Raw genomic sequence first — 53,359 nt, forward strand, 5'->3', positions numbered from 1 at the left:
TGCTACATATACTATACATACTACAGGGCTCAGTGTATAATGTGCCCCCTCCTGCTCGTATATATACTATACATACTAATCGGCTCAGTGTATAATGTGCCCCCTTCTGCTACACATACTATACACACTACAGGGCTCAGTGTATAATGTGCAACCTCCTGATATATATATATATATATATATACATACACACACACACACTACAGGGTTCAGTGTATAAAGTGCCCCCTTCTGCTATATATACTATACATACTACAAGACTCAGTGTGAAATGTGCCCCCTCCTGCTATATATACACTATACATACTACAGGGTTCAGTGTATAATGTGCCCCCTCCTGCTACATATACTATACATACTACAGGGCTCAGTATATAATGTGCCCCCTCCTGCTCGTATATATACTATACATACTATACGGCTTAGTGTATATTGTGCCCCCTCCTGCTATATATACTATTCATACTACAGGGCTCAGTGTATAATGTGCCCCCTCCTGCTATATATACTATACATACTACACGGCTCAGTGTATAATGTGCCCCCTCCTGCTCGTATACATACTACACGGCTCAGTATATATTGTGCCCCTCCTGCTATATATACTATACATACTACAGGCCTCAGTGTATAATGTGCCCCCTCCTGCTATATATACTACAGGGCTCAGTGTATAATGTGCCCCCTCCTGCTATATATATATATACTATACATACTACAGGGCTCAGTGTATAATGTGCCCCCTCCTGCTTGTATATATACTATACACACTACAGGGTTCAGTGTAAAATGTGTCCCCTCCTGCTACATATACTATACATACTACAGGGCTCAGTGTATAATGTGCTCCTCTCCTGTTATATATACTATACATACTACACGGCTCAGTGTATAATGTGCCCCCTTCTGCTACATATACTATACACACTACAGGGCTCAGTGTATAATGTGTAACCTCCTGCTATATATACAATGCATACTACAGGGCTCAGTGTATAATGTGCAACCTCCTGCTATATATACAATACATACTACAGGGCTCAGTGTATAATGTGCTCCCTCCTGCTATATATACTACAGGGTTCAGTGTATAATGTGCCCCCTCCTCCTATATGTTCTGCACATACTACAGGGCTCAGTGTATAATGTGCCCCCTTCTGCTATATATACTATACATACTACAGGGTTTAGTGTATAATGTGCCCCCCTCCTGCTATATACGAGGGGCTGCTGATAAGTCTTTGGCTTTACCCAGAAAGAAACTAGATAGAAAGATGAAACTTTACATTTATTCCACATACTCTTCACCGATGTCAACACACTTCTTACATTGGTATTCCAAGTTCTGTAAGCCTTGCAAAAAGGGATTTCGGTTGTGCCTCAAACCAGTCATCCATAGCAGCCATGGCATCCGAAATGGTGTGAAATTTGGTCCCCTTGAGGTGTTTCTTCAGGTTTGAAAAAAGAGGACAGTCGGAGAGAGCTAGATCTGGTGAATAAGGTGGATGGTCAACCAGCTGGAAGCCTAGCTCCACCAGTTTTGCCGTGGGCGCTTGTGCAGTGTGAGCGGAGGCGTTGTCTTGCAGGAACAAGATTCCTTTGGACAGCTTGCCGCGCCTTTTGGCCTTCAGAGCTGCCTTCAGTTGGTCCAAAAGTTCAATGTAATACCTTGCATTGATGGTGGAACCATTTTGAAGGTAGTTCACTAGCAGCACGCCCTCCTTATCCCAGAACACAGATGCCATCACCTTAGTGGCTGAACTTCTTTGGGTGAAGAGAACCACTGTGCCTCCACTCTTCTGACTGCTCCTTGGTTTCAGGGTCATACAAATAAATCCAGGTCTCATCCATAGTGACCAGTCGATCCAGGAAGTTCTTATCAGTCCGGAAATGCTGACAATTGGACCAGGAAGTCTTCACTCGCATGCTTTTCTGATCTGTTGTCAAACATTTGGGGACCCACTTTGCAGATCTTCTTCAGGTTCAAATGTTCATGGATGATGGCACAAACACGTTCACCAGAAATCCCCATGATGTCTGCTATTTCTGCAGCTGAGATTGTCCGATTCTCCAGTATGAGGTTGTGCACAGCATCGACGATCTCCGGACCAACAACCTCTCTCGGTCGTCCAGGACTGTCCTCATCATTGGTGCTGGAGTGGACTGTTTTAAATTTGGCAACCCAGTTCTTAACTGTAGAATATGAAGGGCATTGATCCCCCAATGTCTGCGACGTATCACCATGAATATCCTTCGCAGACTTTCCTTACAGAAACAAGAATTTTATCACTCCTCTGCTCTCATTTGCTGTGAATAATGCCTTAGACTCCGCCATTTTGTTTTTCCGTGTGCCTAGATCACTGTTGCCATAAGCTACAAACACAACATTTTGAAAAGAGGATTTTTTACTCACCGTAAAATCTCTTTCTCGTCTCGTCATTGGGGGACACAGTAAAGACCGTGGGATATAGCTACTGCCACTAGGAGGCGACACTAAGCACAGAAAGTGTTAGCTCCACCTTCTGGCTATATCCCTCCTGCCGACACCAGGCTAATTAGTTTGTCATGCCAGCAGTAGGAGTAGCCATGCAGGAACAGAGAGACAACAATAGTTAGTGATATGACACACCAACAATTCATAACTGTAACGAAAACACATCACCATGTGCAACTTACAGAATTCGGAGCACGAGCAGGACCACCGACTGTGTCATATGAAATGAAAGAGGAGTGGGTGCTGTGTTCCCCAATGACGAGACGAGAAAGAGATTTTACGGCGAGTAAAAAATCCTCTTTTCTTGCTCGTGTCATTGGGGTACACAGCAAAGACCGTGGGACGTCCCACAGCCGTCCCCGAGGGTGGGCTAAAAGATAAATCAGTTTACAGTCGTCTGTAAAACCTTTCGACCCAGCGAAGCATTGGCTGACGCAAACGTATGTATTTGATAGAATTTAGAAAAAGTGTGTAGGGATGCCCAGGTAGACACCTTACACACCTGTGACACTGAGGCACCATGACTGACTGCTCTGGCGGAATGTGCCGTCACCTGAAACGGCGGTGTCTCACCCTTAGCCCGGTAGGCCTCCACCACCGCCGAATGAATCCAGCGAGCAATCATCACTTTTTAAGCTGCAAGACCACTTTCCGGGCCATCCGGTATCACAAACAAAGAATCCGAACGCCGAAAAGACGCGGTCTGGTCCAAATACGTCCTCAGGGCGCGGACTAGGTCTAAGGTATGCAGAGCCCATCCCCTAGGATGAACGGCCTTCGGGCAGAATGATGGCAGCACAATGTCCCCATTAATGTGGAAGGCCGACACCACCTTTGGAAGAAAAGACCGCACCGGCCGCAATACCACCTTATCCTTGTGAAAAACCGTAAAGGGTAGTTTTGCTGACAGTGCTGCACTCTCAGAAACCCTACGGAGGGAGGTAACTGCCACCAGGAAGGCGACCTTCCAGGACAGTAACCGCCACGGTATCTCCGCTAATGGTTCAAACAGATGGGTCTGCAGGGCATCCAGAACCAGGTTTAGGTCCCAGAGTGGCACCGGTGACCGAAATGGAGGTGCCGTATGAGCGACTCCCTGTAAGAAAGTGCACACCGCCGATCTAGAAGCCAACGGTCGCTGAAACAGAATTGACAAGGCCCAATATAATAAAGTAATTGCAGCACTACAGATAAATAGGAGAGATATACTCACTAGAGCTTAGTGGGCTAATGGGTGCCAAGCTGAGAATGGACGCAGACCTTACATCCAAAGTAAATCAGGATACACAGATATGTCATCAGCAGCATCCAGGGTTGTTTAGAAAGATGTATAAAGGTCCTTGAGTTTTAAAACTTCACCTTTAATCCATTTCGCATAAAAGTACAGCAACGTTTCGACTGTGCGGTATACAGTCTTTGTCAAGCCAATGTATAAAAACATGGCTGCACATGCAGCCATTAAATATCCCATCACCACAATTATCACCCAATAAAAATTCTCAATAGTATCTAGAGTTTTATTACCTGTGACTCTATAGGAGCCCTCCCGGACCGTGCAGCTGTATCCAATACATATGTATCAATGCCTCATAATGCCGGTCATTTCGTCATCAGTAAGCGTGTTTGGCTCACTCCGCCCCGTGGTCGTCTCTCCGTCCCTCCAGGGGCGTTCCACACTCGTCAGCGTCCCCGTGATGCTGTCTTAGCGAACGGGTCGATGTGTGGACGCCCACAACGTCATCTGTACGGCGTGCTGGCGTCACCTCTGAGCACACCACGCACATATGCCCGCCTACCACGTCGCACACGCGGCGTGCCGGCGTCACCGCTAACCTCCCGATGCTCATTAGCATACGTCTGCGTCAACGTAATGACGTTAGATGTGTATGCTAATATGGTGCCGTCCTCCCCATCTCCTCTGTGATGAATCTATATCCTATATTGATCGGCACGTCAGCCTCAAGAATAGCTCTATCAGTTGCACTTTAAGACACAGCAACTCAATGGGCAATCCTATAACCCTGCTACTCATTTTATCATAGCCACACGTTCAATTTCACCTTATGTGACCAGCATATACATATTTTTAATCCATAAAGCTATATGTGTCCGATTGTTATAGTAAATAAAGAATATATAGTTTACATGTTGTTGTTCTTGTTGCTATAATTCTTTACATAAACAATCATATTATTAACTCTAAAACAGCAGATGCATAGTTAACCATTCCACTGCTGTTATCCTATCTCTTCTCAATATCTACTCTATCTGTGCTATGGTATTTGTCAGAGGGCATAAGCCTCGATAGTAAAACAAGAGCGGAGTAATTATTCATAATGCCATATTTATTTAACACTTGAATTTATTTTTATTTATCAATACATTGAGATCATTTTTGAGCTTATCATAATTCAAAAAAACTTTAAGGAAAAAAATTTTTTAGTGAGAAAAAAATTTTTTATATGTAAAGTGAGCTCAATCAGCAGCTTTTAGAGATAGAGGTCTCCCTCTCAGGAGAAAACTTTTTAACCATATTCTGGATAAAAAAGATAAGGGGATATAAAAAATAGAGACATATCAAGGTTTATGATAATAATGTTAAATTTGATGGAAAAAATTGACGGAAGAAAATTCTTGGGTTCCTAGGCCCATTTTTTAGACACGGCTTATTTTTATGAGGTCTTGACTGGTCGATGCAGCTGCCCGGTCACTCTAGTCTTGATACCTTAAAGATACAAAAACATAAAATCAGTAATCATGGCTTGTTTAGGTATATTGTAAATGACGCTTTCCAGTACATATACATTCCAAATCAAAAACAGAGATGTCTATATTTCATCTATATAATAAAGGGTTGTATTTAATATTGAGACCTCTGGGATATAATGTGCCCAATTCAAAGATCCACTTCGCCTCAAGACCCTTAAGGCGTTTCTCACGATCACCTCCCCTAAGGTTTGATTCTACCGAATCTATGATCCTGTAACGTAATTGGCTGATAGTATGGCCAAACTCCAAAAAATGTTTTGGAACAGGCAGATCTTTTTTTTGCAGTCCTAATGGTACTTTTGTGGGCCGAGATTCGGTTTTTCACCTCATTGATCGTCTCACCCACGTAGTATAAACCACATGGGCATTGGATAACATACACTACAAACGTAGACTGGCACGTATAATGTCTTTTGATTTTGTACATTTTACCTGTATGGGGATGTTGAAAACTCTGACCTCTAATTAAATTGTTGCAACTTATACAGTTGTAACACGGGAAATTCCCCGCTCTCAATGGTGCCAGTCTATTCTGTGTATCCCCATGCGGGATAGTACCACTCGTATGTACAAGCCTGTCCTTCAATTTTTTTCCCCGGCGATACGACATCAAAGGCGGCTGTTGAAACTCCCTAATGTCGGGGTGGCTGTGTGTCAAAATGTGCCAATGTTTATTCAGTATACCCTTGACAGTGCCACTATGGGGGCCAAATGTTGTCACGAACGGTATACGTGTAAGCGATGTCCTGGCTGTTTTACCTCTTAGTCTCTCTTCCCTCGATGTCATAAGGGCCCTTTGTTTGGCCTGTAGTACTAACTCGTTGGGGTAACCCCGTTTGACGAATTTCTCGCACATAGTAGATAATCGTGCGTCCGCGTATTCCTCCTCAACAACCCGCCTGACTCTCAGACATTGACTCCAGGGAAGTGACTTAACCATCCCTGGAGAATGTTGGCTGTTATACAGTAGCAAATTATTGCGATCAGTCTCCTTCACAAATAAGTCAGTCCTGAAGGTATGTCCGACTTTTTGGACCAATACGTCCAGGAACTGAACTTTTTCTGTTGAGTGCACTAGGGTAAATTTGAGTTTGGGAACCAAACTGTTGATTTCGTCATGGAAAGTTCTAAGTTCAGATTCTGTACCCTTCCAAACGAAGAAAATGTCGTCAATGTACCTCCACCACACCTGGACCGAAGCCCAGGAGGGGGAGGCACAGAGACGACGCTCCTCCACATGTCTCATAAAAATGTTGGCATAAGTTGGGGCCACAATTGAAATTGAACGTGTGGCTATGATAAAATGAGTAGCAGGGTTATAGGATTGCCCATTGAGTTGCTGTGTCTTAAAGTGCAACTGATAGAGCTATTCTTGAGGCTGACGTGCCGATCAATATAGGATATAGATTCATCACAGAGGAGATGGGGAGGACGGCACCATATTAGCATACACATCTAACATCATTACGTTGACGCAGACGTATGCTAATGAGCATCGGGAGGTTAGCGGTGACGCCGGAACGCCGCGTGTGCGACGTGGTAGGCGGGCATATGTGCGTGGTGTGCTCAGAGGTGACGCCAGCACGCCGTACAGATGACGTTGTGGGCGTCCACACATCGACCCGTTCGCTAAGACAGCATCACGGGGACGCTGACGAGTGTGGAACGCCCCTGGAGTGACGGAGAGACGACCACGGGGCGGAGTGAGCCAAACACGCTTACTGATGATGAAATGACCGGCATTATGAGGCATTGATACATATGTATTGGATACAGCTGCACGGTCCGGGAGGGCTCCTATAGAGTCACAGGTAATAAAACTCTAGATACTATTGAGAATTTTTATTGGGTGAGAATTGTGGTGATGGGATATTTAAGGGCTGCATGTGCAGCCATGTTTTTATACATTGGCTTGACAAAGACTGTATACCGCACAGTCGAAACGTTGCTGTACTTTTATGCGAAATGGATTAAAGGTGAAGTTTTAAAACTCAAGGAACTTTATACATCTTTCTAAACAACCCTGGATGCTGCTGATGACATATCTGTGTATCCAGAATTGACAAGGCCGATATCTGCCCCTTAAGGGAGCTGAGGCTAAGCCCCATGTCCAACTCATCCTGGAGAAAAAACAGGAGGCGGGCCAGTGAGAAACGCATCGGGTGTACCCCCTTCTGTTCGTACCAACGAATGAACGCCTTCCACACCCGATGATATACTCTTAATGAAGACGGCTTCCTAGCCCTCATCATTGTCTGGATAACCGGGTATGAGAAACCTCGTGCTCTTAGTACCGCGGTTTTAACCGCCACGCCGTTAAACGTAGCGTAGCCAAATTCGGGTGGTAGACCAGACCCTCAGAAAGGAGATCTTTTCGCAGGGGGAGCCGCCAGGGAGCATCTGCCAAAAGCTCTATGAGCACCGTGTACCATGTTCTTCGCGGCTAGTCTGGGGCTATGAGAATCACTGATAGCCCTTCCTTCCTGATTCTCCTGAGCAGCCGGGGTATGAGAGGTATTGGTGGGAATACATAGGGGTAACAAAACCCCGTCCATTGAGCCGTTAGTGCATCTGATGCTAGCGCTCTGGGGTCCCTTAACCTGGCGAGATAGGTTGGGAGTTTCTGGTTGAAGCGAGATGCCATCAGATCGACATCTGGCCGACCCCATCTTTGACACACGTCCTGAAAAACTTCGGGTTGCAGCCCCCACTCCCCTGGGTCGACCTCCTTCCTGCTGAGGAAGTCGGCTACCCAATTTTCGACTCCCGGAATGAAGACTGCTGATATCGCGGGAAGATGATGCTCGGCTTATGCCAGAATTCTTTCTACTTCCTTCATGACCCCCCTGCTGCGGGTTTCACCTGGATGGTTTATATATGCATCGGCAGTCGCATTGTCCAACTGGATTCACACTGGAGTTTCCTCCAGCTGAAGTGCAAAGTGCTGCAAGGTCCGAAATACTGCCCGCAGCTCCAACACATTTATCGGGAGACCAAACTCCAGCCTGGACTAGGTCCGCTGTGCCACTAGATCCCCCAGTGTGCATCCCCAGCCTGTCATGCTGGCATCTGTAGCCAGCACCCACCACTGCAGGGGCAGGAACGACCTGCCCTGCTGAATGTATGGCGAGTCCATCCACCACCGAAGTGACTGCTGTACCCTTGGTGAAATCCTTATCCTCTGATCGAGGGAGCACGCCAATCTGTCCCACCATAACTGTATCGTCCACTGCAAGGGGCGGGAGTGGAATTGGGCAAATGGAATCGCCTCGAAAGACGAGACCATTAGACCCAAGACCTTCATTGCATACCGGATCGATACTGGTCGCCGTGATAGAAAGGATAGTACCTGACTCTGAAGAACCTGGCGTTTTGCCTCTGGGAGAATCACTCGACCCTGTACTGTGTTGAAGCACATCCCCAGGTACACCATGTGCTGTGCTGGCACGAGTGACGACTTCTGGTGATTGATCAGCCATCCGAACCTGGTTAGAGTATCCAAGGTGATCTGCAGGCTCTCCAGGTTGTCCCGCTGGGTCGAGGCTTCTACCAGGATGTCATCCAGATACGGCATGGCAACAACCCCCCCCCCCCCCCCCGGAATGCAAGATTTCCATTACTGCCACTAGGATCCTTGTAAATACCCTGGGAGCCGTTGCCAGCCCAAATGGTAATGCCGCGAACTGAAAGTGCTCCTCCTGTAAATCGAAGGAAACGCTGGTGCGCCAGACGAATGGGGATATGTAAATATGCATCCCGGATATCTATCGAGGAGAGGAACTCCCCTGTTTCCAGGACGCGATGACCACTTGTACTGATTCCATGCAGAAATGACGTACAGCCACAAACTTGTTTAGTTTCTTTAGGTCCCGAACCGGACGGACAGACAGATACGTCTTTTTTGGGGACCACAAAAAGATTGGAGTAGAACCCTGTGAAATGTTGATCGGGAGGAACCCGCACAACCACCCCCTGCAAATAGAGAGTGTGGACCGCCTTGAGAAGGGACGCTGCCCTTCCAGGATCCCCCCCTTTCCCCCATAGCCTCTGAAATGAGGTCATCTAGCTCGGTGCCGAAAAGGCGGGATACTACAAAGGACATACTGATCAGTGATCCCTTGGAGGAAGCATCCGCATCCCATGACCTTAACCACAGGCTCCAGCGACTCGCCACAGATGCCGCGGAGGCACGAGCTACCAGCTTGGCTGCATTCATAGAGGCTTCACAAAGAAACATGCCTGCTTGTTCAATCTGCTGCGCCATGTCCGCCAGATCCCCCAGCGATGCCCCTTCAAGGATTCCCTCTCGTAACCATCTTGCCCTATCAGTAACAGCCTTACTGACCCAGGACGAGGCAAACGGCCTCAAAAACAGTTTTCGCCAAAGCCATGATCTTTGGGATCCCTGAGGGAGGACGACTCTGCCATGTGCAGCACAGTATGCTTTGCCAGGCGAGAGATTGGCGGATCAACTATCAGCGGGGCCGTTCACTTTTCCACCAACTCCTGCGAAAAGGGGTACTTCCCGTCTAAATAACCCAACTTGTATAAGCTCAGTGTATAATGCACCCCACTCTTGCTATATATACTATAGATACTACAGGGCTCAGTGAACAATGTGCCCCACTCTTGCTATATATACTATACATACTACAGGGCTCGGTGTATAATGTTCTCCCTCCTGCTATATATACTATACATACTACAGGCCTCGGTGTATAATGTGCCCCCTCCTGCTATATATACTATATACATATTACAGGGCTCAGTGTATAACGTGCCCCTCCTGCTATATACACTATACATACTACTGGGCTCAGTGTATAATGTGTCCCCTCCTGCTATATATACTATACATACTACAGGGCTCGGTGTATAATGTTCTCCCTCCTGCTATATATACTATACCTACTACAGGGCTCAGTGTATAATGTGCCCCCTCCTGCTATATATACTATACATACTACAGGGCTCAGTGTATAATGTGCCCCCTCCTGTTATATATACTATACATATTACAGGGCTCAGTGTATAATGTGCCCCCTCCTGCTATATATACTATATACATATTACAGGGCTCAGTGTATGTGTCCCCTCCTGCTATATATACATACTACAGGGCTCCGTGTATAATGTGCCCGGTCCTGCTATATATACTATACATACTACAGGGCTCAGTGTATAATGTGCCCCCTCCTGCTATATATACTATACACACTACAGGGCTCAGTGTATAATGTGCCCCCTCCTGCTATATATACTATACATATTACAGGGTTCAGTGTATAATATGACCCCTCCTGCTAGATATACTATACATACTACAGGGATCAGTGTATAATGTGTCCCCCTCCTGCTATATATACACTACATACTACAGGGCTCAGTGTATAATGTGCCCCCTCCTGCTATATATACATATTACAGGGCTCAGTGTATAATGTGCCCCCCCCTCCTGCTATATATACTATACATACTACAGGGCTCAGTGTATAATGTGCCCCCTCCTGCTATATATACACTACATACTACAGGGCTCAGTGTATAATGTGTCCCCCTCCTGCTATATATACTATACATACTACGGGGCTCAGTGTATAATGTGCCCCCTCCTGCTATATATACTATACATACTACAGGGCTCAGTGTATAATGTGCCCCCTCCTGTTATATATACTATACATACTACACGGCTCAGTGTATAATGTGCCCCCTCCTGCTATATATACACTACATACTACAGGGATCAGTGTATAACGTGCCCCTCCTGCTATATATACTATACATACTACAGGGCTCAGTGTATAATGTACCCCCTCCTGCTATATACACTATACATACTACAGGGCTCAGTGTATAATGTGCCCCCTCCTGCTATATACACTATACATACTACAGGGCTCAGTGTATAATGTGCACCCTCCTGCTATATATACTATACATACTACAGGGCTCAGTGTATAATGTGCCCCCTCCTGCTATATATACACTACATACTACAGGGATCAGTGTATAACGTGCTCCCCTCCTGCTATATATACTATACATACTACAGGGCTCAGTGTATAATGTGCCCCCTCCTGCTATATACACTATACATACTACATGGCTCAGTGTATAATGTGCCCCCTCCTGCTATATATACTATACATATTACAGGGCTCAGTGTATAATGTGCCCCCTCCTGCTATATAGACTATACATACTACAGGGCTCAGTGTATAATGTGCCCCCTCCTGCTATATATACTATACATACTACAGGGCTCAGTGTATAATGTGTCCCCTCCTGCTATATATACTATACATACTACAGGGCTCAGTGTATAATGTGCCCCCTCCTGCTATATATACACTACATACTACAGGGATCAGTGTATAACGTGCCCCTCCTGCTATATACACTATACATACTACTGGGCTCAGTGTATAATGTGTCCCCTCCTGCTATATATACTATACATACTACAGGGCTCAGTGTATAATGTGCCCCCTCCTGCTATATATACACTACATACTACAGGGATCAGTGTATAACGTGCCCCTCCTGCTATATACACTATACACACTACAGGGCTCAGTGTATAACGTGCTCCCTCCTGCTATATATACTATACATACTACAGGGCTCAGTGTATAATGTGTCCCCTCCTGCTATATATACTATACATACTACAGGGCTCAGTGTATAATGTGCCCCCCTCCTGCTATATATACTATACATACTACAGGGCTCAGTGTATACTGTGTCCCCTCCTGCTATATACACTATACATATTACAGGGATCAGTGTATAATGTGCCCCCTCCTGCTATATATACAATACACACTACAGGGCCAAGTGTATAATGGGTCCCCCTCCTGCTATATACACTATACATACTACTGGGCTCAGTGTATAATGTGCCCCCTCCTGCTATATACACTATACATATTACAGGGCTCAGTGTAATGTTTCCCTAGCAGAGCCCTTAGACTCGCTTCTGCTGTGTGAGCAGCCTAGGTCCGCCCTCCAGCAGTGACAGGGTTACAGCCGGTATCTGTCCGTCCCTCAGCCTGGAGCTGAGTGCCATTAGTGACTGTCCGTTGCCGCTCATAGAGCCGTGGGCAGCAGCTCTCACTCCCAGACACAGATGGACCGCAGGACAGATAAAAGGAGGTTTGAAACGCAAACAGGAAGTGTCGGCGGGCTGAGAGCAGACTGCTTCCGGGAGCTAGAATGGCTGCGCTGGGAGAGGAGACAGAGAGCGGGTCTGTCCTGGTTTATTCATTTATTGTCTGTCTGATTGTGCTGATATATCCTGTAGTCTCCTCCCCCTCACATACAGCCCCTTGTACATACCTGTCATAAGCTCCACAAGTGTGATATGCCATCATACCGCTCCTCATGTCATACATCCCCTTACCATGTTAATGGGACCAATTGTATTATTATTGCTACGGAATCTGAAATCAGAAAGTGTATTTAATACTTGTTCTGCCTCAAATAATACCGCAATATACAGCAGAAACAATACTGTACAGACCATAAGTAACCCCGACAACTAATACTATATAGACCCCACGTAACCCTGCGCTATACTGCCCAGATAATACCGTACTGCCCCGATAACTAATACTATATAGACCCCACGTAACCCTCCCTGTACTACCCCGATAACTAATACTATATAGACCCCATGTAACCCTGCCCTATACTGCCCCGATAACTAATACTATATAGACCCCACGTAACCCTGCCCAATACTGCCCCGATAACTAATACTATATAGACCCCACGTAACCCTGCCCAATACTGCCCCGATAACTAATACTATATAGACCCCACGTAAACCCTGCGCTATACTGCCCAGATAATACCGTACTGCCCCTATAACTGATACTACATAGACCCCACGTAACCCTGCCTAATACTGCCCAGATAATACCGTACTGTCCCTATAACTGATACTACATAGACCCCACGTAACCCTGCCCAATACTGCCCAGATAACTAATACTATATAGACCCCACGTAACCCTGCCCAATACTGCCCAGATAATACCATGCTGCCCCAATAACTAATACTATATAGACCCCACATAACCCTGCCATATACTACCCAGATAATACCATACTGCCCTGATAACTAATACTATATAGACCCCACGTAACCCTCCCCTATGTTGCCCAGATAATACCGTACTTCCCCAATAACTAATACTATATAGACGCCACGTAACCCTGCCCTATATTGCCTAGATAATAACGTACTGCCCCGATAACTAATACTATATAGACCCCACGTAACCCTGCGCTATACTGCCCAGATAATACCATACTGCCCCGATAACTAATACTATACAGACCCCACGTAACCCTGCGCTATACTGCCCAGATAATACCATACTGCCCCGATAACTAATACTATACAGACCCCACGTAACCCTGCCCTATACTGCCCAGATAATACTATATAGACCCAAGGTAACCCTGCCATATACTGCCCAGATAATAATGTACTGCCCCGATAACTAATACTATATAGACCCCACGTAACCCTGCGCTATACTGCCCAGATAATAACGTACTGCCCCGATAACTAATACTATATAGACCCCACGTAACTCTGCCCTATACTGCCCAGATAATACCATACTGTCCGATAACTAATACTATATAGACGCCACGTAACCCTGCCCTATACTGCCCAGATAATACTGTACTTCCCCGATAACTAATACTATAGAGACGCCACGTAACCCTGCCTTATACTGCCCAAATAATACCGTAGTGCTCTGATAACTAATACTATAGAGACGCCACGTAACCCTGCCCTATACTGCCCCGATAATACCGTAATGCCACGATAACTTATACTATATAGACCCCACGTAAACCTGCCCTATACTGCCCAGATAATACCGTACTGCCCCGATAACTAATACTATATAGATCCCACGTAACCCTGCCCTATACTGCCCAGATAATACCGTACTGCCCCGATAACTAATACTATATAGACTCCACGTAACCCTGCCCAGATAATACCGTACTGCCCCGATAACTATTACTCTATAGACTCCACATAACCATGCCCAGATAATACCGTACTGCCTCGATAACTAATATTATATAGACGCTGTAACCCTGCCCTATACTGCCCAGATAATACTGTACTGCCTCGATAACGAATACTATATAGACTCCACGTAACCCTGCCCAGATAATACCGTACTGCCCCGATAACTAATATTATATAGACACCGTAACCCTGCCTTATACTGCCCAGATAATACCGTACTGCCCCGATAACTAATACTATAGAGACGCCACGTAACCCTCCCCTATACTGCCAAGATAATACTGTACTGCCCCGATAACTAATACTATATAGACCCCACGTAACCCTGCCCTCTACTGCCCAGATAATACCGTACTACCCCGATAACTAATACTATATAGACCCCACGTAACCCTGCCCAGATAATACCATACTGCCCTGATAACGAATACTATATAGACTCCACGTAACCCTGCCCAGATAATACCGTATTGCCCCGAAAACTAATACTATAGAGACGCCACGTAACCCTGCCCTATACTGCCCAGATAATACCGTACTGCCCCGATAACTAATACTATATAGACCCTACGTAACCCTGCCCTATCCTGCCCAGATAGTACAGTACTGCCCCGATAACGAATACTATATAGACTCCACGTAACCCTGCCCAGATAGTACAGTACTGCCCCGATAACTAAAACTATATAGACCCCAGGTAACCCTGCCCTATACTGCCCAGATAATACCGTACTGCCTCGATAACTAAAACTATATAGACCCCACGTAACCCTGCCCTATACTGCCCAGATAATACCGTACTGCCTCGATAACTAATACTATATAAACCCCACGTAACCCTCCCTGTACTACCCCGATAACTAATACTATATAGACCCCATGTAAACCTGCCCTATACTGCCCAGATAATACCGCACTGCTTCAATAACTAATGCTATATAGATCCCACATAACCCTCCCCTATACTGCCCAGATAATACCGCACTGCCCCGATAACTATTACTATATAGACCCCATGTAACCCTGCCCTGTGCTTCCCAAATAATACCATAATGCCCAGATAATACCGTACTGCCCTGATAACTAATACTATACAGACCCCACATAACCCTGCCCCGACAATACCGTACTTCCCCGGCAACTAATACAATACAGACCCCACGTAACCCTACCCTGCACTGCTCAGATAATACCGTACTTCCCCGGCAACTAATACAATACAGACCCCACGTAACCCTACCCTGCACTGCTCAGATAATACCGTACTTCCCCGGCAACTAATATTATACAGACTCCACGTAACCCTGCCAAGATAATACCGTACTACCCCGACAACTAATATTATACAGACCCAACGTAACCCTGCCCTGCACTGCCCAGACAATACTATACTCTCCTGATAATTAGTATTATACAAGCCCCACATAACCCTACCCTGTACTGCCCAGATAATAACGTACTTCCCCGATAACTACCACGTTCCTCTGAAAATAAGCCCTATCCCGATTTTCAAAATACATTACCTAGAAGGCATTGTCCGGGTCGCTCCCGCTGGTCTCTGTAGTTCTCAGTTCTCGAGTGCTGCGGCTCAGCCAATCACAGCTATCGCATTGAATGCCTGTGATTGGTTGGCTGAGCCGTGGTGCTCAAGAATCAATCAGAGCCAGCGCTTCATGAACCCCTTTACCAGAAAGTGGCGGCTGAAGACTAAGGAGAAGTGCGGCGGAGCGGACACGCCTGTTAGGTAATGCATTGTTTTTTTATTTTAAATATGCAGCTGGGGCTTATTTTCAGGGTAAGGCATATATTTGAAGCCCACAAGTAAATCTCAGCAAAAAAATGCAACAAAGTGGCGTGACTTAGTAGCACTACAAAATCGCGATAGCGTATAGAACACAGCTGCAATATCGCAATTTTCTTGCGGCGATATCGCTGTCGCCTGTGTGATAGAGGCCTTGTACGTATCTCCGGTGTCCTGTGTGTCACTGCAAGGCATGGAGTGACTCTGCTAAGTAGTTTGTCCATTATACAATTAGAACGGACGAAATACTTGGCAGCGCCGCTCAATGCATGTAGTGTTGTCTTTGAGCGCTGCCACCAGGGGAACGACAGGGGAGGTAAGTATAACACATCCCAGGACCGCGGTCACCTACTTTCAGCCCATAAGTTTAGTCTATAGAGCTAAAAGTAGGGGACAGATTGCCTTTAACCCCTTCACACTGTGGCCCCTTACATTTTCTAATTTTCTTTTTTGCCTCTCCACTTTTTTTCCCGTTACATGGTGACATTAGGGTGTTTTTTAGCGGCACAAGTTGTATTCTTCAATGGTTCCATCTAACATGCTGCAGAACTGAAAAACTGAAGTGGGGAGCAATGGGTTAAACATGTAATGGCACCATTCTGGGGAGTTTTGCTCTGACTACCTTCACGGTGCAGTAACAATGACGTTATCTTAATTCTCTGGGTCAGTACGATTACAGTGATACCAAATCTATATATTTTTTTTTTTATTGCATAGCAATTTAACCCCTTAAGGACCCGACTGTTTTGTACCTTAAGGACCAGACACTTTTTAGGGATTTTACCTATATAGTGGTTTTACTGCCCTATTTTTTTTTTTTTTTTTTTTTTCCTTCAGCTACTAACTTTTTTTTTTTGCTGATTTTTTTTTTCCCTGTGAGATATAGGGCTATTTTTTACTGCAGTTTTTCCGTTTTTTAGTTTTTTGGGGGGGCAAAAATCTAAAAAATGATTTTTTTAAAAAAATTTATAGTTCTTTTTTTAAAATGTAGTATATTTACGCTAAAATAAAGTATTGGAACGGGTTCATTATTTTGTTTTGGACGTTTTGATATATAATATTATGGTTTTGGATTACAGGGCGCTTATTCTGTAATTTTATTTGACTTAGGGCTTATTCAGACGACCGATATATGGCGTCCCTCTCTGCAGGGGGAGGAGGCTGGAAGAGACGGGAGCAGTGCTCTGAGCCCCCGCCTCCTCTCCACCCCCTCTCTGCCCCTCTGCACTATTTGCAATGAGGGGAGGTGGGATGGGGGCAGAGCTAATTCCCAGAATTTAGCCCTGCCCCACCCCGCCTCCTCTCATTGCAAATAGTGCAGAGGGGCGGGAGCTCAGTGCACTGCTCCCAGCTCTTCCACCCTCCTCCCCCTGCAGAGAGGGACGCCGTATATCGGCCGGCGTGAATACCCAGCCGATATACGGTCGTCTGAATAAGCCCTTAGACAGTTAAAATAAAATATTTACATAAATATGTCCCCCCCCCCCTCCCATAACGTCATATAAGACCATTCACATTTTTTTTTCTATTTGACACTTTCGCACTGTAGCTAGGGCATCCATGGTAGCCCCAGTTACAGGGGAAAACATTCCTCTGTAGTGACAATAGTCACTGGCTGCTGGGAACGTGCAGCTCTGCTGTAACAGGGGCACCCTGCAGTCACGTAACCAACGGCTCGTGTAGTGGAAGTTATACTTCCACTGTCACTTCCTAATACATAGCACTCATTGAGCACTGTGTACTAGGGAAAGGAGAAGGCAGAAGTGGTTAAAAACCATCCCTGCCTTCTCCTTTGGGTTCTCAGCTGAGACTAACAGCTGACAACCCGACCTTCTTCTGGTTCATTGCAAAAGCTGCGGCTTTAATACCCTGTTGTATTTTTACTATTGGCTGGGATTAAAGCCCGGGACCAAGCGTCGTATATTTACTGTGCTTGGTCCTTAATGGGTTAAAATATAAAAAAAATAATAATTTCTTACTGTCGCCACCTTTGAACCCCCATAACTTTTTTTCTTTTTTTCGGTGGGTTTTGATAGCGCTTGTTTTTTATTAATACCATTTTGGCATATATACGACTTTTTGATATTTTTTATTTAGTTTTTTTTTTTTCCTGGGGTCACTGTGCAAGATTAAGGCCGGGCTCACACAGCACAGTACATCTGTTTTCTTTTCTTTTGTTTATAATTTACTGTGCCGTTGCTTAGCAATATCGCATATACCCATATATGCGGCAAAATGGAACATGCTGTGTTCTATTTTGCGCTTGCGGATTACGCAATTCAGACACACTAATGTGAACGGAATGTGTAAGACAATGTAATTTATTGCCTGCAAGCTACTGCGTATCACACGGGCATACTGAGCTCACGTAGTACGCAATTCTAATACAGTCATGTGAGCCCGGCCTCATGATGTAATATTTTAATAATCTCAGCTTTTGCGCACGCAGTGATGCAGTTTTTGTATTTTGGTTGACGTCGGCGTTAAGTAATTTTCTTCTTTATATTGAAATATTTATTTTATTCTGTAATTTCTTTTAACTTCTACGTCCCCCATGATGTCATATAAGACTTCTAAGGGACATTCATAAGGTTTTTTTCTTAACACTTTTGTACTGTAGCATGCATAGGAGCCCCAGTTACAGGGAAAAACATCCCCCTGTAGTGACATCAGTCACTAACAAAACTGATCTGGGTCTGCTAGGACTCTGCAGCTCTGCTATAACAAGGGGCACCCGAAGGTCACATGATCGCTGGATCGCATAGCAGAACTTCCGCGTTCACTTTTTAGTACATGTCGCTCATTGAGCGCTATGTAGCCTGTAAAGGAGAAGTCAGGAGGTGTTAAAAAACGCTTCTATCTTCTCCTCTGGGTCCTCAGCTGTGTTTGACAAACGAGGACCCGATCTGCTCCTACTTGATTGCAGGATAGGAGGCTTTAATCCTGTGCCATATTTTTGCTGTCAGACTGGTTTAAAGCCCAAAAACAACCTTAAGAGGTTAAAGACCAGAAATTTTTCACATTTTCTTTTTCATTTATTCTCCCTGACTTTTTTTCAGGAGCTGATTTTTTTTTTTTCTTAAAATCTTTAGTCAACATGGCTGTATGGGGACTTGTTTTGTGAGAGGACTTGTGTTTTTTAATAGCTCCATTTACAGGGGTTGTCCGGACACTGGTCATCACTTCAATAGCGCTTACTGTGGTAAAATAACAAACTGCGCAGTACTTACCCCTCCACCACTGGCGGGATCCAGCACAGCAGCTCCTCTGTGATCCCGGTGTTTGTTGTGGTGACGCTGCAGCGTCATGTCCCAAACTCCCGACATCATGACGCTTTGGGTGTGAGGGCCAAGGCTTGGAGAACAAACAGTGAACCTCAGTGGTGCAGCGATGGATCCCGGTGGCAGCGGAAGGTAAGTACCGCTCAGTTTGTTTTACTACAGTCAGTCCTATTGAAGGGATGTTGTATCCAATAATGAATTGAAAAAGTTTTAATTTTTTTTAAGTGGTGTGTTCCTTTTTTAGGTTTTCATTTTACAGTAAAGCAAAAATGGCGTGTTAACTTTATTCTGCCGGTCAGTACGAATGTGACGATACCAAATTTATTCAGTTTTTTTTAATGTATTACTAATAAAATAACCTTTTAAAGAGAATTGCTTCTGTTACTATATTCTAAGATCCATGACTTTTTATTTTCCTGTCTGTGGCTGAGAGAGGGCTTGTTTTCTGTGGGGCTTGTTTTTATTGGTATGCTTTTGGAGTACTGTGACTTTTTGTTCATTTTTTTTCTTAGGTGATTGGGCCCATACCCAAATGCAATTCTGGCATAATGTACTTTTTTTTTTCTTATGACATTCACTGTGTAGAACAAATAATTATGTATTTTACCCCTTAAGGATATGACCAAAGGTTATAACTTTTATAGGTTTTTACTAGAGATGAGCGAACGTGTCCGTTACGGACACATCCGCACCCGGACACCGGCTTTGCCGAACACTGCAGTGTTCGCGCGTAAGTGTCCGGGTGCCGCCGGGGGGCGGGGAGATGCGCGGCGGCGCGGGCGGCAGTAGCGGGGAACAGGGGGGAGCCCTCTCTCTCTCCCTCTCCCCCCCACTCCCCGCCGCACCCCCCCGCGCTGCCACGGCGGCCCCCGAACTTTTTCGCCCGAACACTGAAGTGTTCGCAAAGTTCGGTGTTCGGGCGAAAAAGGGGCGGAGCCGAACGTGTTCGCTCATCTCTAGTTTTTACACTTGCACAATTAAAATCTTTTTTTTTTTAAATTATTTTTACATCGCTGCTTTCAAAGTCCCATAACTTTTTTTTTTTTTTCCCATGGATTGAGCTCTGAGGGCTTGATTTTTTGCGTAACAAGCTGTAGTTTGAATTTGAACCGTTTTGGTGTACATACGGCTTTTATTGCGTTTTTTGGGAGGCAAAACGAGCAAAATAAATATTTTGCCTCTATTTTTTAGTGTGTATTGTTATGTTTTTTGACGTGCAGGATAAATAGTTTGTTCAATTTATTGTGCAGTTCATTACGGATACGATAACACTATGTGGTGTCTTTATTTTTTTTTATTATTTTTTTTATACATGTAGGGGAAAATGTGTTTTTAAAAAAGTGTTTTTTGTTTTTTTTACAGTAGCTTTATATTTTTTTAACACTTTTTTTTAATATCTCCTTGTAGGAGACTCAAATCATAACCGCTATGATAAAGCATTGCAGGACGTCTGTACTTCAAGGCCTTATTGCTTACAATAGCGATCATAGGCAATGGCATGCCAGTATCTGGCGTCCTGTTGCCAGGTCAACCCATCGGCCCTCCACGATTATATCGAAGGAGTCCGATAACGTCACAGAGGGAGCGCGTTCCCTCTGTGAACCCCTTCTATGTAGATTGTGGCATGCTGGGGTTAACAGCGGGGATCACTGTTTTTTATGTATCCTCGCTGTTGCAGCAGGAGGCCGGTTATCAGTGACAGCTGACTCCTACTACGGGATCGCACAGGCTCAGCTTCTAAACCTGCGCCATCCACATAATGTAAGTTTACGTCATGGTGCATTAAGTACCATGATGCCAAGATGTAAACTTGTGCGTTGTGGCATTAAGGGGTTAAATAATCATATAGGTAACTGCGTCAAGAAAAATAAAACACTGCTGCTGCAACTGAATAATGGCTTCTACCTAGACATTAAGCTATGAATAACTACCTAATCACATCTTACAGAGATCTGATCCACCGACAGTTCAATGCGCAAGCAGGTAAGAGATATATCGTTCTTTGTATTTTTGGGCCACTACATTAAGTGATTTGTTCAGACATTAAGAGTGTCAGGCAATTTTTACTATCGGTAGTAATCCCAATTGTTCCTCTTAGCTTTGGCCAGCACTGTTATTCTGGATTTTTATCTGCCTCATACCTGCCTGATACCTGCTTTCGTACTGAATTATCATTGCATCACAATTATGTATTTTAATAGCCTGGACCTTTTAAGGATGTGGTTTTATTTATATATATATATATATATATATATAATGTTTTGTTTCTACAGTACACTGCAATACTTCAGTATTGCAGTATATTGTATTTTTAATGATTTGTCTTTTAGAGCAACCCTCTGGGCCTGGAGAGACAAAGATGGCCGACTGTCTTGACTATTTGATGCACACTTTACATAATCTAAGACACTAGATGCTGCTCTGACTGGCCAGCACTAATTGATGCAAGCAAGTGTGGGATTTTACACTTATGATGCTGACTAATGCACAGTGTGCCTGAGTTATGGCCTATTTACACGGGACGAACTGTCGGTCAAACGATGTCCCAGTGATGCTCGCTCCAATACTGTTACAAATGAAAGTATCGTTGGCATTGCTCAGTGGGGAACGCCTTTTTCTCGCCCTCCTCCATTTATAGTAAACAGACAGTTGTTCAGAAGTGAGCAGTTGCTGTTTAAACTGAGCAATTCTCGTTCAGTCGCTGCATGCATTTACATGGGATGATGACAGCTCAAATCCCAGTGGGAGCTGTGAAATTTGAACAATTCTGAATGATAAACGTCCCGTGTAAAAGGGCCATTAGTCAGGGAAGCCGGTGCGGGCCATTAGTCAGGGAAGCCGGTGCGGGCCATTAGTCAGGGAAGCCGGTGCGGGCCATTAGTCAGGGAAGCCGGTGCGGGCCATTAGTCAGGGAAGTCTGTTTCTCCAGTCCCGGAAGGTCACTTTAAGATCTGCCTATGGTAGAGCTTAGGAGACTGAAATACATGGCAGACTTAGGGAGCCTTTGCTAGGCTTGTCTATGTTGCTGGGGGAATGGAGGCTGATGGTCCACTGAGGAGGACTCCCCTCACTACGACTGGCTGCTCAGATGCTCTTTCGACTTTTACAGTGGCATCTAAACAGCAGCAATTGGAGCCAGCACCAAAACTAGCTCGGATTGCTGCGTTGCAGGCAGGTATCAGCTGTCCAAAACAGCTGGCATCCACCAGATATAAAGCTGGTTCAGATCACGAACCCACTCCATATACCACCCGTGACTGCCTACCAGATATTTATAATGGGTGGTCCTTAATGGGTTAGTTTTGTTTCTCTTGAGCCATTTTAGATGTGGACTTGCTTATGTGTTTCAGATCATTGCCTTGATGTATAACCCAACTGTGCTTGAGCTTTAGGTCATGAACTGACAGGCGGACATTCTTCTTCAGGACTTTCTGATAGCAGAATTCATGGCTCCATCAGTTATAACAAGTCACCCAGGTCCTACAGAAGCAGAGCAGCCCCAGACCATCATACTACACCACCATGTTTGACTGTTGGTATGAACTCATTGTGGATTGGGGTGTCAACTTTTCACCAGATGTAACAGGACCCTTGACTCATCAGTCCACAGATTATCCCAAAAGTCCTGGGGTCATCTAGATGTGTTTTGGCAAATGTCAGTTGAGCCTTTTCGTTCCTTTTTTGGTCAATAGTGGTTTGTTCCTTACAACTTTCCCATGAAAGTAATTTTTTCCCAGTGTATGTCTTATTGTGCAACTATATATACTAACAATTCAGGCCCGCAGTTCTATAAATGTTCATCTGAGTTTTGTGACGACCTGGATGATTCATCAATGCACTCTTGGTGAAATTTTGGTAGACTGGCCACTCCTGGAAAGAAGGTTCCCCACTGTTTCAAGTTTTCTCCATAGACATGAAGACAGAAGAAATGCGGAGCACTTTCTTGGATAGTATTTTGAAATAGACAGAAAAACAATGAATGCTCACCTTATCCACGTTGTGGTGGAAGGCACAACAGCTCAAACAAGCCTTTAACCCTTTCCAATCCACTGTCTGACGTCTGAAGACATTATGATTTAAGGCTGTACAGCTCCAATGTTGAAAGACGTCCGTCGGGGGTTCTCTTACTGTATATTGCCAGCCTCTCTGCTGTCGAAGCCTATCCAACGTGTCACCTCATGCAGTACTGGCTTTAGCCAGCAGATAGCGCCGTTGTATAATGGCAGAAAAAGAGTGAGCCCCCTAGGAAAACCAGGATACAAATTAGATTGGAAAGGGTTAAAACTATCATGGATCTGCCACATTCACTAGGAAACCACTTCTGAAGTAACCAAGACTTCAAACCCAAAGTAAGCACAAAAAACCCAATGTATGCGCTCCCCAGTCAGTAGTGGCTCTACCAGTAAAAGTAGATGACAGCACAAGTATACAGTAAAGTCCTATTTAATAGAAGTGTAAAGCATGTCTGTGACATTTCTAATAAAAAGGACTTTATACTTGCTGACTCACTATTGATTGGGGGCATGTATCCCGAAAATTTTGAGTTTACTAAAATTTTCTCCATTTCTCTTGCTGTGGTTTGCTGGCGTCCCAGAGCCTTCGCAAAGTCTTTATAACACTTTCCAGGCTGGTGGATTCAATTACTTTGTTTTGTACTGGTATTTGAATCTCTTTAGAACGTGACATCATGTGCTGCATTTGGAGACCACCTAGCTGACTTCACGTTGCCAGATAAGGTCGATTTAAGTGATGATGAGATTCAACCGTTCTGGCAGTAATCATGTCTGGATGTGGCTAGTGAAATTGAACTTGTCAATTGTATTTAATTAACTCGTTGATTTGGTACCTAAGGGGGCAGTTACTTTTTCCTTCAATAAATGATCTCAGCATTTTATGTTTTTATCGGTTATCTTTGTTTAACATTTAAATAGTTTGATGATCTTGAACATTCCAGTATGACAAATATGCAAAAAAAAAGAAGAAACTGCAAAGGGGCAAATGCTTTTTCATGGCACTGTATATATTCAGCGTGTGTTTATATAAATCGGTCAAAAGTTTTTGAACACCTCAATTTTTCCAGTTTTTATTGATACTTAGACAGTTTAATGAATCAAATGTACTTAAAAATAAAAGCATAGAACAAGTAAGAGGAATACAAATAATGGATTAATTTTGTTTCACCAAATCTACTTGTTTTACTCTTCGAAGTAGCCCTCCCTAGCTGATATAACAGCATTGTTTCTGCTACTGCATTCAGATATTGTTCAGAATTTTTTTCCCAACATTGTTGTAGAAGTTCCCACAAAAGTGCTGCACGTGTAGGTTGCTTTTCTTTCATCCTTCTGTCCAGTTAACCCCATTAAGTTTGTTGGAGATGAAGTCTGGACTGTGCAAGCCGTTCCATTCTTTGAAACCTACCAACTTCTTGTGTACATAAGTAGTTCTGATATAACCTAGAAGTATGTTTTGCATCATTGTCTTGCTGTAATATGAACTCCTGACCAACTTGGTGTACACCAGAGGGTATTACATAGCGTACCAAAATGCTGTGGTAGCCCTTTTTGTCTAGTATGCCAGTCACCAACTCTGGATCCAGGAAGAGCCCCAGACCATCACACTTCTTCCTCCATCTTTGAGCCCCAGACTATCACACACTCAGGAACCATCCTTTCCCCGACTTGATGGCATACAAAAACCCTCTGTGATGTACCAAATCTCACATTTTGATTCATCAGTTCATATGACCTCCTTCCGCTCTTCAGTAGTCAACTATTGGTGCTGCTTGGCCCAGGCAAGCCTTTTTTTTTTTTTGCAATCTTTGCAGTGGCTTTCTTACTGATCCTCTACCTGTCGGACCTGCAAGTAGAAGTCTTCTATTATTTAATCCATTATTTTTATTCAACTTAACTTATTTCTTCTGTGATTTTATTATAAAGTACATTATACAAGTAAGTTAAACTGTATAAATATCAGTAAAACTGGGAAAATGTTGGTGTTCTAAAACGTTTGACTTATAGTGTGCGTGTGTGTGCGTGCGTGTGTGTGTGTGCACATGTATGTATATTATACCCAGCATGGACTGATTGATACATCTGCAATGTATAGGAGCATGGAAACAACAAATAGAGAGCACTTTTTTAATTCCACTAATAAATCATCAGATACATCTTTATTCTGGAAACTTGCATTTTTTTTAAACTTACGTTTTGCAAGGAGAGTACGCACATTTGCTTATCTCTATTCTCCGCGTCTCTCCATGATTCTTGTGCATCACACTTCACTCCATGCATATAGATGAAATGGTTTTTATGTAGTTATTCATTTTAGTTTGTGGTCTTTTAATAACTAAATAAACTGTTTTAATCATATACAGGAGTGAAGTTTGGTGAGTAAAGATCACATGGGAGGAACCCTGAGAAGGGAGATAAGTGAATGTGTGTGCTCTTCGCACTAATAAGAGTGAAAAAAAGCAAGCTTTCTGGATAAAGTTGGATAATTAGTGGTATTCCAATGGAATGCTGTTCATGCGCTACTGCTCCCAGATAATACCATACAGACCATACAAACTCCAAAGAATCTAGCTGTACATTGTAAAAATAATACCACACTGCCTCCAAATAATACCCTACAGACCACACAAGCTGTCAAGACTGCAGACATGGACCTGCTGTACAACAAACTGTTTTAACTTTGGGCTAATTCTGGGGCAAAACCTGGGCATTCTTTGTATTCACCCTTTAACCCCACTAATTGGGGTGTGGCCCTCCCTCCCAGGAATTCCAGTCCCTTATCCCAGAATCAGTCTTGATATTGTTATAACTAATGCAAACTGGTCAGACTAATGATATCGTGCTAGAGATGTGATTACAGAACAGAGCCTGGGTCAGGACAGGGAACATTCTTGTATAACGATGAGGTCAGGAGAGGAGAAGACTGAAAAGCTGGGTAGAACAAGTATGGATCAAACCAGGAATCGGTCAAAATAAATGAATGGGCAGGGAAAGACGGAGGGAAGGCTAGACTAACTGCAGGTTTATCTGGATTGGCCAGGGATGGTAAAGCTGTATATGCACACTTGCCTTTTAAGAAGAGGGCCAGCTGTGCACACATGCAGCCTATGGGGACGTGGAAACTGACAGGTGATGCTGCATCTGCTGCAGAGAACAAGGGACGCTGCGCTGGCGATGACTGACACAAAAAAGGGCAGGGGATGCCGCCGATTATAACCAGTTGCTATAGCGCTAGCTAAAAGTAATATTTTACTCACTGCACATGTATTAATACCATAGTACCCCCAGCACACCATACTAATGCCAAATAATCTTGTTCTACATTGCACAAATATACCATATAGACCATGCAAGCTTCAAGTAATCTAGCATGAGAACTCAGCCTCAAGCTTTTTGCTGTTAAAGGGAGAAAAAGAGTATCTGACACCAATTGGGCCTGTATGAAAAACTATTTGCCCACTTAGGGTAAGGTCCCACGCTGTGGTCAACTACATGTGGCCGAAATCGCACCCATGGTAAACAATCGTTGTAAGACAAAATCCTTCGACCGCTGGCTGCTGCAGACGAGCAGGGTAGTGCTTGCAGTTTACTACAGACTGGAATTCTAAGTTCAGTTAGAAGAGTCACAGTCCGAGTCAATTACTGCCAACTGTATTGAATCTGAACATTGCTTAAGGGTGCCTATACACACTACAGATGGTCCGTTATAACCACTTGCATATTGCTGCTAATTGCGGACTATCTCTGGAAACCTTTCTACAAAATATTTGCTGCCTGGGTGACATCACAAATGAAACCATGAATTCTACTGTCTACCAGAAAATGCAATAGGTGATAGTCTAGTTCTTGGTCCATGATCTAATGTTAAAGAATAGTTGGATTATACCCAACAATCTGAAGCACCAGATTAAGTTCACCTTAAAAATCTTTTTACTGACCCAATCCCGGTTATGGCTTAAACCTCATTTAGGCTCTGTGATAGGACCTTAAACAGACAGGTTGTGCTTGAAAGCCTCCAATGTGAGTAAATTGAGGGAATGTTTCAAAGAGGGAGTCAAAATTCTGCTAGTGATGTGAAAGACTGATTTACACATAGCAGAACCTTCTTGGTTGTCCAACCAAATATTAAGTTTAGGAAGGCAATAACTTTCTCACTTTTTGGGTGATTTGGCTAGATATCTTTTTTTCACCAATAAATAAAGTAATGATTTAAAAACTGTATTTCGTGATTACTCAGGTTGTTTCTGTCTTATATATTAAGACTAGGTTCACACTTGCGATGTGGGATTCTGTTGTTTGGCTCATTTTTAGGAGACTAACAAGAGGAAAACTGGAAGTGTTGCATCCAGCATATGCCAGACCTGAATGGTGCAGAACGAACCCCTTTGGCTATAATGGGGTCTGTCCGACCTCGGTATATTGCTTGGCATTTTCCGGAATAAAATTGCACAGTTTTATCCAGGATTTTATGTTGGATGGGCACTGGAAGCTCCAAATGAGTCCTCCAGCACAGATGTCAACCTAGTCTTATTTGAAGAAAAGATTAAACTCAAGATACCCTGTTCTGATCCAACAAACCCCTTCCCCCCAGTATGTTACCATTTTTTTACCACTCATCCACATTCCATTCCTCAATCAAGCATGTATCATCCCAATTTAGGCAAGGACTCAGGCCTATCTTCCACAGCTTTTTGCTTCCTGAGCCTCCCTGCTCTTTTTTCCCCAGCCATTTATTTCCATTATAATATCCCAACATGACACAAAATAATAACACACTATATAGTCAAAATTGTATTTAATCCATTCAAAAAAAAAAGATAATGTAAGAAAATGAAACGCTGTGACTTTAAGATCAAACAACCAGATTTTTCTGTGTTATTAAAGATGCATTAATTTAAGAAACAAAATGCTCTATGATTTCAAATGAACTTACTTCATACCCCACCTGTCATCAGGGAGCGGGAAACAGCTGAAACAATAGTATCAGCTGTATCCCGCTGTGAATTCCTGATCGCTGATCTTTCAGCATGCTCTCTCTAGAAACATAAAGAAGGAAGAAATCCTTCAAAAATTTGGTGCTCTAGTCCCATTTTCTTTAATGGGTCTGAAGTCCAGATTTTACTTAATGTCTCTAGGTGCACGTTACCCAGGAATGATGTTTTTAAAAGCATACTTGGCTTTTCATATAGCTTTTCAGAATAAGTGTACATTATGTGTACACGGGTAATGACACTCTTTCTGACCATTCTATGACTTGTGTCCTGCATTTCTCATAGTTTTCCTCTCTGTAGGCTTTATCTGTAACTCTCAGTTCTCTCTCAGCTTGTGGGAGAGAGAAAACAGTAGCCGGTGTTCCCTAACTTCCTGTAACACACTCACAGAAATAACTTCATCATGTAGACAGTAGAAAAGTACTGAACAGTGTAGATGTGAACAAATAACCCTAACAACTTACCATTAGCTCTAACAGCACATCTGTGTGTGTCTCTCTGCTTTTCCCCTTCCTACTCCCCTCTCTATGGACTTCTAGGAGCAGCATGAGTCATCTCTCTCCTTCACATCCTGTTCTCTATCTTGTTATCTCTGTTACTACAGAGGGGCATCTCTGGACAACAAGCAGTGGACAGCAAATTAGAGAGAAGGGAGACTCCCAGTGACCAGCACTTTAGAGGGATTTTTCAGCGCAACACTTCATTGTAGGTAAATAAAGTCATTTGCAGTTGTTAGTTATTATATTGGCTTTAGCATAAGTACCGGTTGTATGAAAAAGCAGTGACCATTTAAAATCATTCTTCTGAAATTTCTGGGACTAATCTACCTTTTAGACGGTATGAGATGTCGGGCAAATGATGCCCCCAGTGATGCTTGCTCCTGTGCTGTTATACAGGAATGAATATCGTTGGCATCGCTCACAGTGCTGGGTGGAGCGGGCTGGGGAGCATGCTTCCCCCGCCGCCTCCATTCACAGTAAGCAGGCAGTCGCTCAAAAGTGACCGACTGCTGTTTACACTCATCGGCACGTCGTTCTGTTTTCTGCATACAGACATAACTAAGCAAGTCTGATAACCTGAGGACATTATATGTACATGTAGTATTTCCATAGTCTCTAAAGTGATAATATACCGTAATATGAATCAAGCTCTTAACACTATAAGTAAGTTTATGTCCTGGCTGGAAGGCACTTAACCCTTTCCAATCCACTGTCTGATGTCTAAAGACATTATGATTTAAGGCTGTACAGCTCCAATGTTGGAAGACGTCCGTCGAGGTTCTCTAACTGTATATTGCCAGCCTCTCTGCTGTCGGAGCCTATCCAACGTGTCACCTCATGCAGTACTGGCTTTTAACCCGGTCAATATACATCGCAGCATGCAAAGGATTAACAGAGGGAGCGTGCTCCCTCTGTGACATCATCAGCGCTCCACAATGTAATTGCGAAGGGCCAGTGGGTTTTCCATGGAAACTGGATGCCTTACACTGATGTTCGGGCCTGCCATGGCCTTTGATCGCTATTGTGAGAATTAAAGGAATTGCATTGTAGATGTCCTGGAATTCATTATCATAGCGATCAGAGCTTTTATGGTTCAAATCTCCTACAGGGACATAAAAAATGTAAAAATAAAAACAACTTTTTTGTGCACTTTCTCGTTGAAATAAAACACACACATATTTGGTATCATCATATCTGTAACGACCTGTGCAATAAATTGAACCCACTATTTTTTTTTAACAAGAAAAATGCTTATTTTGTTCATTTTGCCTTTTAAAAAAAAACGATAAAAGTGATCAAAAAAATCAGATGTACCCCAATATGCTAGTCATAAAAACTACGGCTCGGTACACAAAAAAACAAGCCCTCACAGAGGTCCGTCTATGGAGAAATAAAAAAATGATGGGACTTTGAATCCAGCGATGTAAAAACAAATAATTTCCAAAAATAAATGTATTGTGGAAAAGCCTAAAACAAGCGAAACATAATTTTGGTATCATCGCGATCCTACCAGCCCGCAGACAATCATGCAGCATAAATGACATGAAACCTTTTAACGCTGTAAAAAAGGGGGGGGGGGGCAGAATTGTTTTCTCTCCCTGCTCTTGAAAAAATAAATAAAAGAATGGTACCAATAAAGAGTACAGTTTGCCATGTAAAAATCTTCCCTCATACGGCCATGTCGATGGAAAATTAAAAAGTAATGGCTTTTGGAAAGTGGAGCTAAAAATACCCAAAACATCATTGTTTCCCTATTGCCAAAATCGGCCGTGTCCTTAAGGCTGATTCCACATGGCCGAGAAATCGTGCAAGATTCGTGCCATGATTCACGGCCCGATATCACCCATGCTCATGTAAAACCATCTCAAGGGGTTAAGGGTCCTTTTACACAGAGCGAGTAATTGTTGGAACGAGCAAACAATGACAAGTTGTTTGCTTTAAAATTCTGTCAGTTTACACACGCAGATAATTGTTTAAATCTTTTCGTCAATCGCTCATTTACTCAACTGTTGGTCTTTCAGGGGACTGTGCCAAGGACTGGGAACGACTGAACGATCACTTTTTACATGTGTTGGGTTTTTCTTTTTACATGTAACGACTGGCAAATGACTGAACAATGACTTTTATGCCCTCAGAAAATGAACGACGAACTATCATTGGCCATGTTTACACTGAACGATTATTGTTTAGTTTCACATGATCTACCGATTTTATTGAACAATAATCATTCTGTGTAAAAGGGCCCTAAAGGCTATAGACCCCTTTTGGGCAGTTATCTTTTGCTATTGCTTCCTAAATCGAAATTTAAGCACCAAAGTGCTAACAACCACTTGTCTGTGAGTAACTGAGTGAGTTACATGCTCTGCCCCTGACGGTGACATCATCACAGGTCCTTCATCAAGTGAGTTACTTGCTCCGCCCCTGATCACATGATGGTGACGTCATCACAAGTCTTTCATCCCAGCCACGACTTGACGTCAGCGAGCAGCTGAATTACCGGAGCTCTGAGCTCCGCCCCTGATCACATGACGGTGATGTCGTGATAGGTCCTTCAATATTTTGACCAACTCCAACTATCATCACAGGTCCTTCCGTGAGTTATAATATAGTAAATGACATCATCATATATAAGTGGCGCAATGCACCACCAGAAACATTAGTACCATAAATAATACTAATAACTAGTCTTTCCAAATGGGTCTTCATTAAAAATTTCCTGCCGCAGAGTCTGTGCAGTTCCTTTACATAGCAGGCTGTAATGATGCTTCTGATGTAGATCGTACAGCACACTATTCTAGGTTGTGTCTTCTGCACTTTCCCTTTCCCTCAATATTGGAGAGAGCAGCAGGGAAGGGCATGAGATTGTACACCTCAACATTCAACACTTCAGAGAGAACCAACACTCCTAATGTCCCATTTGGACGGAATGATAATCGTTCAGTTTAAACTTTGACAAACGAGAATTGTGAGCTTTCCGATCGGCGTTTAGTTTCAGCCAGCATAAAAACCAGCCCGCCTTAGACACTTATCATGCCATTTAAACACTGCTCGGTTAGTGTTTCACATAGGAATGTAAAACACCGAACGATAAGTGCCATAGGGCGAATGAGCTAGTGATGATGTCACCAGCTTGTCCCGTCTGGCAATCAAGAATCAGGAGATTGTCGGCCTGTGTAAAAGGGCCATAAGTGGAGATGACTCACCTGGTGTGAACAGCCTGTCCTAAAGTGGGGAGGCTGTCAAACCTTAGTCCAGTTTGGCATGGAGAATATTTTCACTTCGTCATATGGGATGGGATGGGGGGCCCTCACCTTCTCAAGACTCCACCAGTCGAGAGCATCTATAGGAACTTCGAAGGTGAATCTCACCTGGGCTGTATATGGATAAATCAAAGTAAGCAAAAAATTGCAGCTCTTCAGGGGTTTTGATATCAACAAAAACAATATGATTAGTGGATAAAAGTGGTTCCAGAGCCGCAAACTTCAGGTATGCCTAGAACTAATTGTTGGTGTGAAATGAGGTCCGAAGCCACAATTCTTGGCTGCTGTAATTTTTTTTAAACAAGTGCGGTACATCCAAACGGGTATGCAATGTGTTTCGGAGGTTCTACCTTCTTTATGCTTGAAAAAAGAGGTATTATATTAGTTTATGTATTACAAAAAAAAATTACAGCTGCCTAGAATCGTGGATTCGGACCTCATTTCACACCAACAGTCAGTTCTAGGCATACCTGGAGTTTATGGGGGTTCTGGAACCCCCCCTAGAAAGTAAGCGCAACTTCATTTGATTTTATCCACTAATCGTATTGTTCTTATTATACTAAAACCCTCGGAGAGCTGCGATTTTTTTTTTTTTTTTTTAACTTATTCTCAACACAAGATGGAAGAGATCTCTCTTGGGCTGTGGGAGGAATGATGCTGTACTGATTTATGAAAGCTGATAAAGGCAACAGCATCATGGAGACAGGTCTTACTTCTGGCATGTAGGCTACTACTGGGAGGGGCACATTCACATGAGAAAGCTGGGAACAGTTTGTAAACTCCATATCAGGAGGTCTAGTGGGTCTGAAAATGAATAAAGGAATGACTCTTGCAACCTAAAACTTTTTAAACTCAAGGTAACCCCTAAAGTGAAAAGTTTGCTATTGCTGATGTCACATGACCTGTCCTTAGTCACAAAGAATCTAGTCAACATATGGGAGTTATGGTCGCAATATGATTGGTATATCAGATGTTTATATTTGATTTCTTAACAGTAAATTACATTTTCTTTATTGGTGAATTCTTTGAACTTTTTAAATGTGACTCTAACACAACTGTTTCTTGTTTATACCAGATGTAACACTGTAGATCTTACGATTTCTCATCGGCTTTGTAAGAATTTCACAGGGTCGCTCCTCTCTAGAAAAGCAAACTCCGGACTACAGGGTTATTACAGATGATCTTCCCCATGTGAAACCCTGATAACTCTGTTTAATGACACTCAGATACAGAACTTTGAGATCAATTAAAACAGAAACTCAAAAAGTTTTGTTGCGCAACATCAAAAATGTTTTCCCTCTCAGAGGTGATCAGTGTGACCTCCTTGGTCACTGGACACACATGAAGGCTGTAGTCACGTTCCTGACATACATGTTGTAGCGGATCACGACTGATGCGTACTTGCAGATCACACATCGTGAGTGATGAGGAGGCATGTAGACTCTAACACGCCCGCAGAGAAAAACATCTCAAGGTGTAAGGTCCGGGAACATGGAAGCCAAAGAAGTTCACTATTGTCACAACGTGCACGGCCAATCCATCTGTTTGGTAGTCGCCGGTCACTTCTGACATCATTGTGAAAATGGGGGCTTGGGGGACCCCATCCTGTTAGAAGATGAAACCTGGGATTTCCTGTTCCAGCTGCGACAGATGCCATATCTATAGCGTCTACGTACGAAATCCCCGGGATTGTTTACTACAAGTTATAGCGTAAAACATATTTACCGTGGGAGAGTCACGCATCTACTCCCTGTAGACGGATGATTTCCCCTACGTTCCGACTTTGTTTGTTGCCTGAAAGATGAAGGCGGCTTCATCACTAAATACTCCATGAAACCATCGCTTTCAATTACAGTCTGTATACTCTCACAGGAAGAACCTTGCCGCACTTTGTCATCCGGTTTCAGGGCCGAAAACAATTGCAGTCGGCAAGAATAACAACGTAAACGTTTACGCAGAATCTCCCACACAGTCGGTGGTTGGACATTCAACTCTCTGCTTGCTCTAACGGTGGATTTTTGAGGACTTTGTGTGAAAGTTGCCCGGACGCTCCACTGTTTCCACACTTACTGATGGACAACCGGATGATTTTCGCTTACGGATGCGACCTTTTTCTTTAAAATTAGAGTACCACATAGGAATTGTGCGCCCGCTGGGCGGAGCTTCACCAAAATTTGTTTGAAAATAACGTTGCCCAGTAACTTTGTTGGCAGCCATTTTGCCTCATATCCTCCTAGCGACGACTACGGTAGAATAAACTTTTTTGGGCTTCAGACAGTCCTTGTCGCCCATAGCAACCAATCACAGCACAGATTTCATTTTACCTCACCAGCTTGAGAACTGAAAGATGCTCTTTGATTGGTTGCTATGGGCAACAAGGATGTCTTATGGTAGACAGTTTTGCTAAATTAAACTTTTTTAGTTTCTGTTTCCATCGATAACCAATTTCTGTATCTGAGTGTCATTAGACGGAGTTATGGAGGGAGGTCCACATTGGGAAGATCATCGTTAATAACCCGGTATATAAGAAGAGTAGACAGTTCATGTTGTAGTCATTAGTGACCTGTACAGTGAGTAGTACCTATCTTTACACAGAGGGATGCTTTATAACATCTGTCTCAATAGGTATAGAACCATACTGTTGTGAAGAAGGCATGTGATGGATGTAGGGGAATCAGCCGAACCTTGATCAGTTCATACTGCCTGCACCTCAATCACAGATCCATGAGACCAATAATGAGCAGAAGATCTTACAGTCATCAATAAGATCAGAGAGCTGCTGACAGGAGAGGTGAGCGCTGCTGGGATGCCAGGGAATTATATAGTAATGCCAATAGAAGCCTAAACGTTATATCCGGTAAACTGTATATGTGAGTTTTCAAAAAATCTTCAAAAGCAGCCCGGGTCTTCATTGGCATGGCTATGCTGCTACTTGCATCCAGTTTCAGCTCTGTCAACTCCATTTCCCATGTATATTTTTCTGCTGACCTGCTCTTTGCAATCCACTTAGACATGTGTAGCGGATTCTAAGTTAGTCATTCTGCAAGTACTGTACTGGTCAGGACTTTCTCTCTTCCCATGCTGCCATGTATGAACCTGCTCTAATCAGCTGTAGGGGAGCATCTGAATACTTGCTCTTCGTAACATGTACTAACTGGCAGTGTCCCCATGCTTTGTTGCTGTTGTTAGGCATTTAGTCGTTCATGACCCTAGAGGCGAGCTTCCTCCATGGTTATCAGTTTTCCACTGCTTCTTTCAGTTGTGTGATCTCCATACCAGCATCAGCTGTGACAGTAACAGCCTTCATGTTATTTGGTGGCCAGGTCTTCTCGGGCTACTGATCTGTCCAAGCATTAAAGATTTTTCTAGTGACTCTGCTCACATTACATGGCCAACATCTGTGAGCTTGAGCCCGGTCCGCTTGTATTCCGGGAGCTCAAGCTTGGCCTCCATGAGGCCGGTCAGCTTGTCCTCCGTCTGCCCGACCGCGGCCATCTTGTCCTCCGTCTGCCCGACCGCGGCCATCTTGTCCTCCGTCTGCCCGACCGCGGCCATCTTGTCCTCCGTCTGCCCGACCGCGGCCATCTTGTCCTCCGTCTGCCCGACCGCGGCCATCTTGTCCTCCGTCTGCCCGACCGCGGCCATCTTGTCCTTTGTCTGCCCGACCGCGGCCATCTTGTCCTCCGTCTGCCCGACCGCGGCCATCTTGTCCTCCGTCTGCCCGACCGCGGCCATCTTGTCCTCCGTCTGCCCGACCGCGGCCATCTTGTCCTCCGTCTGCCCGACCGCGGCCATCTTGTCCTCCGTCTGCCCGACCGCGGCCATCTTGTCCTCCGTCTGCCCGACCGCGGCCATCTTGTCCTCCGTCTGCCCGACCGCGGCCATCTTGTCCTCCGTCTGCCCGACCGCGGCCATCTTGTCCTCCGTCTGCCCGACCGCGGCCATCTTGTCCTCCAGTAATATATCAGGTCTTATACGATTCAGTACTTCTCTGTTTGTTACTCTCGCCGTCAAGGGCATACGCAGCAGCTTTCACTATCTCCACAGCCCAGATGCATCAATCCTCCTTCTATCAGCTTCACTTGCAGTTCAGCTTTCACATCCATACATGGCTATAGGGAATGCGATGGTTTGCACTATCCTGTGTTTAGTTGCTCTGCTAATATCCCTACTTTTTCAGATATTGTCCATGTGTAGCATTGTGCTTCGCCTCCGTGCTATCCTACGTTTTATCTCTGGCATAGATTCCCCATCTGGGTCCATTTTCGAATCAAGGAAGATGAAGTCTTGTACGCATTCTATGTCTTCGTTACAGGAAAGACTGAGATCAGTCGAAGCAGCAGTCCCTGAATTGCAGGCAGGATTCCGGTGGGGACGCAGCAACCGCGACCATATTGCAAATGGACCATGGAAAAAGCTTGAGAATATCAAAAGAATATCTACATGTGCTTCATCAACTACATCAAGTCCTTTAACTGCTATGGCGCCCCCTACAAGAGCTGGGCGTATCGGCACGCCTAGTCATGCTGATAAAATCACTTTATACCAATCAGGAAGCCCCTGTGAGAACACGGTATGGGGACACAGATTGGTTTGGGATTGGCAAAGGTGTCTGACAGGACTGCATCATCTCACCGTTCCTGTTTAACCTACATGCAGAAAATGAACCTAGACAAATTGAAAACCAGGGTGGAAAAGGTGTCAAAACATCAACAATCTCTGTTATGCGGATGACAAAACTCTGCTTGCAGAAACAAAAGCTGGTCTGAAGTTGCTGATATGGAAGATTAAAGCTGAAAATACAAAAATCGGCCTCTACCAAGAATTATGATGACTGAAAAAAATGGCCATATTCAAATCAAAATCAACGAGACTTTGTTACTAGAGAAGCCAATTGTCTAATAACAGGCAGTGGACTGCAAAAGTGCTAGAAGGAAGATGAGCAGAACTTGTGTGATACGTTATGGTCCTTTTAGAGGTGACGATTGTCAGATAATCGATGCACGACACTCGTCACAGTGATGCTCTTACCTGTGCCGTTCCACAGGAGAATCACTCACGGCACTGCCACCATGGAGGTCGAGAGGCCGGGGAGCGATCTTCGCCCACCCAACTCCAGTCACTGTAGGGAGACAGTCCTTCATAAGTGAGTGACTGCTGTTTACAGTGAACTGCATGCAGAAACTGAACAGTTCTCATTCAGTTGCTGCATGCGTTTACATGGGACGATTATCGTTCAGAATCACACGGGAGTGCAGGAATCTGAAGGATAATTGCCTGTGTAAAAGGCCAATTAATGTCCATTTAAAGTAACCCTGTCTCATTAAAAATGATGTCCTGTCTACAAGCCACATGCTCTAGATCAGAGTGAGGTGAGCAGAGGGATGCACAGTTTTGTAGGAAGAGGTTCAGTGGAACATAGAATTGATTTAAAGACTACCGACAATAGGGTTTCATTAAAAAGTGTGCACCATTTGGCTTCTGTAGCTTCTATATATGTATGCTCATACTGTATATAGCAAACTGCAGAAAGCCTTTCACCAGCAGATCCATCAGTGAGCTCATTTGACTGCTTAGTTTCCAGCCCCTTTCCCTCCCAAATGTCGTTATCAATTGTTTATGACTAAACAAAGATAAACTTGATGTTCCATAAATGATTTAGTTATAAGTATCATACATGGACATTGTCATCTGCCTCATACTTCTTTCCTTTGCTTTAAAGCATGGAGAATGAACCGGAGCGTGAAGATCGTTTTGTCAAAGTTCATGGATCTATGGGTATGAAGAATTTTTTATAGGCCTATATATTAGACTTGAGAGATAGTTGTGAGCTAATTGTATATTTTCCCAGAAAACATTTCTTGTAAGTCTCTCTATTTTATAACTTCCTGCCACAGAAGCCTACAGCTAATATTTCAGTGAGATTGAACCACTAGCATGTGATAGTACACCACTAGCCACTGGTCCTAGCAGAGGTACTACCTATAAATATACTAGGGCACACACAAGTATTAACTAGTATATAACCCCTTAAGGACCAAGCACCGTAAATCTACAGCGCTTGGTCCTAGGCTTTAATCCCCGCCGATAATAGAAATATGGCGCGGGATTAAAGCCTCCACTCCTGCAATCAAGCAGGAGCAAGTGAGGGCCCCAGCTGTCAGACACACCCGAGGACCCAAAGGAGGTTGTTAACATCTTCTGCCTTCTCCTTTTACGGGTACATAGTGCTCCATGAGCGCTATGTACTAAGAAGTGAAAGTGGAAGTGCCTCTTCCACTACGTGACTCGGTGATCACGTGACTGCCGGGTCCCCCTGTTAGCAGAGCTGCCTCCTTAAAACACCGGCTTCACCAGACTTTCTTGCTTTTCTTCAACATTGACATCAGACAATATTCACACGGCATTCACAGTGCATGTACCAAAATAACACCTGGCTGTCTGGCCACTAACTAACACAATATTGGGCCTCTAACCACAGGCCTAATGCCCAACTTTACCGTTCATTGTTCATAGTCCATATCCTTATCAGTGTCAGCGTAGGGGGTCTGATGCTGCTTGGCAGGTCATGTCTGTCTCTTTCAAACCGTCAGAGCAGACTAGCAGTGTTGGCTTCATGTTACTGTCACCATCACAGGGTATTAGTGTATCTTGACGCCACCAGGAAGAAGTGGTAGGTTCAAGATTGACAGGGGGATTATGGCCCCTGTAGCTGATTGGCTGCAGAGCTCCATGGGTTGCAAGTCCAGGCAGCCCACTAAACTCATGCAGCAGCTGCAGTGATTTCTGACAGAGATGGAGGGTTAGTGTAAGGGTAAGTGTAACAGTTAGAATTACAGATATAATATAAGGCTAACTGTGACACGTACCCCTCACCCTAACCCTCAATCCCTGCCACAAATTGGCAGAGGCTGGTTTGCCTATGGCTTACAGCTGGCAAACCCACCCCACCCCCGACACTGTGTAGTCCCTTGGCCGCTCCCACTGCGTCCGAACCATCCGGGAGTGGTGTCACTGGCGTCCCCGCTGCTGTGCTGGCACCGCCAACAGTACGCTCCCCATGCAGGCCACAGCATCTGGAAGCGTTTCTAGTGTCATCGGCACTGCTGTCCCTGGGTCCCACTTCGACAGCATTTGAAAGAAGCAAGGAGCTTCCGCTCCCCCAGCTGGCCAAGCAGGTGGCAGCGCTGTGACAGGTGTCCCCGCTGAACTGCAGGACTGTAGGCTTCCTCTCCGGCTCCCCCTCCGGCCAAAGCAGGCAAGAGCGCTGTCACTGCCGCACATGGGTCCAGCTTAGGCTTCCCCGCAATTCTCCTAGTGTCCCTGGCTGGTAGCTCGTTTTAGGGCCTTAGGTTCTTGACCCAATCGGGAGCTAGGGGTGTGACATTACAACGCTATGCAGGAAAAGAATCGCAGCATGTCTAAAGTGATGTCTATCTGGACAAAAATATTTTCTTATACAATGAATGTTCCTGTTTCTTTGAAATGAGGGAATAAAACTGATTTTTGTTTTTGTAGATTGGGACACGGACAGAAAACCACCTGAAGGATTTCATGATGTCACTTCCCTGGACCACACAACCTCTAAATCAAGTGTAGTAAGCTGTAATCTGGCACAATCTGTTAGAAATGTAAAAAAGGAGTCTTTGTTACACAAAGCTAGTGGCAATAGTTTCAACTCACAACTTCCAGATACACAACACAATACTGCTTATATCAAGGAAGAGTCCCAGGAAGAAAGCAACCCTCACATGCATACCTCCAACATTCTAACCAAGAATGTGTCTACTTCTAGTGACATGGATGTATTGTCTACAGAGGGAGGCGATCGGATAGGCTCTCACATCGGTACACCAACTGATCAGACACAAGAACAGTATACGTCTCCTCAGATGGTTAGAGACCACCTACCTGAAAAAGCAAATGCCTCTGAAGAATACACAAAGCCATATCATATTAAGGAGGAATCGAATTCATGCGATGAAGATAGCCTCACAGATACTGACCCATATTCACCCATACATGGTGCCAATGCCAAGAACACGCCTAGCCAAGCCAATGAAGAATCGGCATGTGAAGATCCGCATGGGGACGTGTGTACCCCCACAGACCATGCGCAATCATCAAATGACTTGAAGGCAGAATCAGATTCTTCTTCTGAAGAAGAGAATATCTCGGATAGTGAGATACATCCAACCACAGATTATATCCCTGTGATCATCAAAGAGGAATCTGTCTCATGTGATGAAGACCACCTCACAGATGGGGACTTTTACTTGTCAGTAGAACATATGGACCCACAGTTCCCCTCCACATATGATGGAGATTATCCTTGCCCTTTATGTGGAAAGAACTTTAATACAACACTGGAACTAGCAAGACACCAACCAATTCACATGCGAGGGAAGACTTTCCCATGCTCTCTATGCGAGAAATGTTTTAGCAGTAAATCAGATTTGATGAGACACGAGCGGATTCATACGGGAGAGAAGCCCTTTCTATGTTTTGAATGTGGGAAAAGTTTTAGCAAAAAATCAGACGTAGTCCGACACGAGAAGATCCACGCGGGCGAAAAGCCATTTTCCTGCCCCGAATGTGGAAAGTGTTTTAGCCGGGACTCGCATCTTATCCGACATCAAAGAATCCACACAGCCGAGCGTGCGTTTACGTGCTCCGAATGCGGGAAAATTTTCAGCCGAGAATCCCAGCTGATCCGACACTTGAGAATTCACACAGGAGAAAAACCTTTCTCTTGCTCACAGTGCGCTAAATGTTTCCGCAAGAAATCAGACGTTGTCCGTCATGAGAAGATTCACACTGGAGAAAAGCCATTCGTTTGTTCCGAATGCGGCAAGTGTTTCAGCCGGCATTCGCATCTCGTCATCCATCGACGGGTACATACGGGAGAGAAAACGTTTTCATGTTCCGAATGTGGCAAGTGCTTCACCCAATACTCTACTCTCATCTCGCACCGTAGGATACACACAGGTGAAAAGCCTTTTTCTTGTACGGAGTGTGGAAAATGCTTTGCCCAGAAGAGAGATTTAAATAAGCATATGACTCTTCACACCGGGGTGAAGCCATACCCCTGCTCAGAATGCGGAAAGAGCTTCGTATTGAAATATGAGCTGAGAAAACACGTGCGAATTCACACGGAAGAAAAACACTTTGTCTGCTCCGAGTGTGGCAAATGTTTCATCACAAAGTCCGACCTGGTACGTCATCAGAGAATCCACACGGGAGAGAAGCCTTTTGCATGTTCAGAATGTGGAAAATGTTTCAGTAGACACACTTACCTTGGCATCCATCAGCGGGTTCACACCGGGGAGAAACCGTTTGTTTGTACAGAGTGTGGCAAATGTTTTAGTCAACGGACAGCCCTTGCAGCACATGGTAGGACTCACACAGGAGGTCGGCCATTTGCATGCTCAGAGTGTGGCAAGTGTTTTAGCAAAAAGTCAGATCTTCTCCGACATCAAAGAATCCACACGGGGGAGAAACCGTTTGCATGCCCAGAGTGTGGTAAATCCTTCAGCCGTCACACCTATCTCATTATACACAAGAGGATACACACTGGGGAGAAGCCCTTTCTCTGCTCCGAATGTGGCAAGCACTTCACTTATAAGTCACACTTGGTCCGACATCAGAGAATCCATGTGGCAGAAGATGCCTTCCCTTACTCTGAGTGTCACTAGGCATATGGAGACTTGGTTGGAGGTCATAACTGAACAAATAAACATTAAAGGAGGGTTATTGAATGGGTTGGTGAATAACATTTTAGGAGGAGGTATTAATGGCAAATCCCTTTTAACTTTGAGATCCCACAGAAAGATTACTACTTCATATTTGAATATGAAATTATGTGGGAACTAAGGACTCCAACGTGTTTCTTGTGCGTGTGTTGCAAGCCTACAGTAGTCTTAATAAATATCGCATCATTTTTTTCTCCTGTTTGGCTTTTTATAGGAGGGTTCCACCAAAAGAAAACATTTTTTAGTCACCAAATTAAAAATCAATATCAATAACATGTTAAAAATATTTTTATTGGACAGCAGATTTACTGTTGGCAGCGTTTTAAGTTGATTGTGATTGCTTCCCTTTCAGGGGTGTTTACAGACCAATGTGCTCTATGGTCTGGCTTCCTGCAGCCACCACCAGAGGGAGCTTACAAGCTATTTGCGTACTGCTATAAACTGAACTCAGTAATGACACATTATACATACAGTACGCTCCCCTCTAGTTGCAGCTGCATGCATCTTAAATGTTATGTATTAACCCTTTCCAATCCACTGTCTGACGTCTTCCTACATTCTGATTGAAGCTTTTACAGCTCCAATGTCAGAAGACGTCCGTGAGGGTATTCTTACCGTCTATTGCCAGCCACTCCGCTGTCAGATCCTCTCCAGCGCGCACGCACTGGCTTTAGCCAGCAGATGGCACCGTTGTATGACAGCAAAAAGAGAAAGCCTTTTAGGAAACTCTGAATCCAAAATTAGATTGGAAAGGGTTAAATCTATGACCATGCAGCAGGGTTTTAGGGCGCTATTACACTTGCATTTTCCTGACAATTGCCGGGCTGCACCTGTAAATGCAGATGCAGACCAGCAATTAGCGCTATTACATACTGGTAACGATCCTGTAATAATGCTAATTGCCAGGTTGCACCCGTGCTTGCAGGTGCAGTCTGGGAATTGTTGGGAAAACGTGAACGCTAGCGGCTACCATTTGCGCTTGTGTAATAGTGGGGTAAGACTTGAGACTGTTATCTAGGATTAGCAAACTAAATGTGCTTTCTTTCGAAAACAGCATTACACCTGACTGCTGTTGTATGTTGTATTACAGCTCATTCATTGCAGTGAAGCCGAGCTGCAGCACTGGCCAACCAATCCACAGGCGAGCTGCCTTTAATAAAAGAAAGTTGCTTTTTTTTCTAATTCTGAAAAACTCCTTTAAAGAAATCTCTGTGGTTCTGAAGTCTAAAAAGTAAGAAACCAAAAGACATTTTTTGGCCACTTTGGCTACTATTTTAGCCTCTACCTGAAGAGTGAGGGAAGATCACGTGTGTCAGTCAGTACTGGCCCTTTTGACAAAAATGAGGTCCTAAAAAGTTCGCTTTTATTAATTGGGAAAATCTAAACAGAATTCATGAAACCTTAACCCCTTAGTGACTAGGCCTGTTTGCACCTTAATGACAAGGCCTAATTTTAGTAATCTGACATGCGTCACTTTAACATAGAATAACTCCATTAAGGTTTTGCATATCCAAGCGATTCTGACATATTTTTTTTTTGCCACATGTTGTACTTCATTTAGGCAGAAAAAAATAGACCGATATCATCTGTGTATATTTATTAAAAGCGCCAAAATTGGGAACATTTTGAAAAAAAACATCAACTGGAATTTCTCAAATATGTGCAAACATAATACAGAAATTTTGATAAGATATATATTTCCATCTGTTTATTTTATTTTCTGCGCACATTGGAAAAACTTTTGCTTTGTTTTGTTTTTAACCATTTAGGAGACGTCCAAATTTCACATTAATTATTAACATTTTGAGGAACACTTTGTTTTCCTGCACCAAGCCAAGATTGCAAAGGCTCATAGGTGTCAGAATAGATACCCCCACAAATGACCCCATTTTAAAAACTACACCCCTTAGTGTATTCACTGAGGGGGGTCAGGAGTATTTTGACCCCACTGTTTGTTTTCAGGAATTAATGCAATTTAGACAAGAAAAAATTGAATTTCATATTTTTGCAAATATGTAATTTTAAACACAGGATTTTTTTCTATAGTGCACATGAAAATGAGGATTTGCACCCCAAAATGGATCCCCCTGTTGGTCCCATGTTCAGAAATATTCCCATTGTGGCCCTAATCTTCTGTCCGTATGCACAACGGGACCGAAAAGAGCATTTTAGGCCTCATTGCCCACTTGTAGACCCCTTGAGCGGCCCAAACGATGGAGAACCCCCACAAATGACCTCATTTTGGAAACTAGACCTCTTAACGCATTAATCTAGGGGTGTGCTGTGTATTTTGACCCCACAGTTTTTGAATGAATCTAAGCAAAGCAGAAGTAAAAAAATTACAATTTTCATTTTTTTAGCGATTGTCATTTTAAAAATAGGTTTTTTTGTACAGCACACATATGAATGAAGACTTTCACCCAAAAATAGATCCCCCTGTTTGCCCCGTGTTCAGAAACATACTCATTGTGGTCCTAATATTATGTCCGTATGCACAACTGGGTCCTAACCGAAAGTAGCAGCGGGTGGTTTTCAGAACAGACATTTTGCTTTAAGGTGTTTTAGTCCCCATTGCACACGAGTATGGCCCTTGACCGGCCAAAACAACAGAGAACCCCCACAAATGACCCCATTTTGAAAACTAGACCCCTTAACGAATTCATCTAGTGCTGTACTACGTATTTTGAACCCACCATTTTTAAATGAATCGAAGCAAAGCAGAAGGAAAAAATTATGATTTGTTTTTTTGGCAATTGTCATTTTAACCCTTTCCAATCCAATTAGTATCCTGGCTTTCCTAGGGGGCTTACTTTTTTTCTGCTGTTATACAATGGCGCTATATGCTGGCTAAAGCTAGTACTGCATGAGGCGACACTTTGGATAGGCAGAGAGGCTGAAAATATACAGTAAGAGAACCCTGACGGCCGTCTTCCAACATCGGAGCTGTACAGCCATAATTCATAATAATGTCTTCAATTACAAATCGCTTGTGTGAAACAGCCCTAAGTCTTATGTGGAGATGTAATGCATATATGGTGATATACAGGTATAATGGTTATATCCTGCATCTACAGTGGTGTCGTAATTGGTATACGGAAATATGAGCTGATACAAAGGTATTCTGATTATATGGAGGTATATACGGTGGCCAGACATAGGATCCCAGCTGCTGCAGAGGGGTACATATCTCTCTATTATTTTACTCCATGAAGTCCTATTGTAACTGGACTGCCCCGTTAATAACATGGAAGCAGTTGTACCATTTATGTCTTTTATTGAGCACGTTGAGTGAGGCTGGTCTCATATGACTGTGTGAACCAGTGTGCCGCATGTGAGAGTCACGTGTAGCACACAGCAAGTACCCCATGACATTGCGTACTTTCTGCTCGCTGCCAAGCACTACCTTGGTGTGTATGCGCGTTGAATATGTGCCAAGATAGCGCTTGCCGTGATTTTTCTTGAGTGTGTAGTTCCGGAAATTTTTTTTAAACTGCGACGTGGCAGCTTCTGACAGGCTGCTACAGCATATAACGCATACCTGATATGCTGTGACCACACGCTCGTGTGAGCCCGGCCTAAACATCCACAATGAAAGGAGCAAGTTAGAGTGGTTTCACATTTGTGCTGGGGATTCCACTTTCAGGCTCCATTCGGAAAGCAAGAAAGGGGAACCCCCACGGATGGATGGTTTCTGTCTCTGGATGGAACTGAACAGCGCCAGGTGGTCACGATTGACTATAATGGGGTCTGCCAACTTTTCGCCCAGTTTTGGGATGGAAGAAAAAGTGCTGCATGCAGCCCTTTCTCTTCCCAAATTTGCAGCCAGATCTGCGTTGGAATTTCTGGCCAAAGGTTCCAACAGAGATGTGAAACCTGCCTAAGTGAACCTCTGTGTTAATGACTTCTCCAACAGCAAATTGGCAATAAACATTTTGTATCTTTTATGACAACAGAGAATAAGATCTCAACAATATAAACTCCAAACTCAACAATTACCCATCCCCTTCACTCCTGAAGAAGATCACCATCCTTGCTAGACTATATAGTCATGAGATTCAGTTACTTTGACTAAGGCTGGGCCCTGATGAGGACTCAGCTCCATTTCTGATGTCTAGAGTAAGGCTTAGGTTGAGCTTGCTTGTTCCGGCTACAGGTTCCTTAGCTGGAAATATCTTATTGTCAACTGCCGCACTGATGTCGAAGAACACATCCTCATTGTCCCTCTCAGTGTCAAAAGGAAGGTAGAGTGATCCAGAAGTAGCCGAGGTCTGGTACACGAGATGGACGATCAGTTGTAGAGGAGCAGGTATGTGGGAGAGATGCTTGATTAGAGGCACAGGGCAGAATAACATGCCGGCAGGGGAGATACCATGATCATTAAGGTGGTCTGGTTATCTTCCCGGGTAGGTATACTGACAGAGAAGATACCTGGATCACTGAGGCCGTTCTCCTATGATAGAAGGTGGTCACAGCTGCCGTTATAGGCGAAGGGCAGGCACACCTGTGCCCCGTATGATAGACGGAGGGCAAGCCACTGCTGGGGCCCCTCCTGCTCTGACAAAGGGGGAGCCTTCAGCCAAACCCCACCTGCTCCGACAAAGGGGGAGCCTTCAGCCAAACCCTGCCTGCTCCGACAGATGGAGGATGAGCAGCCGCTGTTTTGGGGTCACAACTGGTGCCACTCTTCCTTAGACGCCTGCTTTGACAGACAAGGTGAGCAATAGCTGTGGAGGCGAGCCACAGCTGGAGCTCCCTGTTCTGACCGACAGAGGACGGGCCTATGGCCTGGGACCCTATGACGGACAGAGGGCGAGACATAGCTGGGGCCCCTCCAGGTACCACCCTTCGCCTCTGAAAAGACTTCAGAGGAGGACATCACATGAACAAGGCAGTAGGTGTGTATAAAAAAAATCCACTACCCAGCTCCTTGTCACCTCCCCTAATAGCATCATAACTTAGTTTCTGGTGCTGTAGAGAGGTGATGAGTTCCCTTTAAGCATTTTAGCAATGCTCTCTCTCCCTTCCTCGCTACAGCATTCAATTAAGTATCCCCATCCTCTCCTTTTCCCTGGCAGTCGTTGAAGGCAAGCATCATTGTCATTGCGAAGCTGGGTAACGACCCTTCCTAGTACATGGGTTATCATCCCATCTCACTGATCTTCTCCAGTCCCCCGGGTCACCTAACCACAAGCTGACCGGATAATTTTCTTCTTGTTTTGGAGTGTCCATTCTCGGCATTCTTCTTCCGGTCAGGTCAGTGAGGGTTACATCACTAGTGATATAACGTTTACTGTCTAGCAAGGAATGCCGATCTATTGCCGAGACTGCGCATGTGTGCTGTCTTACTGCGAGTGTTCATATACCATTGCAGAGAGAGCGCGCATGCGCAGTCTCTGCAATAGCTCGGCCCTTCCTGCTAGGCTATGAACCCTACATCACTGGTGACATAAGTGTACATTGCCCTGCAAGAAGGAGAATGCCATCAATGGACGCTTCGTCACTGGAAGAAGAGGATCTGGCCGGCTGGAGGTGAGGTGACCCAAGGGGGACTGCAGGAGAAAATCAGCGGGGAGAAGATGCAGTAAGAAGACTAACGGGGGAAGAAGAGGTAAGATATATTTAATCTTTTTTTAATGACAGAACCCCTTTAAGCAATATTATTGAGGGGCTATCCTCATGAGTGTAGCATAGTGGTTTAAATCATCTACAAAACAAGGGGTGCCCCATGGCATTAAAGTGGATTAAAAAACAGTCATAGACAAAGCTTAGGTTTTTCCTCTTTTACCCAACAGTTTCTCATTAGTTAGGACAATGCTACTTATATAGCTAAAGAGATACTCTGCTTATGCAAAGTTGCTGTCAAATGAATGATATCAAAGTTCTTAGTCTGCACTGTGGCTCTGCTTTGGATTTTCTGTCTGTAGCTCTATAAAGCATCACCTTCTCCCAGCACTTCAGAAGTGTTTATTCCCCGGATGCCCTGGATACGTCTTATAGACATTCCAGCTTTACAGGTTAGCTTGCTCAGTAGGAACGACTAGAGATGGCTTTATTCTCTTCATCTCTCAGAATCAGATTGATGACCAATAGGAGGGCAGCGCTTAGCGGGGGGACACAGGAAAGAGCAACGTATGTTTCAAGCTGTATAGCGGCAGGGATGTGGTGTCCATCCTGGAAAACAGTGATGTGGGTAACCATCTGAAACGAAGGGCAGGACAAGAGGCTAATAGCTGCTCAATTTCTCCCCTTAACTGGTGTGCTTATGCAAACACCTTTTTTATATGTAAATTTTTTGAAAATTCACTTTGCAAATAGAAAATTCCTTTACCTTCATAATCCAGGTCCCCTTACATTGCTCTTTGATAATCTGGATATCCCACCTACCGTGGGAGTGATTCTTTCTTCATAGAATAGTAGAGTTGGAATGGACCTCCAGGGTCATCGGGTCCAACCCCCTGCTCAGTGCAGGATCACTAAATCATCCCAGACAGATGTCAGTCCAGCGGCTGTTTGAAGACTTCCATTGAAGAATAACTCACCACCTCCTGTGGTAACCTGTTCCACTCGTTGATCACCCTCACTCACTCTCTGATGTCTAATCTGTGTCTCCTCCCTTTGTTTCATCCCATTGCTTCTAGTCTTTCCTTGTACAGATGAGAATAGGGCTGATCCCTCTGCACTGCGACAGCCCTTCAGATATTTGTAGACCGCTATTAAGTCTCCCCTCAGCCTTCTTTTCTACAAGGTAAACATTCCCAGATCCTTTAACCGTTCCTCATAGGACATGATTTGCAGACTGCTCACCATCTTGGTAACTCTTCTCTGAACTTGCTCTAGTTTGTCAATGTCTTTTATAAGACAATTGGGGTGCCCAGAACTGGACACAGTATTCCAGATGAGGTCTGACCAGGTAAGAGTAGAGGGGGATAATTACCTCCCATGATATAGACTCTGCTTTTCTTAATACATCCCAGAATTGTGTTTGCTTTTTTAGCTGCTGCATCACATTGTTGACTCATGTTCAGTCTATGATCCATTAGTATACCCAAGTCTATTCCACATATGCTGCTGCTTAACTCAATTCCTCCCATTCTGTATGTGTTTTCTTTTTTCTTGCTCAGATGTACTTTGCATTTCTCCGTTAAATACCATTCTGTTAGTCGCTGCCCACTGTTCAAGCGTGTCTAGATCTTTTTGAATCCTCTCTCTTCTCTAGTGTTAGCTATCCCTCCTAATGATTCGGAATACACAGTACAGACTCCTATAAATACGGGTGGGCAATGTCCATCCTCATTGCTTACTCATAAGTTGCCTATGAGCTGTATTGTACAGGTCAAACAAATTATAAATATTCACACGGTGGTATAGTTATCCCACCTTCTTGCATTTCTCTCTGTGTCAGATATGTGCTGGCAATGTGGTGGTGCACCAGGAACAATTTTGCACATATGGTGGGATTGCCCTTCAAATATACTCATTTTGGTCGAAGATTTTTAGCCTACATAATTGCCTGACTAGGCGAACTTACCCGTGCATTCAATTGGCCTTCTCTCCATTGTCTCTGGATCACTTTTGGGTACAAGAAAGGGCATAATTAGACTGTAACGCAGTGCTAGGGCGATTAAGCTCTAAATACCATAAAATCTACTACTTCAAGGAGTAAATAGTGGAAATCAACCATCTTATGAGAATAGAGAATATTGTAGCTGATAATGAAGGGAAGTTTAACAAATTTATGCATACCTGGTTTCGTGGGATGCAATTCCAAGATGAGGATGGTCAGAAGAACAAGGATAATGTGCTGCTTAAGGGGGTATTCTAATCTTGGCTTTTCATAGCCGAGATGGGAAATGCTGAAGCAAATGGCAGCCACCGAAGCAGAGTAGTACAGCATGCTACGCTGTTACTGTAACTTCCATTCACTTCAGCTATGAGAGCTATGCAAACAGCGCTCCCTCTGTCAGGCGGTCGGAACAGAGTGCTGTGTTTTCCCATCTCTGCCATGCAAAACCAAGATGGGAACATCCTTTTAAATGTTCTCCTTCGAGTCACTGAGTCCACTTCAAATTACACTCTCCCTTCTTAAGCTTATTGAAGAGGTTGTCCGGTTACAATTTGAAATTTTAAAGTCAGGTGTGGATATGTAGAAATAAATCCAGCAGTACTTCCCCATCCTCAACCCCAGTGATCCAGCCCCACAGTCCCTCTGATCTCTGTTGTGAAATAGACACTGTGACAATCAGAGGCCACGGTGTCACCATTCCAAACTCCTGGCATCAGGATATGAGTGCTGATGCCAGTAGTACAGTAATCAGACAACCTCTTTAATGGTGAACACAACACTCAAGCACAGGCCTCCTGCTCCTCCTCCTAAGAAAAGCAGTAGAGTTACCTAAAAATTACGCCCAGGGAGACAGCAGGTGTGCTGCTTGTTTTAAAAGCAATGTCATAAAGTTTACAAAAGGACAAATTCTACTGGAACAGAACAGCCAAGCACGGGCCTACTCCAAGGAAAGGCTTGTAGAGCTACAGCTGCTACTTGTGCTTTACAAAATTTTCGTTTTAGGAGGAGGAGGAAATATGGTGGAAGCAGGAGGAGAGCAGCAGTTCCACCAGCAACAGCATCTTAAGGGTAGAGTGTGCCTTGTGGAAACACGAGAGCTGTGGCTCCGTATATCCATATTAATATACTTTTCATTTGAGGGGGAAGTAGGAGGAAATGACAGAGATCAACAGCAGTAGCACCTTGAGGGCAGACTGTGCTCAGTCATGTAGTTAAACTTGCCAGAGGGACAACTACTCAGTGGAACCTGCCATGGGGGTGCAGAAGTCAGGTGATCTACATTGTCTGTGGACAGGGGGCTGCATTTGTCAGTTATCACTCACTTCCCCTCCATTGTGCGGAATAATAATAATAATCTTTATTTGTATAGCACCAACTTATTCCGCAGCGCTTAACACCCTTTCTGATAGCACACTGGCAGCGGGGAAGGCAAGCACCTCTAAAGCATGTTGTGTAAGCTCTGGCCACTTGTTTAGCTTAGACACCGAAAAGTCAAAGGCGACAACTGCATGTCTGAGTACATCGATGCGGGAGCTGACATACTCTTGGACTAACATGCATAAGTGCTGCCTGTGACTTCTACCCACTGCTTGAGCTGTCGGCTATGACAGGCTGAAAAAACTATGCCACAAGGTTTCCTTGCAGTGGTGGTGCTGCGATGGCTTCCTGCTTGTCCACCACAACCGCAGAGCTACGATCCATTGAGGATGCATCCCCATGGCGAAATGCTATGCTTAAACTGCTTAACAGTCCGTCCTGATAGTTGGGCCCCTCTCCACTGCCAGAATGAGAGTTATCATTTTGTCCTTGTAGCGAGGATCAAGGACAGTGGCCATCCACTAATGATATGATGTTTTCATATGGGCTATGCAACAGTCCTTCTGCAAGGCCTTCAGCATAAAAGCACTCATGCCCCAAAGTGCCTAAGGGTGATGGCCCACATTCTTCAGGGTCAAGCCTAAGAGTGTCCTCCAGCTGGTCCTGCCATCAACGAAGAATTGCTGGGGTTAGTGATAAATGGAAGGATTGTTGTGTAGCCCCCTCTGAACCTATATTATCCTCCTGCATGGGCAGAGTAAAAACCGTGTTTTCATGCAATGCAATACATAGGAAGGCTCTATAGGGAACCATGGGCTACAAAACTTTGCAAATCGTGGCAATATTTTGCAACTTGCACTGTAGCAGCCTACAAAGCATCGCTAATGTGATGGAACCCATAGGAAAGCATGAACTTCACATGCATGCAATTTGTAGCACTGTCACATTGCAAGAAAATGGTGCAATACCAGCCTAAAAGAGCAGTACTTACCACTTCTCTGCCTCGGGGATGCTCGGGATGCTGTAGCTCTGCCATCCTTCCTGGTGTTTTTTTTTGTAACAGATGTCACAGGAAGGTCCCCGACCCTTGCAGCCAATCAGAGGCTGCAGTGTCATCATTCTGAATGGTGCCCACGATGTGAGTACTGATGCCAGGAGAATGGGTAGCGTTGACGTGACTTCCTTTGACATCATCTCCACAACAAACACCGGAAGGGTGGCGGGACTACAGCAATGGATTCCCACAGCAGAGGCTGGGTTGTAGGCCTCTTTATTGTTACTCTAACATAGTTGGTGGTATATGGCAATGTCATCCAGGAACCAAACAAGCCATTTAAAGGAATTGCTCTTTGATCTATATTCCCTTAAATGGAATGTTGTTAAGATTGCCATTCATTGATATTTACTAGATGTAAAGTATAATATATTATGGAGAGTTACTATCTACTAAATCTAAATTTAATGGACTTTCTTACATCTGAATAGATGTGAATGAGCCCTTAGGCTAACTTCACACTCGGGAGGGCGATATCAGGCTGTGAATCACGACCTTATATCGTCCTCACCATCCATGTGAAAGTTCCGTTGATGGCGAGGAATGCAGAGTTCTCCTACTGCTTCCAATGGGGCCGGCGCTGCCACTACTAAACAATGGGGCTGCGATGCGAAAATCACGCAGCCAGATCGCAGTGCTATGCGGGGAAAAATCACTAAGGTGTATGAACCCTTTCAAAAGAATGGGCTTCATATTTGGGCAAGATTTGCGCATCTCGCAGCGTACAAATTTCGAACAATTTTCTTGCCCATGTGAAGGCGGCCTTACGCATATCTATGCACTTGCTATAAAGCTTTACATGCCTGTGAGGCCCTCCTGTGTAGAATGTGTTTTCTATAATGATGGTGTTATTCTCTGCAGTGTGTCTGCTTAATATAAATGACAAAAGTTTGGTTTAGAAAAAAAATTCCATAAAATAAAAACACAGGAAAAACTAGAATAAAGTAAACATGTCATTTTTACCCAGTTTAACGAACCTCGCAGCTGTAGACACACAATTACATGTGTGGTGTAAAAAAGGTGGTGCTCCAAAGTTTTGAAAATATTACCTACATTCGTAGAAACAAGGCCCACTTTGTTCTTTCTCTTCACATCAACGCTCTGCACCTGCACATACATCCCTAGGAAGTTTGGCCACTTGTGGCTTCCATAGCTGTATACAAGTGGAGGATAATATTCTGTCTCGGTTTTGCAAATATCGCACTTGTACGTCCTTTTGTTACAGGGATTGTCCCACCACTTAAAATTGCTTCACACAACCGCTCTGTCCTCCCTGCTTGCGGCTGACCAGGATGTGTGGTTGCTGCAGCCAATCACACCACAGCAGTGACCTTCTATAGGCAGGGATGGACAGAGCGGTTGTGAAGTAATATCAAATTGTGGCATATTTTTCGCTATGGAGTTTTGGTGTGGATCCTGCAGCAGTTGTTAGCCTTTTAATTGAAGGGATGAACTTTGTTGCGAATCAATATCAAAATCGGGAATTTGCAGCTCATCCACCA

The 53,359-nt window shown here is 44.2% G+C and overlaps 1 protein-coding gene across 6 annotated transcripts; it reads left to right on the plus strand.

The window, feature by feature from the left end:
- Positions 1–12,422: 12,422 nt before the first annotated feature.
- On the plus strand, positions 12,423–43,409 carry LOC136588551 (zinc finger protein 271-like). 6 transcript variants are annotated; one of them, XM_066587872.1, is made up of 7 exons: positions 12,423–12,513; positions 21,358–21,392; positions 29,015–29,119; positions 34,796–34,961; positions 36,486–36,743; positions 37,893–37,948; positions 39,689–43,409. In XM_066587872.1, the coding sequence occupies exons 5-7, from the start codon at positions 36,694–36,696 to the stop codon at positions 41,863–41,865; spliced, it is 2,283 nt and encodes a 760-aa protein (XP_066443969.1). In that variant the 5' UTR covers positions 12,423–12,513; positions 21,358–21,392; positions 29,015–29,119; positions 34,796–34,961; positions 36,486–36,693; the 3' UTR covers positions 41,866–43,409. The 6 variants fall into 6 exon arrangements, with proteins under 6 accessions (XP_066443969.1, XP_066443971.1, XP_066443968.1 ...); XM_066587874.1 differs by lacking the exon at positions 21,358–21,392 and having other exon boundaries at positions 36,486–37,148; XM_066587871.1 differs by lacking the exon at positions 21,358–21,392.
- The last annotated feature ends 9,950 nt before the right edge of the window (positions 43,410–53,359 follow it).

Source organism: Eleutherodactylus coqui, chromosome 13, assembly GCF_035609145.1.
Source record: "Eleutherodactylus coqui strain aEleCoq1 chromosome 13, aEleCoq1.hap1, whole genome shotgun sequence".
Classification (NCBI taxonomy): domain Eukaryota; kingdom Metazoa; phylum Chordata; class Amphibia; order Anura; family Eleutherodactylidae; genus Eleutherodactylus; species Eleutherodactylus coqui.

Bases quoted from the DNA above. Each gene is read 5' to 3' on its own strand.
- LOC136588551 (XM_066587872.1), top strand. From the start codon at position 36,694: ATGCTGATAAAATCACTTTATACCAATCAGGAAGCCCCTGTGAGAACA. The intron at 36,744-37,892 runs GTATGGGGACAC...TTTGCTTTAAAG, and splicing joins GAAGCCCCTGTGAGAACACG to CATGGAGAATGAACCGGAGC. The intron at 37,949-39,688 runs GTATGAAGAATT...TTGTTTTTGTAG, and splicing joins CAAAGTTCATGGATCTATGG to ATTGGGACACGGACAGAAAA.